At 43.4% G+C, this 58,696-nt stretch overlaps 1 protein-coding gene and 1 pseudogene across 1 annotated transcript; both read right to left on the bottom strand.

Moving 5' to 3' along the window:
* Nucleotides 1–1,702: 1,702 nt before the first annotated feature.
* On the bottom strand, nucleotides 1,703–49,127 carry LOC110497498 (storkhead-box protein 2). Its single transcript, XM_021573630.3, has 4 exons — nucleotides 47,852–49,127; nucleotides 27,364–27,516; nucleotides 14,630–17,063; nucleotides 1,703–3,611 (listed from the first exon to the last, which is right to left on the bottom strand). Exons 1-4 carry the CDS (start codon nucleotides 48,033–48,035, stop codon nucleotides 3,407–3,409), a joined length of 2,976 nt encoding a protein of 991 aa, XP_021429305.3. The 5' UTR covers nucleotides 48,036–49,127; the 3' UTR covers nucleotides 1,703–3,406.
* LOC149975168 (E3 SUMO-protein ligase ZBED1-like) lies at nucleotides 24,171–25,275 on the bottom strand (annotated as a pseudogene).
* Nucleotides 49,128–58,696: the final 9,569 nt, after the last annotated feature.

Raw genomic sequence — 58,696 nt, 5'->3', positions numbered from 1 at the left:
TATGTGAAAATAATGTAGGAATCTGGATCCAGTCATCCTTGCGCCCATGACTTTCCTTTAGCAGGTACTTTATTAGCTTCACTTGCCAGATGTACAGTATAGCTCTCTAATATGCCTTGGCCAAAAGCATAGCTTACCCCAAAATGGAGTACCGTAACATTTGTCAACCGGCTATAGTCAAATCACTCGAGGCACACATTCACTGAAAGAAATCTAATCATGAGGTCCAGGTTCTTCAGACCTAGGATAAAATAATTTCAAATACCTTAGTTGTGCTTGATTGAGTTTGCTTGTTGCAAAAGTCCCAAAAGTGCAAACGGCACCCTCCTGGCACACCAGGCAGGCTGATGCAAAAGCTCAAAGTATTTGAGAGATTTCAAATGGTATTTGAACCCCTATCTGGTTTTCTTACTGACTTCAAAGATTTTCAACAATCCAAAAGCATCACTTGTAGATGTTCTCTAGTATAGCCTATAGTAAATGTATTTTCATTGCTAAATGTCTAACTTTGAACGTGGCATTGCATTCCCTTCTTTAAAAATAATTTAAATAAAAGGACATACAGTATAATTATCTCATGAACTTTGGCTAGTATAGCTTATAAGCCATGAAATAAATGTCTTTAGATAAGTTACCAGCAGTTTCACCTTAATGTTTTAGTTAGATAAGATGCTCATTAGACCTTCAGGGCTAATCATCCTAAATTATGTAGGTAATGTTTAAACATTTTCTGATTGTTGCTCCCATCACAACATTTATTTGTAAGCAGTTAGAAACTTTTACAAACAACCCTCATTATCTATAACTTCCTAAATGTTGCGTCCTGCCTTTGGTGAGCAAGACTATCAATAAATGAGTATAGACTAAGGAAGACTCCTGTCAATCAAACAGGCTACCAAAAGGCCAGAAATTGTTCCCGTCCCATTTCTGATAGCAGACATCATACTAAAGACACGTCAGAAAAACAAAACTAACTAACTACGGCCACAGCAACTGGCTTGAATAAGCAAGCTAGTTTTGTATGGTGGCTGTGAACAAAATCTATGATTATACTGATTAATCTACATTATCCATTATTTAATCTTTCCCTTTGTCTCCACTCCGTCTCACTGTTATTAACTCGATAATATTCTAGGGATTTCACATAATCTTTTATCAAGTGTGATCCTGATCATCCATTGGACTAAAGTTACCAGACATTGATTAGTGATTGACATAGCCTTTGTGATGTATGACATTCATGGGCATATTGATATGTCACTTGTTTTATAATGAACACATTTTTGTCATGACAAAAATTAAATCTTCTAGCCTTACGATCGTCTCAGCGGGCTAAACTGGTTGTACTGAGGTCAAGTTCACATTTTGTGATTTTGTGATGTCATAGTCATCATTTGTGATGTCATTAGCTAATGATTGTAAAATTATGTTTTTATAGTTTTCTTTAGCTACCATAAAAAGACGCCTTTACCTTGTATTCCGGTTATGCAGTCTTTCCCAGGCATCTTGATGTTAAGAAAAAGGTATCTTTAACTGGTTGTAATCAGGTTATATGACATAACTTTAATCACATTTCAACCAACATTTTTGACCACTGGGAGGAGACTGCATAACTTCAAAAAAAGAGTTTCAAAGTAGAAGTGAATACAATTGTACAATTGGATGTGTAGTTCATTAATTGATCACTATCATGCAAGATTGATAAACTTACTGTGTTTTATGGGCACCATACATATTTAAATTCCTTCAATAATGCACATTGCAATTCTGCATGTGGGGGGTAATTAACTTAACCCCTAATGTAGCTTTGATACTTGTTTCAGGACAATTTACAGAAAAGTAAAGTCCTTTCAAACCATTGCCTTTAATTGTCAATCATGCTAAAAAGCAGATCTTCAGCATTAAGGATGGAATCGAGCGTTTCATATAGAAATCTTAGCACCTGTACAAGAAAAACAAATTCCCAAAACACGATACTTACAGTATTGTGATACAAACAATATTGTGAATAAAGAGGCAGGACTGCAATAACTCTTCACTCTTCTCTTGCAAGGTAGCCATCGCTATTCCGCATGCTCTAATATTTTTGTGAGATTTTGCAATTGGCAAGACAATTTAGTAGCTGGTCAATTTCATGAAACAACACTTAAGGAGAAATACCGCAGACATAAGTTGTATAAATGCCTTGATGGCTCTGGCAATGATAGTGATAAACATGTTTAGGGAAACAAGGTGTTTGTCTGTCCTATACCCCTGGGATATATAGTTACAATTTGCACCCGCTGCAACCATTTTATGGTTCATCTATGCACACTCTGGCAAACATGTAGTGAAAAGGCAAACACATCTGAAACAAACAGAAAAGTCAAGTCCTTTCAAACCAATTACAACACTCAGAGCGCCACTGATCAGCAAGGCAAACTCCTCACACACCACCAACAAGATCACAGAGTGTGTGTGTGCGTGTGTTCAAGAGAATAAATTCTTATGACCTGAGATTATGTGTTGGATAAAGAATTTTTTCAATATTTTTTTTATTTAGTCATAAATACCACAGAAAAGGCACATTAGTGCTCCAGGATGGAAACGTAATAATTCAACTAACAATGTAAAACAACCGTTTCCCTTACTAAATTGTCATTATTCATTTGAATGATTTCGTTTCAGTCACTTAAATATAAAAAAAGTTTTGAGTATACATTATTGTACTTATGAATAAATGATACTGTATGGATAGAACTACAATAGCCTATTTTGCTTTGCACTACACAAATTGGAACCTCTGACATTTTGCCTTTCCACCTCCTTATCTCTTCCTTCATTATTTTTAATACTGTGCATCAACATCAACATACAAATAAGATAATTCTCCTGATAAATTATTTATAATTCTTGATAGAAAACATTTCATTGGACATGGATTGGAAATAACACGTAAAAGTATAGATTTTCCAAAATGTGACTACATTTCTCTAATACCAACATTGAGGAATCTGGAAATCTGTCCCAAAAACAAAATTAAAGTCAATATAATCCAAATCAAGATAATTCCTGATTGGCTCTCTTGCAATGGGAGACAAAATGAATCAAGGTCAAGATAGTTTCTTCATTTTGTGGTTGTCATTTTGTTTGTTTGTTTTTTGCAGTGAAGTTTTGAAGCTGTGGGAACAGTCTCTGGAAGCCATGCCTGTGTGGTTAACAGTCCCAGTAGTAGTTGGATTTTCTGGGGGTTGGGTGAGGGAGGGTGGACATGTGTGTCTGGATGGGTGAGGAGAAGGTGGGGGCACAACGTGACCCAACTTCTGCCTTCTCCACCCCCCCTATTACCCCCAATGGTCCCTACCATAACCTTAATAATCCACGTCCTCCATTTCAGGCCTTGATGTATGTCTGTCTGTATGTCAGGTCAGACGCTGGTGATGGATGCCAGGCAGGTTGAAGACTTCTGCAGTTTCTCAGGCTGTGCGGTATGGGGGGGTTCTGGGATGGTGCGAAAGCTGAAAGGCGGACCAATGCTGGTGGTGCCCATGTGGCCCGGACTCAATGCTGGATTCTGTCGTCTATTGCTCTCCATGATGCTCGACGTGTTGGAAGCCAGGCTTTCACGTGTCCTGTCACGACAGTGAGACGGAGACACATCCGTGGTGGAGTAAAGAGAAGGAGAGGACAGAAAGAGAATTAGAGGATGGGGACAACAGAGACTTGCAATAAGTGGGAAGTAAACTAGCCACTGCCACCGACAGCTTTTCATTTTCTAACCAAAAATGTGATTGTGTAGCTTTATGACTTAGTTGAAAGTTACTTGGGGAGGATTTGGGCATGCAATTTAAACCATGCTAACTTGGGGACATTGTGTTTTGGTTAGAATAATATTAGCGGTTGGTGGCTAGTTTATATAAACCAAAGCATGGATTGCAGTCTCTCCTTGTCCAAAGACTTCTTTCAAGGTAATGTGTACATTTGACATTTGACTATCTCAAACCCTGTGTGTCAAACACAAGGCCCGCTGGCCAGATCCAGCCCGTGACACATTTCTATCTGGCCTGGGCAATGGTTTGGGTTGTCAATTCATTTAGGCACAGCCAACGTGCTGTGCACCAATGGCAGTGCATTGCCACACACTTTTCTTCCTTGACCCACACACACACACACACCTCCTTCCAGACACACAGACACACATACACCTACGAGCCAACCAGTGTGCTGTATCATATCATCACTAAACATTTGCACCATTCCCAATTGTTCTCCTTAATGGCACTGATTGAATCTTCTACCGGCCCGAAAGTTTAAGCGTGTTGTTATTGCTGTACTACAGAAAGTGTCATATTGGTTGACAAAAAGTTACACACGTCAGTATAAATTAGGACACACGTGAGTATGATGAGTTAAAAGTGTATGAAATTACAACCTGATACGAACCCAAATTGCGCTGCTTAAGTGTGTCCTGTTTATAGAGTGCATCGGAGGGAAAGTGCACAGACACATACCACATCCTAGTCTACTAAAATGTTGTAGTCTGGCTTTGGTTTTTAAAGCTTGACAATGAATAACCAAAAAACTAAACCTGCAACAAAACACCATACAAAGGGTAAACGTAGTCCTATTACGGCAACATCTGCGCAGTAGCCGAGGCTCGCTACTCAACTACAATACATTTCCAGGGCACCATACAGCAGGGGTGTAAAGTACCTAAGTAAAAATACTATAAAGTACTACTTATGTAGTTTTTGGGGGTATCTGTACTTTACTATTTATATTTTTGGCTCCTTTTACTTCACCACATTCCTAAAGAAAATAATGTATTTTTCCCTTACACCCAAAAGTACTCGTTACATTTTGACAGGAAAATGGAACATCCCTGGTCATCCCTACTGCCTCTGATCTGGCAGACTCACTAAACACAAATGCTTCGTTTGTAAATTATATCTGAGTGTTGGAGTGTGCACCTGGCTAAAAAAAAAATAATAAAAAAAAATATGCCGTCTGGTTTGCTTAATATCAGGAAGTTGAAATTATTTCTAATTTAACTTTAACTTTTGATACTTGAGTACATTTGAGCAATTCCATGTACTTTTGATACTTAAGTATATTTAAAACCAAATACTTTTAGACATTTATTCAAGTAGTATTTTACTGGGTGACTTTCACCTCTACTTGAGTCATTTTCTATTAAGGTATCTTTACTTTGACTCAAGTATGACAATTGAGTACTTTTCCCACCACTGCCATACAGCAATGCTGCATTCAACCGAACTGGTGATCCATGCAGCAAGACAAATGTAAAACATGTTTAAAGTTTAAATGCTACAACAACCAAACTACATTTTTGTTATTTTCCGTTTTTAAATAGTTTTTGATTAGTGTCGTAGCATATTATGCACATCTGCAAGCATTGCAGTAAAGGCTGGACAAATATTTTTTCTCTCTTTTGTTTTATTTCTGTTAAAATGCTATATACAGAATTCAATGTACTTTTTTAATGGACATTATATAAAGGGTAAGGGTATATAGGTTATGTCTGGACTGTGAATTTGTGTTATTTCAATATGGCCCTTGGAGGTGATTGAGTTTGACACCCCTGACATAATACATTCATTAGTGCCACATCCATAAGGAAGAGTTCCAAACAACAGGACAAAGCAGCAGAGACTACAGCCAAAGTGTAGAGGCTTCAATCAGGGTGTATATCTGGTCAAATTAAAATCAGTTTTTTGGGGATAAGCTACATTAACAGACACATTGAAGTTTTATGTTTCAATTTGGCATCATAATCAACAGGACTCAAAACACCATTTAGATTAACGCTCACATCTGCTTTATGTAAATTATTAAAGCTGTAATCCTCAATGGTGAAACTGCCATGTCCATTTCAGATATTACAACAACACAGTTTTCCCTCAGACGTCATTGCATGTGAGATAGAACAGCGAATATGTGCAGCAATTGTTTTTACCATGATGCTCACCTCCATTTGGATGCTCTTCTCCTCCATTTAGTCAACAAAACAAAAAAACAATAACAAATGTACCTGGGGCGACCAGCGGCACTGTAACATTGACATCTGCAACTACCACTAAATGTCACTACATACCAGTAAAAGCAAAGGAATAGAAATCAACAAGTGTAAAACATAAAATTCTGCTCAACACTGCTGGTTAGCATTAACCTCTAAAGTATTCACACACCTTGACTTTGTCCACATTTTGTTGTGTTACAAAGTGGGATTAAAATTGATTTAATTATATATTTTTTTGTGAAGGATCTATACCAAAATACTCTAATGTCAAAGTGGAAGAAAAATTCTAACATTTGTAAAAGATTAATGAAAAATAAAACACTAACAAACATGTTAGAATCACCTTTGGTAGCGATTACAGTTGTGAGTCTTTCTGGGTGTCTCGAAGAGCTTTGAATACCTGGATTATGCAACATTTGCCCATTATTATTTTCAAAAATCTTCAAGCTCTGTCAAATTGATCATTGCAATTCAACAATTTTCAGGTCTTGCCATAGATTCTCAAGCAGATCTAAATCAAAACTAACTCAGCCACTCAGGAACATTCACTGGCTTCTTGGTAAGATACAGTGTAAATTTGGCCTTGTGTTTTAGGTTATTGTCCTGCTGTGTCTGGTGGAAAGCAGACTGAGCCAGGTTTTCCTCTAGGATTTTGCCTGTGCTGAGCGCCATTCCGTTTCTTTTTTTATCCTGAAAAACTACCCAGTCCGTAACAATTACAAGCATACCCATAATATGATGCAGCCACCACTATGCTTGAAAATATGGAGAGTGGTACTCAGTAACTTGTTGTAATGGATTCCCCCCAAGCATAACACTTTGTATTCAGGACAAAAATGTAATTGCTTTGCAACGGTTTTTGCAATATTACTTTAGTGCCTAATTGCAAACAGCGGATGCATTTTGGAATATGTTTTATTTTGTACAGGTTTTCTATTCATCAAGTCCATTCTGTACAAGAAGGGAATCCACTTTGGGGTGATTTATCCTGCCTGTCTTCGTGTCACCTTTAACGGCAAGGTCCATTTTTCGAAACTCCTGAAGAAGCTGAGTCCTTCTACCGACAGCACATACATTGAATTCCTGAATTGGGATGATTTCTCACCTGCCTGTATTATGTGGGTAACATTAGTTCTAGTGACCGTGTGGACACTAGGCTACATACATTACCGGTCAAAAGTTTTAGAACACCTACTCATTCAAGTGTTTTTCTTTATTTGCACTATTATCAACATTGTAGAATAATAGTGAAGACATCAAAACAATGAAATAACACATATGGAATCATGCAGTAACAAAAAAAAGTGTTAAAAGAATCAAAATATATTTTATATTTGAGATGCTTCCCTCTCAGCACTGACTGGTATGCGCAGAAATGCAAATGCTTTCCGTTTGAGTTATGTTAGGTTTTATTTTCATCGTTTGCCTTGACAGCTTTGCACACTCTTGGCATTCTCTCAACCAGCTTAACTTGGAATGCTTTTCCTTCACTCTGCGGTCCAACTCATCTCAAACCATCTCAATTGGGTTGAGTTCGGGGGATTGTGGAGGACAGGTCATCTGATGCAGCACTCATCACTCTCCTTCTTGGTCAAATAGCCCTTACACAGCCTAGAGTTGTGTTGGGTCATTGTCCTGTTGAAAAACAAATTATGGTCCCACAAAGCCAAACCACATGGAATGGCGTATCATTGCAGAATGCTGTGGTAGCCATGCTGGTTGTGTGCCTTGCATTCTAAATAAATCACTGACAGTGTCACCAGCAAAGCACCCCCACACCATAACACCTCCTCCTCCATGCTTTACGGTGGGAAATACACATGCAGCGATCATCCCTTCACCCACACAGCGTCTCACAAAGATGACGGTTGGAACCAAAAATCTCACATTTGGACTCCAGACCAAAGTTCCACCGGTCTAATGTCCATTGCTCGTGTTTCTTGGCCCAAGCAAGTCTCTTTTCTTATTGGTGTCCTTTAGTAGTGGTTTCTGTGCAGCAATTAGACAATGAAGGCCTGATTCACGCAGTCTCCTCTGAACAGTTGATGTTGAGATGTGTCTGTTACTTCAACTGTGAAGCATTTATTTGGGCTGCAATTTCTGACACTGGTAACTCTAATGAACCTATCATCTGCAGCAGAGGTAACTCTGGGTCTTCCTTTCCTGTGGCGGTCCTCAAGAGAGCCAGTTTCATCATAGCGATTGATGGTTTTTACGACTGCACTTGAAGAAACTTAAATGTAAAAAAATGTTGTTACGTATTAACTGACCTTCATGTCCTAAAGTAATGGACTGTCGTTTCTCTTTGCTTATTTGAGTTGGTCTTGCCATAATGGACTTGGTATTTTACCTATCTTCTGTATACCCTCCCTACCTTGTCACAACACAACTGATTGGCTCCAACGCATTATGAAGGAAAAAATTCCACAAATTAAGTTTTGAGAAGGCACACCTGTTAATTGAAATGCATTCCAGGCGACTGCCTCATGAAGCTAGTATAGAGAATGCCAAGAGTGTGCGATGCGAAGCTGTCATCAAGGCAAAGGGTGGCTATTTTGAAGAATCTCCAATATATAATATATTTTGATTTGTTTAACACTTTTCTGGTTACTACATGATTCCATATGTGTTATTTCAAAGTTTTGATGTCTTCAGTATTATTCTACAATGTAGAAAATTGTTAAAATAAAGAAAAACCCTTGAATGAGTAGGTGTTCTAAAAATTTTGACTGGTAAGTATACATCTAGGGCCATCTATTGATCCGTTTCTAAGGGAAACAATCCGGCAGCGTAGCCTAGTGATTAGAGCGTTGGACTAGTAACCGAAAGGTTGCAAGATTGAATCCCCGAGCTGACAAGGTACAAATCTGTCGTTCTGCCCCTGAACAAGGCAGTTAACCCACTGTTCCTAGGCCGTCATTGGAAATAAGCATTTTTTCTTAACTGACTTGCCTAGTTAAATAAAGGTAAAATAAAAAATATGCTAAAGCTTGCTGGCTACAGTAAGTATGTTTGAAGCAGCACATAACTCGTTTGTGTTGTTGACAATTACACACTACGCTGTCTCACTGCTCTTTAAACTTCCATTTGATCTTGTTCAGTTTCTTAATCAAAGGCAATCGCTTTTTAAAAGCATTTTGATTTCTTTCTTTTTACTAAAGCTTTGAACTTGCTGCACCACTAATAGCAATCTATAGCCTACATTGCAGTTTGGCAGCCTTTAGATCATTTTGGATACTAATGTTACTAGCTAGTTAGACACCGATCCTGTCCACCGTTATTTTAATTGTATTTTTTACTATTTTTTTTTATGGACATTCTGAACTACCGTGGCTTATGTTGGCCATAGTTGGTGATGTTGGTCACAGACGGTCCTCAGTTACATTCCCTTTTTCTTTGTCTCCACTACGATATTAGAGTCTAATAATATCACTCCTCTCTTCCAACTGTACTCTTGTTGTTTATTTGTTGCACTAGCTGAAGAGTTTAGACCCACGGTTTGTTTGCTTAATTGTACATATCCAAAATACTAGTTGTCCGTTTGTATACTTTTATTTATTGTTTCCTCCTTAGGACGTTTAACAATTTAACAATTCAGGGGGCGATACTTTTCATAGCCTACTGGTTAATTTAAAATGTTTCTCATTACTCAGCCCTGTGGCGACACCTAGTGGACTACATTTTATGGACATTGAAATGCCACCGATCGCACCTTCTTTTTTGACCTCACAGAGATGTAGGGTAATCAACGGATGCTGAATAAAAGAATTCCTGCTACTCGTCTCGTTAATAATGACGAGTTTAGGATTTGTATGTTTTCATTTTTTTTCTTCTTTGAAGTGTATTGTACTATCATTTTTATTTTTGTGTATGTTTGGAATGTTCGGGATGGTGAGAGGGCTTTATGTTGGCATTATCCAAAGATTCTTGTGCTCTGCTTTTTTAGAGGATTTGTATATATTTTTTTATGCTGCTCCTCTCTCAATCTCTCTTTTCCTCTTTCTTTTTCATTTGACTTCTCCTCTTATGAAGATTAATGTCTAGTTCAACAACAAGTCAGGATGGTATCTTGCGGCTTCCAGTCAGACTGGTGACATGAAGCATTTGCGGTTGTGGGGGGGAAATTAAGCGTGCCAGAGTATTTTCACATCTGAAGAGCCTGGATACTGATATTGCATTTCTTCAAGAAATGACCATACTTGATTGCGTAAAGCATGGGTTGGACAGGTTTTTCATTCACATGTTTAACGGCAAAGTCAGAGGAACAGCAATAGTGATTCACAAACGAGTACAGTTTTCACCCTCACAGATCATTTCAGATCCTTATGCAATAGTTAGTGGCACCCTCTTCCAAACCCCTGTAGTACTTGTGAATGTTTCACCCCTAACTGGGATGACACTAGATTTATGACATCTCTTTTAGCCTCCTTAATCTTGACACCCACCGCCTCATCTTCGGCGGGGACCTTAACTTCTCTCCTAAACCCCACGTGTAACAACCACCTATTTTTACCCTCCAAACTCCACCAGGCTTTTTTGGTTTTGTGGCATGAGAGCGGTTTGGTTTGTTTCAAAGATGTATTTTTAGATGGGATGTTTGACAGTTTTAATGATCTCATCTCTAAATCTAATCTGGCTCATTCTTTTTTTCTAATTCTCATCATCTTTTCCGTTATTTTCAAGCCCGTAACTTTGTTCGCTCTCATTTTTCCCACCTTTCCTCAAACTGCCTCCCAAGATGTTGCTAGAGGAGATTTTGTCCCTCCTGTGGAGTCGTTTAGCTCTGATTTCTAGATTATATGACATTGTGCTTTCCTCTGAACACTCTCCAATAAACTAAATCAAGACTGGGGTAGTGAACTTGAACTTGACCTGGCAGATGACTGGTGGGAGGAGGACCTTCTTAGGGTTAACTCCACATCCTCATGTGCTCGGTTAAGTTTCATTCAGTTCAAAGTCTTGTACAGACTTCATTACAACAAAGAAAAACATAGTAAATTCCTCCCAGACACGAACGACACGTGATAGACGTTCATTCTCTCCGGCAGACCAAACTCTGTTTTATTCATGTTCTAAGCTGTCAGAGTATTGGTCATCCTGTTTTAATACTCTCTCTCAAATTTGAGATACTGACCTGTAGCCTTGTCCTCTAATAACGTCCGACTTCAAGTGTAGCTAACATACACCTTAGCCAAATACAATTAAACTCAGTTTTTCACAATTCCTGACATTTAATCCCAGTAAAAATGCCCTGTTTTAGGTCAGTTAGGATCACCACTTTATTTTAAGAATGTGAAATGCCAGAATAAAAGTACAGAAAATGATTTATTTAAACTTTTATTTATTTCATCACATTCCCAGTGGGTCAGAAGTTTACATACATTCAATTAGTATTTGGTAGCATTGCCTTTACATTGTTTAACTTGGGTCAAATGTTACAGGTAGCCTTCCATCAGCTTCCCAAAATAAGTTGGGTGAATTTTGGCCCATTCCTCCTGACAGAGTCAGGTTTGTAGGCATCCTTGCTCGCACGCACACGCTTTCTCAGTTCTGCCCACATATTATCTATAGGTTTGAGGTCAGGGCTTTGTGATGGCCACTCCAATACCTTTACTTTGTTGTCCTTAAGCCATTTGCCACAACTTTGGAAGTATGCTTGGGGTCATTGTGTGCTATACTCAGCCTTGTCTCAGGATGGTAAGTTGGTGGTTGAAGATATCCCTCTAGTGGTGTGGGGGCTGTGCTTTGGCAAAGTGGGTGGGGTTATATCCTTCCTGTTTGGCCCTGTCCGGGGGTGTCCTCAGATGGGGCCACAGTGTCTCCTGACCCCTCCTGTCTCAGCCTCCAGTATTTATGCTGCAGTAGTTTATGTGTCGGGGGGCTAGGGTCAGTTTGTTATATCTGGAGTACTTCTCCTGTCCTATTCGGTGTCCTGTGTGAATCTAAGTGTGCGTTCTCTAATTCTCTCCTTCTCTCTTTCTTTCTCTCTCTCGGAGGACCTGAGCCCTAGGACCATGCCCCAGGACTACCTGACATGATGACTCCTTGCTGTCCCCAGTCCACCTGACCGTGCTGCTGCTCCAGTTTCAACTGATCTGCCTTATTATTATTCGACCATGCTGGTCATTTATGAACATTTGAACATCTTGGCCATGTTCTGTTATAATCTCCACCCGGCACAGCCAGAAGAGGACTGGCCACCCTACATAGCCTGGTTCCTCTCTAGGTTTCTTCCTAGGTTTTGGCCATTCTAGGGAGTTTTTCCTAGCCACTGTGCTTCTACACCTGCATTGCTTGCTGTTTGGGGTTTTAGGCTGGGTTTCTGTACAGCACTTTGAGATATCAGCTGATGTACGAAGGGCTATATAAATAAATTTGATTTGATTTGATTGTCCATTTGGAAGACACATTTGCAACCAAGCTTTAACTTCCTGACTGATGTCTTGAGATGTTGCTTCAATATATCCACATAATTGTCCTTCCTCATCATACCATCTATTTTGTGAAATGCACCAGTCCCTCCTGCAGCAACGCACCCCCACAACATGATGCTGCCACCCCTGTGCTTCACAGTTGGGATGGTGTTCTTCGGCTTGCAAGCCTCCCGCTTTTTACTCCAAACATAAAAATGGTCATTAAGGAGAAAACAGTTCTATTTTTGTTTCATCAGACCAGAGGATATTTCTCCAAAAAGTACGATCTTTGTCCCCATGTGCAGTTGCAAACCTTAGTCTGGCTTTTTTATGGCAGTTTTGGAGCAGTGGCTTCTTCCTTGCTGAAAGGCCTTTCAGGTTATATAGGACTCGTTTTACTGTGGATAAAGATACTTTTGTACCTGTTTCCTCCAGCATCTTCACAAGGTCCTTTGCTGCTGTCCTGGGATTGATTTGCACTTTTCGCACCAAAGTACATTCATCTCTAGGAGACAGAACACGTCTCCTTCCTGAGCGGTATGACGGCTGCGTGGTCCCATGGTGTTTATACTTGCGTACTATTGTTCGTACAGATGAACGTGGTACCTTCAGGCATTTGGAAATTGCTCCCAAGGATGAACCAGACTTGTGGAGGTCTACAATTTTTTTCTGAGGTCTTGGCTGAATTCTTTTGATTTTCCCATGATGTCAAGCAAAGAGGCACTGAGTTTGAAGGTAGGCCTTGAAATACATCCACACATACACCCCCAATTGATTCAAATGATGTCAATTAGCCTAACAGCTTCTGGAATTTTCTACGCCTGTTTAAAGGCACAGTCTTGTTAACTTAAGTATGTTAACTTCTGACCCACTGGAATTGTGATGCAGTGACTTAATAATCTGCCTGTAAACAATAGTTGGAAAAATTGTGTCATGCACAAAGTAGATGTCCTAACTGACTTGGCAAAACTATTTTGTGTTAATAAGACAAAAAAAAACAAGTTTTAATGACTCCAACCTAAGTGTATGTAAACTTCCGACTTCAAATGTATATTTGGAGTTCCATCTTTGTTGCCTAGTCTCACTAAAAGTAAAGCGGACGTTGTAGCCTTTGCTTCCCTTATAGCCCGTCTGCAGATCTTGCTTTACTGGAAATCCTTCAAACCTCCCACTATATCATCTTGGTTGAAAGATCTACTGTCTTTTCTACACTTAGAAAAAATGTAATACACTTCGAGAGGCTCTACTGATAACTTTTATTTGAGATGGCAGCCTTTAATTTCCTTTTTTGTACAGTTGCCCTCTATTGATCAGGAGTAAGAATTTTGGCCAACAGGATACACATTGTGTACGTGTATATGTGTACTTGTGTGCTTATGTATATTTATATATTATCTCTAATTGTAAATTAGTTTTAAAAAATGTTAATGTATTGTATTAAATACTGCATTATTGACTGTATGTTTGTTTATCCCATGTGTAACTCTGTGTTGTATGTGTCGAACTGCTTTGCTTTATCTTGGCCAGGTCGTAATTGTAAATGAGAACTTGTTCTCAACTTGCCTACCTGGTTAAATAAAGGTGAAATAAAATAAATAAAAAATGTATGCTGCTTTTGTTGTTAAAGGGAGGAAGGTGTTTCAAAAAGTAGAGATAAAAGGACGTATCTGTTCAATTTGTAATTTGTATTTCTTTATATGTCCAATAAAAATATTTATATAAAACATTTTTAAAAACAATGTCGTGTCAAAAACATACGTATTTATTTGGACAGTAAAGCTAAAACTTTTAATTTGGCTCTATCCTTCAGCATTTTGTATTTGAGATCAACAAGTGCCTTCCAATGCGTTTGTATAGTAAACTTTTGAGGAAATTGATTACACTATAAGTGAATTTGTCCAAAAACTCACAACACCTTCAAATGGAGGACTAGATACATAAAGTGCATTCGTTATCTATACGGTAAAACAGATATGTATGAAAATACCCTCGAATAAAAGGTGACATTTTGTACTGTCGCCTCATATAAAACATTTGATCTCAAATCCGTAGCGGAGTGTATGAAACATACCTCAAAAAATTACAAGTTGCCTCCAGCTGTTTACATTTGACAGACTGTGATGATATCCACTTTCTATGTGTATTCTTTGGTCATAACCCTCTGGTTGCTGTAGTGGACAAACTGGGTTCAGCTTACCTTGGGGAGTTGAATCCACTGTCTACAGTCACACTGCTGCTGTCCATGCTATCCAGACGTGCCGAGTGTGCTGACTTCTGGCTGCTACTGTTCTCTGTCTCCTTGGGGCTGAGCAGTGTGAGGTTAGTCTCAAACTTGCGCTGCAGATCACGCTCCTTCTCCCGCTCCAGAAGCCACTGCATGGTTCCGACTTCACCCTCCCCGTGCCCTTTGACCTCTGCCGCCACTAACTCCTCCCGTGAGGCCTCCTCCACCACCACCTCCTCCTCCTCCTCCTCCTCGTCATCGTCCGACACATTGTAGTAGTCAAAGGCGGCCTCGGAGGCTGACGGGACCGCTGGCTCGGAGCCCTGGAGGCCCAGGGCGGAAGCGGGGGAAGCTGCTGAATTCGAAGGCTGCTGGGCCTCTAGATTGTCAAGAACATCGACTGATTTGATGTGTGGGGTCTTTCGCAGGGTGCCCGACTTGGTGTAGGTGCCCTCCACGTAGCCTGCAGTCAACGCGTTGTGTGGAGGCTTGAACAAAGTGTCCTTGCTGAAGATCTCCTTCCTCTTGTCTGCCCCACCACCACCGCCTCCCCCTCCAGGGTCTACGTTGTGTTGGTGTTGTATCAAACGTCCATTAGGCATGGGCTCTGGGGTCTGGCTTGGTGTTGGCCGTTTTGAGCCGTTTTGTCCCTTTGCCAAAGAGTCCTCTTTGTATTCCATTGTGAGGGGAGAGGTAAGGTGAGGGGTGTGGCGATCAGCCGGAGTGCCCTTCCGGATTCCCTCAGACGAGGTTAACGTGTCGTGGTCTGCTTTTGACAGAGGTGAAGGGGCGGTAAGGATTGTTTCGTTCGACGTATTGCACTGGAAGTAGTCGTCCGCCGAGGGCTTGGGCGAGAGTCCCTTCAGATCACTGTAGGCCGGCAAGCTGTCTCTGCTCTTGTTCCTTTCCAGTGGGCTTCGGATCCTAGACTCGTCCAAGCTCCCCTTCCCTAAGCTCCCCTTCCCCAAATCAGGCACATACATTTCAGAGTTGAACTTGGCAGCCGAGAACATGATCCTTGAGTAGTGGGACGACTTCTGGGAGGCCCGCAAAGTCCCATCATCTGTGTAGTAATGACTCCGCTCGTCGGGACTCCGCTCATAGTCCTCTGACATCCCCAAAGAGGTGCTCATTCCACCCAGAGGGCTCAAAGCGTTATCCATGGAGTGCGACCTCTCCTTAGCCTGATCGGGCATCTCGTCGCGCGACTTCCTTCCTTCTTGAGTTTGACTGTGGCTTCGGTGCACTCTCCCGCTGGATGTCCCACGCGAGGGCTCGGGGAAAGGCATCTCTGTCCTCCTTTTCGCCAACTCTCCGGACACGTCCCACTCTGGGGTGACGGGGAAGTGGGACTCTGTGATGTTGGGGTTACTGTGGACTATGTAAGTCCCGCCGCTTCGTTTGCGCTCCAATGTGTACATGGCCTCACGAGGGGAGCGCACCAGCGAGTGGCTGAAGAAGCGGCTGTAATCCCTGTCCACCATGGCCATGTCCAGGTTGGAACTCTCGGACGGGCCACCCCGGGAGACGCGAGCCTTGCTGTGTGAACGGGACTTGCCGTGCGGCACCCGACGGTGACCACGACTCCTCCGGCTGCGTGCACTGTGCTCAGCCGAGCTGCCTGCTTTTCTCCTCTGGGCACGCTCCTCCTCCAGCCTCTTCATCACGGCCGTGTGGCGTGCCACATTCTCCACCGTCAGGTCTGGGTTGATCCGCCGGATGATCTCCATCTCCACAGTGCGGGGGATGGTGATGACAGGCGAGTCCTCATCGCGGAGGGGCCATTCCTCTGGGGGGAACTGGGCCGAGAACGTGGCCAGCTGCCTCAGCTTGTCTTTCTTGAAGCTCATCCTGAACAGTTTCAGCCCAAATTTCTTTGATTGCTTCTCGGCACTGCTGCCACCACCACTGCCCTCCTTTTTTTTGGTCAGCGTGTCAGTCTTGTAGGGGAAGGGGGCATTGCTCTTGCTCTTGTCCATCAGAGGCTCTTGCAACTGTGACGTCTGAACGGGAGCCGGAGGGGGCTCAGGGTAGGAGGGGGGCTCTCCCCGAGGCTCCTTGGGAGACTTCCTCTGGTAAGCCGGGGCATGAGGAATGGGTGTATCATCGCGGTACGTGTTGTAGGAGTCACCGTGGTTCTTCTGGTTGGGCCTCTCCCTCGTGCAGCCCGGGGTGGAGGGCGTGATGGTGCCCGACTGTGGGGAGGTACACTGCTGCTGCTGTTGTTGTTGTTGCTGCCGGTCGTCCAGGTGGTACCACTTGCTGTTGGATCGGATGAGGTTGGGGGTGATAAAGTAGGCCTGGGGAGTGACAATGAAGTAGCCCTCAGGTGTTGGGTAGATTTTCCTCTCTCGCACCAGCATGTTTAGGGTATGTCGCAGAATTTCCGAGCTCGGTGTCGGAACACCTGAGGGAAACACAAATGGGGGGAAAGAACAGTTTTACAGTCACATCAGCAGTTAAAAACCAAAGTTCTATGACTTACATTTCAAGAGTGAAGTGTTTTTAGGTGGGACTTGCAAAGCAAAAGTCTCAACTTTAAATCTTCGTCATACTTTTTACCATTATTATTTAGGTCGCTTCTCCCCTTACCACAACCACACAAAATAGCTAGAAAATAATTTCAAACTTTAAAATGTGTAGATTGGTCAGGAATAGTGTGCTTACCTACAATTTATTGATAGATTTTATACTTTTTAAGTTATACATTTTTATTGTTCTTATTTTTGTCCTCCAACCACTTTCATGGCAATTCCTCATAATTCTAAAGGCCCCATTGTGACATCCTCACTTCCAACACACTGTAAATGCAACTTTTGACACAAATCCTCTATTTTGACCACTTGGCCAATAACTTAGACAAAAAGTTAGAGCATATGAAATCTTCCTCTACTTCTCTGCTTTTCAAATCTGAATGATGAACAAAAATATTCCGATAAAAATTTACCGCTGTTTTAGTAACCGCATCAACAGCTTTTGTAACTTTTTATAAATAACTGAAATGTTGACCACTTTCCAAAAAAGCTATTCAAATTGGAAAGTGGATAAGGAATAGGTTCTACCAATCAATAGATAGAGCTGTAACCCATCAACCTCTCTCTTTATGGATGCAGTAAGTTATGTCAGAAGCTAGCAGATTCATTGCTTACCAACAACAGCTGCACATTTCAATAGCAATACATCATGTTTTAAAGTTCACTTTCCTTGCTTTGTCTGACAACACTATCATGAATCTAGCAAATATGTTTGTGGTTCAGAGTGCAGTATTTATTTCGTTTCAAAGCACACATCTTTGTTAGAATGTTCCTCATACTGGCTGTAGCCAAGGCAACTGTTGCCTAGCAAACGGATAACAATTGCCACCATTCACTCTAGATATTTCACCCATCACTTCTCATTGCACTTCTTTCAGTTTTCAAAGACAACAAAAGTAGTTTAGACACTGAACACAACTACTGACCACAACTATTGACCACACAACTACTGACCACAGCCACACAAATATCGACCCCAACACCACAACTACAGACCATAACTACTGACTCAACTACTGAACACACCTGCTGACCACAACCACACAACTACTGACCACAACCACACAACTAATGACCAAAACTACTGACCACAATCACACAACTACTGACTGCAACCAACTACTGACCACACAACTACTTACCGCAAATACTGAGCACAACTACTGAGCATAACTCCCGACCACCACTACTACCTACAACTACTGACCACAACACACCTACAGACTAACTCTTGGCCACAACCACACAACTCCCGACCACAAATACTGACCACACAACCACTGACCAATCACTAAACTACTGACCGCAAAACTACTGACTACAACTACTCACCACAACTATTGACTACAGCCACACAATTACTGACTACACAACTATTGAACACAACTCCTGACCACATACTGACCATGACCACATAACTACTGACCACAGCTACTGCCCACATCTAATAACTAAAACTACTGACCACAACTGACCACAATCACTTAACTACTGACCACAACTGCTGACCACACAACTACTGAACCACAACCACACAATTACTGACTACACAACTACTAACCATAACTACTGACCCTAACTACTGACCACAACCACACAACTGCTGACCACAACAACTATTTACAAAAACTACTGCCCAAAACGTAATGACCACAACTACTGACCTAAACTACTACCCACAACCACACAAATAATGCCCACAGCTACTGACCACAAAAAACACAACTACAGACCATAACTCCTGACAACAACTACTGAACACAACTCCTTACCACGACCACATAACTACTGACCTAAACTAGTGACCACAACCACTAAATTACTGACCACACAACCAAATAACTACTGACCACAACCACAAATGCTGACTACAACTACAGACAAACCACAAAACTACTGACTACAACTACTGACCACAACCAAACAACTACTGAATACACAGCTACTTACCAAACCACTGACCACAACTATTGACCACAACTGCTGTCCACAAACACACAACTACTGACCACAACTACAAAACTACTGACCACAACCACACAACTACTGAATACACAGCTACATTTGAAATCGGAAGTTTACATACACCTTAGCCAAATACATTTAAACTGAGTGTTTCATTCGTTCTTGACATTTAATCCCAGTAACAATTCCCTGTCTTAGGTCAGTTAGACCACCACTTTATTTTAAGAATGTGAACCGTCAGAATAATAGTAGAGAGAATTATTTATTTCTGCTTTTATTTTTTTAATCACATTCCCAGTGGGTCAGAAGTTTACATACACTCAATTGCCTTTAAATTGTTTAACTTGGGTCAAACGTCACAGGTAGCTTTCCACAAGCTTCCAACAATAAGTTGGGTGAATTTTGGCCCATTCCTCCTGACAGAGCTGGTGTAACTGAGTCAGGTTTGTAGGCCTCCTTGCTCACACATGCCTTTTCAGGTCTGCCCATAAATGTTCTATAGGATTGAGGTCAGGGCTTTGTGATGGCCACTCCAATACCTTGACTTTGTTGTCCTTATGCCATTTTGCCACAACTTTGGAAGTATGCTTGGGGTCATTGTCCATTTGGACCAAGCTTTGACTTCCTGACTGATGTCTTGAGATGTTGCTTCAATATATCCACATAATTGTCCTTCCTCATCATGCCATCTATTTTGTGAAGTGCACCAGCACCCCCACAACATGATGCTGCCACCTCCTGTGCTTCATGGTTGGGATGGTGTTCTTCGGCTTGCAAGCCTCTCCCTTTTCACTCCAAACATAACAATGATCATTATGGCCAAACAGTTCTATTTTTGTTTCATCAGACCAGAGGACATTTCTCCAAAAAGAACGATCTTTGTCCCCGTGTGCAGTTGCAAACCGTAGTCTGGATTATTTATGGTGGTTTTGGAGCAGTGGCTTCTTCATTGCTGAGCAGCCTGAGGGGCCTGAGGTAATGTCGACATAGCACTAGTTTTACTGTGGATATAGATCATTTTGTACCTTTTTCCTCCAGCATCTTTACAAGGTCCTTTGCTGATGTTCTGTGATTGATTTGCACTTTTCGCACCAAAGTACATTCATCTCTAGGAGTCAGAACGTGTCTCCTTCCTGAGCAGTATGACGGCTGTGTGGTCCCATGGTGTTTATACTTGCGTACTATTGTTCGTACAGATGAACGTGGTACCTTCAGGCGTTTGGAAATTGCTCCCAAGGATGAACCAGACTTGTGGAGGTCTACAATTTTTTTCTGAGTTCCTGGCTGATTTGATTTTCCCATGATGTCAAGCAAAGAGGTACTGAGTTTGAAGGTATGCCTTGAAATGCATCAACAGGTACACCTCCAATTGATTCAAATTATGTCAATTAACCTATCAGAAGCTTCTAAAGCCATGACATCATTTTCTGGAATTTTCCAAGCTGTTTAAAGGCACAGTCAACTTAGTGTATGTCATTTTCTGACCCACTGGAATTGTGATACAGTGAATTATAAGTGAAATAATCTGTCTGTAAACAACTGTTGGAAAAATTACTTGTGTCATGCACAAAGTAGATGTCCTAACCAACTTGCCAAAACTATAGTTTGTTAACAAGAAATTTGTGGAGTGGCTGAAAAACAAGTTTTAATGACTCCAAGTGTAAACTTCTGACTTCAACTGTACTTACCAAATGACTGACCACAACTACTGACCACAGCCAATGAACTACACAGCTACTGACTACAACCACACAACTACTGATCACAAAACTACTGAACCGCACAACTAATGACCACAAAAGCACAAATGCTGACCACAACCACACAAGTACTGACCATGTCTATACTGTAGGGTCCGAAGAACCTGCAACACAACTACAGAACTACTGACCACAACTACCGATCTGGTCTGCACTAGCTCTGACCCCAGCTCTGGTCCTGGGCATAGCTAGCTAGCTCTGGTTCGCACTAGCTCTGGTCTCCACTATAAATTATTACTACTTAAATGAGAATACATTAGCATATAATACCCAACAACAATAATTGTAACTCTTGAATAGTTCAAGCTAGAGACACCAACCCAATGTTCAGGCTGTCCTATCCTATAAACCAATCAAATCATTCAATCAATCTTTTCATCTATCTACTTTTTCAACTATAACCAGTCACTCAGGGGGCTCCCGAGTGGTGCAGCGGTGTAAGGCACGGCATCTCAGTGCTAGAGGTATCACTACAGACCCTGGTTCGATTCCAGGCTGTATCACAACCGGCCGTGATTGGAGTCCCATTGGGCGGCACACTATTGGCCAAGCATTGTCCAGGTTAGGATTTGGCCGGGGTAAATTGTAAATAAGAATTTCTTTCTAAACTGTCTTGACTAGTTAAATAAATAATAAAAACCACTGTAGACACAACCACCATCTTTCACATGTTCAGGCTATCCTAATTTCACATTCTTTAAAAAGTTAAATTTAACTTTATACATTTGCATACATTTCTATAAAATAAATCACCACCAGTAACTCTTGAACAGTTCAAGCGAGATACACCAAACCAACATTCATATGTTCAAGCTATCCTATCTTTTCATCTACCTACTTTTTCCAACTATAATCAGTCATCATCATTACTACTGCAGACACTACCACGACTATAACATATTTCTAAACCACACATACTTCAAAAGAAGCTGGCACCACACACACACACACCACATTTTCTTCAGGAAATTTACTTTTAGCCAAAAGCTAGCTATCAGTAGGTCTACATACACAGTTCGGAAAGTATTCAGACCCATTGACTTTCCCCACTTTACAGCCTTATTCTAAAATTGATTAAATATTTTTAATCATTAATCAACACACAATATCCCATAATGACAAAGCAAAAACAGGTTTTTAGAATATATATTTTTTTATATATGTATTCACACCCTTTACTATGAGACTCAAAATTGAGCTCCGGTGCATCCTGTTTCCATTGATCATCCTTGAGATGTTTCTACAACTTGATTGGTGTCCATCTGTGGTAAATTCAGTTGATTGGACATGATTTGGAAAGGCACACACCTGTATGTATAAGGTCCCACAGTTGACAGTGCATGTCAGAGCAAAAACCAAGCCATGAGCTAGAAGCAATTATCCGTAGAGCTGCGAAACAGGATTGTGTCAAGGCACAGATCTGGGGAAGGATTCCAAAAAATGTCTGCAGCATTGAAGGTCCCCAAGAACACAGTGGCCTCCATCATTCTTAAATGGAAGACGTTTGGAACGACCGAGACTCTTCCTAGAGCTGACTGCCCGGCCAAACTGAGCAATCGGGGGAGAAGGGCCTTGGTCAGGTAGGTGACCAAGAACCCGATGGTCACTCTGAAAGAGCTCCAGTGTTCCTCTGTGGAGATGGGTGAACCTTCCAGAAGGACAACCATCTCTGCAGCATTCCACCAATCAGGCCTTTATGGTAGTGGCCAGACATAAGCCCCTCCTCAGTAAAAGGCACATGACAGCCTGCTTGGAGTTTTCCAAAAGGCCCCTAAAGGACTCTCAGACCATGAGAAACGAGATTCTGTGGTCTGATGAAACCAAGATTGAACTCCTTGGCCTGAATGCCAAGCATCACACCTGAAGGAAACCTGGCACCAGGTGAAGCATGGTGATGGCAGCATCATGCTGTGAGGATGTTTTTCAGTGGCAGGGATTGGGAGACTAGTCAGGATCGAGGGAAAGATGAACGGAGCAATGTACAGAGAGTTCCTTGATGAAAACCTGATCCAGAGCACTCAGGACCTCAGACTGGGATGAAGGTTTATCTTCCAACAGGACAACGATCTTAAGCACACAACCAAGACAACACAGAAGTTGCTTCGGGACAAGTCTCTGAATGTCCTTGAGTGGCCCATCCAGAGCCCGGACATGAACCCGATCGAACATCTCTGGAGAGACCTGAAAATAGCTGTGCAGCGACCCTCCCCATCCAACCTGACAGTGCTTGAGAGGATCTGCAAAGAAGAATGGGAGAAACTCCCCAAATAGCGTCACACCCAAGAAGACTCGAGGCTGTCATCGCTGCCAAAGGTGCTTCAACAAAGTACTAAGTAAAAGGTCTGAATACTTATGCAAATGTGATATTTCATTTGCAAACATTTAAAAAAAACAGTCTGCTTTTTCATTATGGGTTAATGTGTGTAGATTGTTGAGGGGTAAAAAAAAAAACTTAATCCAATTTAGAAGTAGTCAAGGGGTCTGAAAACTTTCTGTATTCTACATAGTTCTTCAATAATCACAAAAATAATTTTAAAAGCGCGTCCATCACTAGAGCTGTCATCATATTTCTCTACCCAAATAATGGCCTACAACTTTCTAATCATTACATCATTCAACTCAAAACATACTTCAGTCACACTGAAAGTTTTATATTATTTATAGTTTTTTTTCCATTCGATAACAATAATTATCACAATGTTAATCAAATAATGTTTAAAAAGGTGCATATCTGCTTCAGACTCAAGAATGCCTAAACAAACCAAAGGCTTTAATGTTTCTTATTTATTGTCAGAAGCAGAACTCACAAATAACATTAACTCCAAAAAAATGAAGCTGTGAAGCCTTACAAGTCATGAGCAAGAAATATATATATTTTTTTTAAATAGCAAAAGTCAATATGCATTATAACTGTTAGCCTAAATAGCACATTATCATTTATGTTGGGGTAGTTGTCTTACAAGTTACAAGAAAGAAAGTAAAGTACGTCTACTGTCTCTAGCTTTAATGATAATTATCACAATTTTAATCAAATAATGTTTAAAAGGATCCTTTCTGCTTCAGACTCAAGCCTGCATGAACAAACCGAAGGCTTTAATGCTTTGGTTTATTTGATGGATCTTCCACCAGTCCAGTGGACTGGATTCACTGTCAGCATCAGGAGACTGAGGGTAGCAACTGAGTTCCTTTTCTACCAGCTGGATTTCAGTAAGACCTGTAGTAAGAAAGTTTTTTTGAAAAAATGCCCAGTGACTTTCACTTTTTAGCTGGCAGTTGTGGTGAAGCAGCAGCAACATCTCCCTGTGCTGGGCTTGGGTTTTCATGTCCCTCATTGACCATCTCTGAGACAGCTCTTGCTTTTATGTGGCCCACCTCCTCCTCTATGATGTAATGTGTTTTAAACCGAGGGTCGACCAACGAGGCTATGTCCAGGAGGTCATATGTGGCTAGGTCATCATATGTCTCATTCAGATAGTCCATGACTATTGTTTTGATGGTTTGGGTGAGCTCTGTTTCACCATCATCAGGTTTCATGACCTCTGTATTGAACAGGTGTAGTACTGGCTTCAAGTAAGACACACTGACATAAGACTCACCAGACAGAGCATCTGTAAATTCTAGGAGTGGGGTCAATGCCTGGTTGATGGACTCCAGAACATCTATATCTGTATAGGTGGGAGCTAAATGTCTTCTTGTCGCTGCACAAAACCTGTGAAATGGCTTTCTCCTGCTCCAGTACTCTTTGCACCATCTTTTGACGTGATCTCCGCCAGGTAGGCGACTCTGTCACCAACTTGTGCTGGGGTAGGCTGTGTTCTTTTTGAGCAACTGCCAGGCCTCTCTTCTTTTTCCACGAATAGGAAAAGGCACCTACCACTTTCTTACACACTCCAATTGCTCGATCCACCCGTTTGTCTCTACCCACTCTCTCTAAGAGAAATCAAGACATTTTAATAAAATGTTAAAATCACAATAATCCCTTTTAATTATGTACAAATGTAATATTTAACTTGAATCAGTAGATTAAAAAATATATACAATATACATAATTGACAAGGTTACTTACCAATGGCCAAGCGCAGACGATGTCCATAACATTGCAGTCCGGTCCATTAGTTGATTTGAGCGGCCTTCATTCGCACCACTATCCGCTGTTATGCAGACCTGTCTGTCTTGACAGTCCCCAGGAGGCGAGAGCGTCAATGAGTACCTCTGCTATAGCTTCACCCATATGGTCTTCGGGAAAGTATGATGTTTGAAGGCATTTGTTTTGAAGATTCCACTCTTTGTCAACATAGTGGATAGTGAGGCTAATATAAGGCTCTGGCATGTGACTAGACCACAGATCGGTGGTAGTAGCAAAATACGTCAAATCTGTCTTGAGCCGTTCCTCAACTTTTTACCTACATTCGGCGATTCAATTAAATTGAAAAGCCTCTTGAAACGTTCCTTTTCGACTGTGTTAATTGGTAGCATGTCCTTAGCGATGCAATGTATAAATAGCATTTGTGAGGTCTTTGTGACTTTTTGATGTTTGCTCATAGGGCATAAACGCTGTCAGTGTTGACTGCTTCGGGTGAACATCCCTCGATTGGCTGGTGCTTGAGTGCCGTTTATCAATACCGTTGCATAAACAAACTTTCTGCATGTTCCAAATAGTGATTTTGCTTCAAAAAGGTGAAAAGGGTTTGTCGTATTACCAGACTTGGTAGCCACCTGTCTACGGCACAATTTGCGCCGAACATTTCTCTGCTCTTTGTCGGACTTCAAAAAGCCAAACCACTTCCAAATATCTGAGACAGTTGAACCCTTTTTATCAATAATGTCTTTGCTGGAAGCTGCTTCTTCTCTATCGCTATCACTGCCACTGTTCTCGCCAACATCACTCATTTTTCATGGGTAATAGTTACTACTCCATCACTCTAGGTGCTAAGTGGTTTTTAGTGGGCGTATACCTCTCCACGTGACAGTCGTGAAGAGGGCATGAGACTCCAGCCACCCTAGTCATAGACTGTTCTCTCTGCTACTCTATGGCAAGCGGTACCGGAGCGCCAAGTCTAGGTCCTGAACAGCTTCTACCCCCAAGTCATAAGAACATCTAATCTAATCAAATGGCTACCCAGACTATTTGTATTGCTACTCTGTTATTATCTATGCATAGTCACTTTAATAACTCTACCTACATGTACATATTACCTCAATTACCTTGACCAACCGGTACCCCGCACATTGACTCTGTACCAGTACCCCTTGTATATAGCCTCGCTATTGTCATCTTACTGCTGCTCTTTAATTATTTGTTACTTTTATTTCTTATTTTCTGTAGGTATTTTTCTTAAAACTGCATTGTTGGTCAGGGGCTTGTAAGTAAGTATTTCACTGTAAGGTTGTATTCTGCGCATGTGACAAATACATTTGAATCACAGAGATACCGTGATGAGATTCTGAGGCCTATTGTCGTGTCATTCATCCGCCGCCGTCACCTCATGTTTCAGCATGATAATGTATGGCCCCAAATCGCAAGGCTCTGTACACAATTCCTGGAAACTGAAAATGTCCCATGGCCTGCATACTCACCCGACATGTCACCAATTGAGCATGTTTGGAATGCTTTGGATTGACGTGCACAACAGTTCCCGCCAATATACAGAAACTTCACACAGCCATTGAAGAGGAGTGGGAGAACATTCCACAGGCCACAATCAACAGCCTGATCAACTCTATGTGAAGGAGATGTGTCACACCAGATACTGACTGGTTTTCTGATCCACACCTCTACCTTTTTTCTTTTCTTTAAGGTACCTGTGACCAACAGATGCATATCTGTATTCTCAGGTCATGTGAAATCCATATTTTAGTGCCTAATTTATTTATTTAACTGAACTGATTTCCTTATATGAACTGTAACTCAGTAAATCCTTTGAAATTGTTGCATGTTGCGTTTATATTTTTGCTCAGTATATAACGCTGCTGCAGCGTGGAACCCTGGAATGAGTGAAGGGGACAGGGATTTTGAATGCCTTTAACAAACTGCCTCTCGACAACTATCAAATGGGCCATGAATGCATACACTACCATAAGGACATTGTGTGTGTGTGTGTGTGTGTGTGTGTGTGTGTGTGTGTGTGTGTGTGTGTGTGTGTGTGTGTGTGTGTGTGTGTGTGTGTGTGTGTGTGTGTGTGTGTGTGTGTGTGTGTGTGTGTGTGTGTGTGTGTGTGTTTTTTAAGGGGTTGCAGGGGTTGTGTTAATTAGGGCACGCAACAGAAAGTGTTTAAAAATGTTTCACAATGGAAAATGAAAATGAACGTTACTTATTGGAGAAGGCAAGGCAGTTCCTCCCTATTTCAGTTTGTTTATTCCATTTTGTGCCTAATCAACACAGCCTCAACATACCCATAGACTTAGTAATTGCGCTAACGCTATAAATTTCACACTGTAGCTACTGTACCTGGGAAGCAGGTGGCGAGGTGTTCCATCAGCGCCTCCTGGCTGACGGACTTGCGAGCAGAGTTCATTGCTGAGATAGCCAGACACAGGATCTCCCCCAGTGGGATGAACTGGGACTGGCTGATAGGAGACATGCTGATGGGAGACACATCACCTGCAGTAGGGAGAAACAGACTAGTCAGTGAATGAACTGTGGGTCTCAGAGTAGGAGTGCTGATCTAGAATCAGGTCCCTCCTGTCCATAATAATCTTATAATCACTATGATTTAAAAGGCAAAACTGATCAGCACTCCTACATAATATAGCCCCGGGATTCAGTAACTGACCGAATCTGAATGGTAGCAAAGCTCAGCAGTCTCCTCCCAGAACTAGTATCGCTTCATATGGTTATAATAGCGCTATCATTTTTAAGTCATGTCAATTAAAGAGGCACAAAGGTGATCATCTGTAAGGGAGATTGGGATAAATTGAGCTCCACTCTCCCCTATAAAATATCCCTGCCTTCTCTCACCACACATTTAGCCAGATCCCACCATATTAAAAAGCATGAGCCTTCAGAAACCCAAGCGTGAATACTCTGAGCCCGGTTCTAAATGAACTAGTCCTCGCAAAGACAAGGGAGGTGTAACCAATCACAATCAAGTTCGGCATTCACCAGTTTTCAAAGCTCTCCACCGGTAATGCACACACATTCTCTCAAGCAGTTGTCTAAGGGACTGCAGCTCAGTGCTAGAGATGTCACTACAGACCCTGGTTCGATTCCAGGCTGTATCACAACCGGCCGTGATTGGGAGTCCCATAGGGTGGCACACAATTGGCACAGCGTCGTTAGGGTTTGGCCAGGGTAGGCCGTCATTGTAAATAAGAATTTGTTCTTAACTGACTTGCCTAGTTAAATAAAAGGTCAAATAAAAATAGCTAAGCCAACAAACACTAGGTTAACTTGCCTAAATAGATTTTAAATACATTAACAGCAACATAAATATATACATAATCCCATTTGCTACTGACTTTGGGATATATTAACCAGTTTTCAAAAGACACTATTGTGTTATACAGTTTTAAACTGTTTTTATGTACAGAGGGAGGACACACGAAACTGCTCCCAGACTGAAGATTAGGCAGACCAACTTTCCAAATAGTGGAGAAGCCCTCAAAACCCACTAGTTGTTCTTTCAAGGAAAATAATACAAAAAAGGTCAATCTGAAGACCTCTCGTATTGCCCACCTTACTACAGTTGCAGTAAATATTTGTATGAATTCGACAACACATAATAAATGGAAACTTGATTAATATCACACCTTTTTCTGAAGTGGATGGTTCCACCCACTACTCTGACCGTTAACAGTGAAGTTCTTTGATATTTACATTGCGTTCGAGCAAAGTTGATGGAAACTCTACATTTTCACGCGTATACAAAACATTGAGGACACCTGCTCTTTCCATGACGTAGACTGACCAAGATAATCCAGTTGAAAGCTATGATCCCTTATTGATGTAATTTGTTAAATCCACTTCAGTCAGTGTAAAAATATATATATATATTTAATTTAACTAGGCAAGTCAGTTAAGAACAGATTCTTATTTACAATGAAGGCCATCCCCGGCCAAACACGGACGACACTGGGTCAATTGTGCGCCGCCCATCCCAAGATGTGATGCAGCCTGGATTCAAACCAGGTGCTGCAGTGATCGCTTGCACTATGATGCAGTGTCTTAGACCACTGCGCCACTCGGAGCCAAATAAAGGGTGAAGGGAAGGAGACAGGTTAAAGAAGGGTTTTTAAGCCTTGAGACAATTGAGACATGAATTGTGTATGTTTGCCATTCAGAGGGTGAATGGGCAAGACAAAATATTGAAGTCAACTAGACAACTACTAGCACACAGCACAGATCCCCATGCATATCCCACAAGACAAGACACCAGAGGTCTCTTCACATTCCAAGTCCAGAACAGACTATGGGAGGCACACAGTACTACATAGAGCCATGACTACATGGAACTCTATTCCACATGAGGTAACTGATGCAAGAAATAGAATCAGATTTAAAAACAGATAAAAATACACCTTATGGAACAGTGGGTACTGTGAAGAGACACACACGCACGGGTACAGACACAGGCATATGCACACAAACGCTAGCACACGTACTCAACACACATGTATATTGTAATATTGTTGTATGGTGGTATTATACATTTTGTATTGTAGATATATAGTGGTGTAATAATGTATTTGTATGTACTGTTTTCTATTTTGTTTTGTGTGTGATATAAGTGCCTTAATGTGTTTGGACCCCAGGAACAGTAGCTGCTGCCTTGGTAGAAGCTAATGGGGATCCCTAATAAATACAAATAAATACAACTGGGGGAAGCATTGAAGTCAAAATGGGCCAGCATCCCTATGGAACGGTTTCGACAAATTGAGGATGTTCTGAGGGCAAAATGGAGGGATGCAACTCAACATTAGGAAGGTGTTCCTAATGTTTGTTATATATAGTGTACCAATAAATACTATTTATCCTTGGTGTTGCTCAGTATCAGAAGCCCAATTACATATTGGTAATGGACCAAATGCTTATGTGACTATAACCATGTTTCCATTCAACCATTTTTATGCGAGTCAAGTACGTGTCGGATAAAAAAATATTTTTTAAATCACTATAGGCCTGACGGAAACACATTGTCAGTAAACTTCCCTAAATGTTGACAAAACAATATACATTCAACAGGGAAGAATAATGTTTTTGTCTGTGAAATAGATCATGCGACAATGGCAGTGGAAAAACTTTTTTTAAATTCTGTTGTTGATAGAATAACTGTCAAATAAACTACAGTCACGTGATGCTATGTGGTCCACTGACTATGACTTGGAAAAGAATGCAGTTTATTAGGCTACAGATTAAATAAATGATGATGAACTCTACATGGTGATGAAAGTGCACGGTGATGAGCTTGATACTAATTTCCAATAAATATCAAGGGTCTTCATTTGTATGCTTAATTTGTGTTTGGCTGCCAATTGAAAAAATAAATATTATGTTTCTGTTATCCACAATCTCAAAATGTACCCGCTGCACTATATTTGAGAGCTATTGGCAAGAGTGCATGTGCATTGGCAAATTTGCCATTTACCGCAAGGCTTTTTGTGGCAAAACCATTGACAGAATACAACATGGGATAGAAATACAAAACTTCTGTTTTTATTCAATAAATGAAAAGTAATAGGACAAAGTATTTTTTTAAAGTATTTATTCATTACACACAGCTTGCTATTCGCAACAAGCCAGTTTGATGGAAACTGTCATGTACTGTCATGTTGTGTCTTGTCTCTGTCCTTTCCCTTCACCCTGTCTCCCTCTGCTGGTCGTTGTTAGGTTACCTTTTCTCCCCCGCTTTCCCCCAGCTGTTCCTTGTCTCCTCTAACTACCCATTCACCCCGTTTCCCACCTGTTCCCTTTTTCCCTCTGATTAGGTCCCTATATCTCTCTCTGTTTCTGTTCCTGTCCTTGTCGGATTCTTGTTTGTTGTGTTTCATGCCTGAGCCAGACTATCGTCATGTTTGCTGTAACCTTGTCCTGTCCTGTCGGAATCTGCCGGTCTATCTGAGCCTACCTATGTTTGGTTATTAAAGAAGCTCTGTTTAAGTTAGTTCGCTTTTGGGTCCTCATTCACTCACCATAACAGAAGAATCCGACCAAGAATGGACCCAGCGACTTCGGATCCTCTCCACTCAGCCGTCGGGATCCAGGGAGCGATGCTAGGCAGACACGAGCAGGAAGTGTCTGCTGCTCGACATGCCGTTGAGACCCTGGCCACCCAAGTCTCCAACCTCACAGAACAGGTTCACCATCTCCGCCTCGATCCACCGGCCACTTCCAGGGCTTTCGAATCTCCGGAGCCCAGAATCAATAACCCGCCGTGTTACTCTGGGGAGCCCACTGAATGCCGCTCGTTCCTCACCCAGTGTGATATTGTGTTTTCTCTCCAGCCCAACACTTACTCCAGGAGCACTGCTCGTGTCGCCTACGTCATATCTCTCCTTATTGGACGGGCTCGTGAGTGGGGCACGGCAATCTGGGAGGCAAGGGCTGAGTGTACTAACCAGTATCAAGACTTTAAGGAGGAGATGATACGGGTTTTTGATCGATCTGTTTTTGGGGAGGAGGCTTCCAGGGCCCTGTCTTCCCTATGTCAAGGCAATCGATCCATAACAGACTACTCTATTGAGTTTCGCACTCTTGCTGTCTCCAGTGGCTGGAACGAGCCGGCCTTGCTCGCTCGTCTTCTGGAGGGTTTCCGCGCAGAGGTAAAGGATGAGATTCTCTCCCGGGAGGTTCCTTCCAGCGTGGATTCCTTGATTGAACTCGCTATTCGCATTGAGCGACGGGTTGATCTTCGTCACCGAGCTCGTGGAAAGGAGCTCGCGCTCTCCGTCGCCTCCCTCTCCGCATCACTACCATCTTCCTCTGCCGGCTCGGGTGCTGAGCCCATGCAGCTGGGAGGTATCCGCATCTCGACTAAGGAGAGGGAACGGAGAATCACCAACCGCCTCTGTCTCTATTGCGGTTCCGCTGGTCATTTTGTCACTTCATGTCCAGTAAAAGGCCAGAGCTCGTCAGTAAGCGGAGGGCTACTGGTGAGCGCTACTACTCCTGTCTCTCCTTCAAGATCCTGCACTACCTTGTCGGTCCATCTACGCTGGACCGGTTCGTCAGCTTCCTGCAGTGCCTTAATAGACTCTGGGGCGGAGGGCTGTTTTATGGACGAGACCTGGGCTCGGGAACATGACATTCCTCTCAGACAGTTAAAGGAGCCCACGGCCTTGTTCGCCCTGGATGGTAGTCCTCTCCCCAGGATTCAGCGTGAGACGCTACCTTTAACCCTCACTGTTTCTGGTAATCATAGTGAAACCATTTCTTTTTTAATTTTTCGTTCACCTTTTACACCTGTTGTTTTGGGCCATCCCTGGCTAGTTTGTCATAATCCTTCCATTAATTGGTCTAGTAATTCTATCCTCTCCTGGAACGTCTCTTGTCATGTGAAATGTTTAATGTCTGCTATCCCTCCTGTTTCCTCTGTCTCTTCTTCACAGGAGGAGCCTGGTGATTTGACAGGGGTGCCGGAGGAATATCACGATCTGCGCACGGTGTTCAGTCGGTCCAGGGCCACCTCTCTTCCTCCACACCGGTCGTATGATTGTAGTATTGATCTCCTTCCGGGAACCACCCCCCCCCGGGGTAGACTATACTCTCTGTCGGCTCCCGAACGTAAGGCTCTCGAAGATTATTTGTCTGTAGCTCTTGACGCCGGTACCATAGTCCCCTCCTCCTCTCCCGCCGGAGCGGGGTTTTTTTTTGTCAAGAAGAAGGACGGGTCTCTGCGCCCCTGCATAGATTATCGAGGGCTGAATGACATAACAGTGAAGAATCGTTATCCGCTTCCTCTTATGTCTTCAGCCTTCGAGATCCTGCAGGGAGCCAGGTTTTTCACTAAGTTGGACCTTCGTAACGCTTACCATCTCGTGCGCATCAGGGAGGGGGACGAGTGGAAGACGACGTTTAACACTCCGTTAGGGCACTTTGAATACCGGGTTCTTCCTTTCGGCCTCGCTAACGCTCCAGCTGTCTTTCAGGCATTAGTCAATGATGTCCTGAGAGACATGCTGAACATCTTTGTTTTCGTTTACCTTGACGATATCCTGATTTTTTCACCGTCACTCCAGATTCATGTTCAGCACGTTCGACGTGTCCTCCAGCGCCTTTTAGAGAATTGTCTTTTTGTGAAGGCTGAGAAGTGCACTTTTCATGCCTCCTCCGTCACATTTCTCGGTTCTGTTATTTCCGCTGAAGGCATTAAGATGGATCCCGCTAAGGTCCAAGCTGTCATTGATTGGCCCGTCCCTAAGTCACGCGTCGAGCTGCAGCGCTTTCTCGGCTTCGCGAACTTCTATCGTCGTTTCATCCGTAATTCCGGTCAGGTGGCAGCTCCTCTCACAGCCCTTACTTCTGTCAAGACGTGCTTTAAGTGGTCCGTTTCCGCCCAGGGAGCTTTTGATCTCCTCAAGAATCGTTTTACATCCGCTCCTATCCTTGTTACACCTGACGTCTCTAGACAGTTCGTTGTCGAGGTTGACGCGTCAGAGGTGGGCGTGGGAGCCATCCTTTCTCAGCGCTCCCTCTCTGACGACAAGGTCCACCCATGCGCGTATTTTTCTCATCGCCTGTCGCCGTCGGAACGTAACTATGATGTGGGTAACCGCGAACTGCTCGCCATCCGGTTAGCCCTAGGCGAATGGCGACAGTGGTTGGAGGGGGCGACCGTTCCTTTTGTCGTTTGGACTGACCATAGGAACCTTGAGTACATCCGTTCTGCCAAACGACTTAATGCGCGTCAGGCGCGTTGGGCGCTGTTTTTCGCTCGTTTCGAGTTCGTGATTTCTTATCGTCCGGGCTCTAAGAACACCAAGCCTGATGCTTTGTCTCGTCTCTTCAGTTCTTCAGTAGCCTCCACTGACCCCGAGGGGATTCTCCCTGAGGGGCGTGTTGTCGGGTTGACTGTCTGGGGAATTGAGAGGCAGGTAAAACAAGCGCTCACTCACACTCCGTCGCCGCGCGCTTGTCCTAGGAACCTTCTTTTCGTTCCCGTTCCTACTCGTCTGGCCGTTCTTCAGTGGGCTCACTCTGCCAAGTTAGCCGGCCACCCTGGCGTTCGGGGTACGCTTGCTTCCATTCGCCAGCGTTTTTGGTGGCCCACCCGGGAGCATGACACGCGTCGTTTCGTGGCTGCTTGTTCGGTCTGCGCGCAGACTAAGTCCGGTAACTCTCCTCCTGCCGGCCGTCTCAGGCCGCTTCCTGTTCCCTCTCGACCGTGGTCTCACATCGCCTTAGATTTTGTCACCGGACTGCCTTCGTCAGCGGGGAAGACTGTTATTCTTACGGTTGTCGATAGGTTCTCTAAGGCGGCTCATTTCATTCCCCTTGCTAAGCTTCCTTCTGCTAAAGAGACGGCACAAATCATCATCGAGAATGTTTTCAGAATTCATGGCCTTCCGTCAGACGTCGTTTCGGACAGAGGTCCGCAATTCACGTCTCAATTTTGGAGGGAGTTTTGCCGTTTGATTGGGGCTTCCGTCAGTCTCTCTTCCGGCTTTCACCCCCAGTCTAACGGTCAAGCAGAACGGGCCAATCAGACTATTGGTCGCATCTTACGCAGTCTTTCTTTTCGTAACCCTGCGTCTTGGTCAGAACAGCTCCCCTGGGCAGAATACGCCCACAACTCGCTTCCTTCGTCTGCGACCGGGCTATCTCCTTTTCAGAGTAGCCTCGGGTACCAGCCTCCGCTGTTCTCATCTCAGTTCGCCGAGTCCAGCGTCCCCTCCGCTCAGGCTTTTGTCCAACGTTGCGAGCGCACCTGGAAGAGGGTCAGGTCTGCACTTTGCCGTTATAGGACGCAGACTGTGAGGGCTGCTAATAAGCGTAGAACTAAGAGTCCTAGATATTGTCGCGGTCAGAGAGTTTGGCTCTCCACTCAGAACCTTCCCCTTAAGACGGCTTCTCGCAAGTTGACCCCGCGGTTCATTGGTCCGTTCCGTATTTCTCGGGTCATTAATCCTGTCGCAGTTCGACTTCTTCTTCCGCGATACCTTCGTCGCGTCCACCCGGTCTTCCATGTCTCCTGCATCAAGCCCGTCCTTCGCGCCCCCGCTCGTCTTCCCCCCCCCCCCCCCCATCCTTGTCGAGGGCGCACCCATCTACAGGGTCCGTAGAATTTTGGACATGCGTCCTCGGGGCCGTGGTCACCAGTACCTCGTAGATTGGGAGGGGTACGGTCCTGAGGAGAGGAGTTGGGTTCCCTCTCGGGACGTGCTGGACCGTGCGCTGATCGAGGATTTCCTCCGTTGCCGCCAGGTTTCCTCCTCGAGTGCGCCAGGAGGCGCTCGGTGAGTGGGGGGGTACTGTCATGTACTGTCATGTTGTGTCTTGTCTCTGTCCTTTCCCTTCACCCTGTCTCCCTCTGCTGGTCGTTGTTAGGTTACCTTTTCTCCCCCGCTTTCCCCCAGCTGTTCCTTGTCTCCTCTAACTACCCATTCACCCCGTTTCCCACCTGTTCCCTTTTTCCCTCTGATTAGGTCCCTATATCTCTCTCTGTTTCTGTTCCTGTCCTTGTCGGATTCTTGTTTGTTGTGTTTCATGCCTGAGCCAGACTATCGTCATGTTTGCTGTAACCTTGTCCTGTCCTGTCGGAATCTGCCGGTCTATCTGAGCCTACCTATGTTTGGTTATTAAAGAAGCTCTGTTTAAGTTAGTTCGCTTTTGGGTCCTCATTCACTCACCATAACAGAAACACACCACTGCTGGTAAATGCACATATCTTTTTGTGGGTGGAAACCTAGCTAGTGACGAAAACTGGAAGAACAAAACTATTTTCACCATATTAGCTGAATTTCCATCCAATTGGCGACAGATCTTCAGGCTGAATATTTAAAAATCGGCATTAAACAATATGGGCTGTGCGTGATGATGTAGTGTGCATACAAATGTATTTTTCTGTTAAATTCCCATGTACCAAAAAGACCCCACCATGTCGAATGAACAAATTGTCGACATTTATAAAATTGTACGGGCATTTCCTGTTTCACAGCCTATTTTTTTCATGCTTCGGGTAATTCATCCACAAGAAATGGTTGGAAACCTGGTAATTGATGCTAACACAGTTCCAATGACTAAAACAGGGCAGTTAAGCTTGACATTCATTCATTTATTCTTGCCGGGCAGGACACCGGTGTTTCTATTATTCACCTGTCACATTTGACCAAATTTCCTTCATTTTTCAGATGCCGTATAGAATTTACAGCTTCTCGTAAAAGCAAAACAACGTCATTTGTACAGTAACAACTGGGTTCTTGCATTGTCATTACTAAGAACATCAACAATGACAACTCCGCTGCCTGTATACAGTCCATGTTTGAAGAATGCAGAGAAGAGAGAGCTATTAGTGCTTCCATCTGTCAAGCTCCTCTCTGCTACCCTTTTACACAATCATCCTGAGGAAATCCTACAGAGGTTAGTCAGTGACGTCAGCATCTGGGATGGCCAGAATGAGGGTGATTATGTTTAGCCTAGTTCAGTACATGAATGTGGAGCGAGACAACAAATCCTTTATTGATGTACTGTAACTTGAATATTTGAATGAGAGTTCGGAGTTGCACGTAACTGTAATTAGGATTTGGCCCGAAGTGAATAAGAGAGAAAGAGAGAAAGAGATATACAGTACCAGTTCCAGAGGCTTAAGAGGCGTCATCTTAGTGGCTGACTGATTTTCTACAACTCAAACAGCTGACTGGAGGCGGGGAACAAGGGCTTACTCACGCAGCCTCCTCCCTCTCCTCTATACATATTACTACAGAGAGGGCTGGCTAACACCACAGCACTACCATGGCCTCATTTCTCTACCCACGCCTCAAATGCAGCTGGGGCCCAGGTCCACACGGTCCTAGCCAAGAATTGAGCCAGAAATAACATTTAGCCTTCAGATGCTTTTGGGAAACCGGGCCCAGCTCTACTTCACAAAGATAAACAGACAGTCAAATGTTAGATTACAAGCACATCTGCTTCTGCATTGCTTACAGTGCCTTCAGAAAGTATTCATACCCCTTGACTTATTCAACATTTTATTGTGTTACAGCCTGAATTAAAAATGTATTAAATATTTATATTTACATAAGTATTCACACCCCAGAGTCAATACATATTAGATTCACATTTGGCAGCAATTACAGCTGTGAGTCTTTCTGGGTAAGTCTTTAAGGGCTTTGCACACCTGGATTGTGAAATATTTGCACATTATTATTTATTAAATTCTTCAAGCTCTGTCAGGTTTTCACAGCCGTTTTCAAGTCTTGCAATAGATTTTCAAGCCGATTTAAGTCAAAACTGTCATCTTGGTAGGCAGTTTCAGTGTATATTTGGCCTTTTGATTTCGGTTATTGTCCTGCTGAAAGGTGAATTTGTTTCCCAATGTCTGTTGGAAAGCGGACTGAACCAGATTTTCCTTTAGGATTTTGCCTATGCTTAGCTCTATTCTATTTAAATACAATTATTGCACACAGAGTAAGTCCATGCAACTTAATATGTGACATGTTAAGTAAATTTGTACTTCTGAACTTTTAGGCTTGCCATAACAAAGGGGTTGAATACTTATTCACTCAAGACATTTCAGCTTTTAATTTTTTATGGATTTATAAAAACATTTTAAAACATAATTGCACTTTGACATTATGGGGTATAGTGTGTAGGTTAGTGACACACAATCTCAATTTAATAAATTTCAAATTCAGGCTGTAACACAACTAAATGTGAAAAAAAGTGAAGGGGTGTGAATACTTCGAGGGCAATGTATTTTAATATTTATCATTGAATAGTTTCAGATTGTTGTTATTTTATGGCCTATATGTATTATACCCAGCATGGCCATCTAAAGTACCTTGCCTCATCTTAAGTGTCCCCATCTTAAGTGTCTCCTCAATGATTTAAAAAGGAGTGGTCTGGTGTGAGAACAATAGTGGAACTCTATCCAGCCTATTCCTTCACCAGTCCAATGCTTTTAGATCCATGATGGGGAGTGTAGAAGTGCACACTTATGGAGAGAGGTATTGAAACGCAACCATAGAAAGGTATGCTTTGACCACTAGGGGCCCATCTGTGGAGGGTGGCGAATCGCAGGGGGTCAAGCAGTTGCTGCAGTCCGCGATGCTTGTTTATGGCTGAGAACTTGTGTTAAAATGTATGGATTGATATGCTACATAATTCCCCCAAAACTATCCATAGCATAACATGATATTACTAGCCGTCTACTTTTTTTTTATTTATTATTTCACCTTTATTTAACCAGGTAGGCTAGTTGAGAACAAGTTCTCATTTACAACTGCGACCTGGCCAAGATAAGGCATAGCAGTGTGAACAGACAACACAGAGTTACACATGGAGTAAACAATTAACTTGTCAATAACACAGTAGAAAAAAAGGGAGTCTATATATACATTGTGTGCAAAAGGCATGAGAAGGTAGGCAAATAATTACAATTATGCAGATTAACACTGGAGTGATAAATGATCAGATGGTTATGTACAGGTAGAGATATTGGTGTGCAGAAGAGCAGAAAAATAAATAAATAAAAACAGTATGGGGATGAGGTAGGTGAAAATGGGTGGGCTATTTACCAATAGACTATGTACAGCTGCAGCGATCGGTTAGCTGCTCAGATAGCAGATGTTTGAAGTTGGTGAGGGAGATAAAAGTCTCCAACTTCAGCGATTTTTGAAATTCGTTCCAGTCAGAGGCAGCAGAGAACTGGAACGAAAGGCGGCCAAATGAGGTGTTGGCTTTAGGGATGATCAGTGAGATACACCTGCTGGAGCGCGTGCTACGGATGGGTGTTGCCATCGTAACCAGTGAACTGAGATAAGGCGGAGCTTTACCTAGCATGGACTTGTAGATGACCTGGAGCCAGTGGGTCTGGCGACGAATATGTAGCGAGGGCCAGCCGACTAGAGCATACAAGTCGCAGTGGTGGGTGGTATAAGGTGCTTTAGTGACAAAACGGATGGCACTGTGATAAACTGCATCCAGTTTGCTGAGTAGAGTGTTGGAAGCAATTTTGTAGATGACATCGCCGAAGTCGAGGATCGGTAGGATAGTCAGTTTTACTAGGGTAAGTTTGGCGGCGTGAGTGAAGGAGGCTTTGTTGCGGAATAGAAAGCCGACTCTTGATTTGATTTTCGATTGGAGATGTTTGATATGGGTCTGGAAGGAGAGTTTAGAGTCTAGCCAGACACCTAGGTACTTATAGGTGTCCACATATTCAAGGTCGGAACCATCCAGGGTGGTGATGCTGGTCAGGCGTGCGGGTGCAGGCAGCGAACGGTTGAACAGCATGCATTTGGTTTTACTAGCGTTTAAGAGCAGTTGGAGGCCACGGAAGGAGTGCTGTATGGCATTGAAGCTCGTTTGGAGGTTAGATAGCACAGTGTCCAAGGACGGGCCGGAAGTATATAGAATGGTGTCGTCTGCGTAGAGGTGGATCAGGGAATCGCCCGCAGCATGAGAAACATCATTGATATATACAGAGAAAAGAGTCGGCCCGAGAATTGAACCCTGTGGCACCCCCATAGAGACTGCCAGAGGACCGGACAGCATGCCCTCCGATTTGACACACTGAACTCTGTCTGCAAAGTAATTGGTGAACCAGGCAAGGCAGTCATCCGAAAAACCGAGGCTACTGAGTCTGCCGATAAGAATACGGTGATTGACAGAGTCGAAAGCCTTGGCAAGGTCTATGAAGACGGCTGCACAGTACTGTCTTTTATCGATGGCGGTTATGATATCGTTTAGTACCTTGAGCGTGGCTGAGGTACACCCGTGACCGGCTCGGAAACCAGATTGCACAGCGGAGAAGGTACGGTGGGATTCAAGATGGTCAGTGACCTGTTTGTTGACTTGGCTTTCGAAGACCTTAGATAGGCAGGGCAGGATGGATATAGGTCTGTAACAGTTTGGGTCCAGGGTGTCGCCCCCTTTGAAGAGGGGGATGACTGCGGCAGCTTTCCAATCCTTGGGGATCTCAGACGATATGAAAGAGAGGTTGAACAGGCTGGTAATAGGGGTTGCGACAATGGCGGCGGATAGTTTCAGGAATAGAGGGTCCAGATTGTCAAGCCCAGCTGATTTGTACGGGTCCAGGTTTTGCAGCTCTTTCAGAACATCTGCTATCTGGATTTGGGTAAAGGAGAACCTGGAGAGGCTTGGGCGAGTAGCTGCGGGGGGGGGGGAGCTGTTGGCCGAGGTTGGAGTAGCCAGGCGGAAGGCATGGCCAGCCGTTGAGAAATGCTTGTTGAAGTTTTCGATAATCATGGATTTATCGGTGGTGACCGTGTTACCTAGCCTCAGTGCAGTGGGCAGCTGGGAGGAGGTGCTCTTGTTCTCCATGGACTTCACAGTGTCCCAGAACTTTTTGGAGTTGGAGCTACAGGATGCAAACTTCTGCCTGAAGAAGTTGGCTTTAGCTTTCCTGACTGACTGTGTGTATTGGTTCCTGACTTCCCTGAACAGTTGCATATCGCGGGGACTATTCGATGTTAGTGCAGTCCGCCACAGGATGTTTTTGTGCTGGTCGAGGGCAGTCAGGTCTGGAGTGAACCAGGGGCTATATCTGTTCTTAGTTCTGCATTTTTTGAACGGAGCATGCTTATCTAAAATGGTGAGGAAGTTACTTTTAAAGAAAGACCAGGCATCCTCAACTGACGGGATGAGGTCAATGTCCTTCCAGGATACCCGGGCCAGGTCGATTAGAAAGGCCTGCTCACAGAAGTGTTTTAGGGAGCGTTTGACAGTGATGAGGGGTGGTCGTTTGACTGCGGCTCCGTAGCGGATACAGGCAATGAGGCAGTGATCGCTGAGATCCTGGTTGAAGACAGCGGAGGTGTATTTGGAGGGCCAGTTGGTCAGGATGACGTCTATGAGGGTGCCCTTGTTTACAGAGTTAGGGTTGTACCTGGTGGGTTCCTTGATGATTTGAGTGAGATTGAGGGCATCTAGCTTAGATTGTAGGACTGCCGGGGTGTTACGCATATCCCAGTTTAGGTCACCTAACAGAACAAACTCTGAAGCTAGATGGGGGGCGATCAATTCACAAATGGTGTCCAGGGCACAGCTGGGAGCTGAGGGGGGTCGGTAGCAGGCGGCAACAGTGAGAGACTTATTTCTGGAGAGAGTAATTTTCAAAATTAGTAGTTCGAACTGTTTGAGTATGGACCTGGAAAGTATGACATTACTTTGCAGGCTATCTCTGCAGTAGACTGCAACTCCTCCCCCTTTGGCAGTTCTATCTTGACGGAAGATGTTATAGTTGGGTATGGAAATCTCAGAATTTTTGGTGGCCTTCCTGAGCCAGGATTCAGACACGGCAAGGACATCAGGGTTAGCAGAGTGTGCTAGAGCAGTGAGTAAGACAAACTTAGGGAGGAGGCTTCTGATGTTGACATGCATGAAACCAAGGCTTTTTCGATCACAGAAGTCAACAAATGAGGGTGCCTGGGGACATGCAGGGCCTGGGTTTACCTCCACATCACCCGCGGAACAGAGAAGGAGTAGTATGAGGGTGCGGCTGAAGGCTATCAAAACTGGTCGCCTAGGGCGTTGGGGACAGAGAATAAGAGGAGCAGGTTTCTGGGCATGGTAGAATATATTCAGGGCATAATGCGCAAACAGGGGTATGGTGGGGTGCGGGTACAGCGGAGGTAAGCCCAGGCACTGGGTGATGATGAGAGAGGTTGTATCTCTGGACATGCTGGTTGTAATGGGTGAGGTCACCGCATGTGTGGGGGGTGGGACAAAGGAGGTATCAGGGGTATAAAGAGTGGAACTAGGGGCTCCATTGTAAACTAAAACAATGATAACTAACCTGCACAACAGTATACAAGGCATATTGACATTTGAGAGAGACATACAGCGAGGCATACAGTAATCACAGGTGTTGAGTTGGGAGAGCTAGCTAAAACAGTAGGTGAGACAACAACAGCTAATCAGCTAGCACAACAACAGCAGGTAGAATGGCGATTGATTAGGCAGAGAGGGTCGGATTAACTACACACAGAGCCTAAGTGCGGCTGGGGCCGACAGATAAAACATAAACAAGCAGAATGGATTACCGTGATTAATGGACAGTCCAGCATGCATCAGCTATGTAGCCAAGTGATCAGTGTCCAAGGGGCAGCGGTGGATGGGGCAGGGAAGCTGGACTGGCGAGTGTTATCCAGGTTAGAAAACTAACAATGACTAAATAGCTTGTAGCCAGTTAGCTGGTTAGCTTCTGGAGGTTCTTGAGTGTGTTCTAAAAATGTAAAGATAATAGCGGTTCCGTATCACATTGGGTGAGGCAGGTTACCGGAAGGTATGAACAAATTAAAAATCGAAAAGGGATAGAAAGTAAATATGGGTTCAGTGAGTGTTTGGGACGCGGCGATTCAGACGGTTAGCAGGCCTGTGCTAACAAGCTAACAGTTAGTAGACGGTGCTAAACACGGTAGCAGTTAGCGGACCGGGCTAAACAAGCTAGCAGTTAGCAGGCCGAATTTGCAAGCAAGGAGATAGCAAGGGCTAGAGAGTTAGCCTTTGGGGACGTCGCGATGGGGGGAGTCTGTTTATTCCTCTTCATGCGGTGACATCGATGGACCGGTCGTGGGTCTGGATATTGTAGCCCAGGAGCTCAAAATGTTCCGTTTGCGATGGGAATCCGGGGATGAAAAATAAAAATAAAATAATAAATAGGTCCGTTATGCTCTGGTTAGAGTCGCGTTGTTCGAACTGGCGAGAGCTTTCCGAGCTAAAGGTTAGCTGATGACCGGTTAGCTGAAGACCGCTAGCAATGTTTTGCTGAAGCTGGTAGTTAGTTGGCTGGCTTCAGTTGAGGGGTTCCAGATCCGAAGTAAATATAAATACTTTAGGAAAAATAGCTACGTTGGGTGAGGCGGGTTGCAGGAGAGTATTTAGAAGAAGTTGAGGTTCAGCAAAAAGTTTTAAAGATATGTGAAGAAAAAAAACGAAAACAAACGATATATACGATATATACAAGGGACACGACACGACAATACGTCCTACTGCTACGCCATCTTGGACTCTTGGACTCTACTTAACCCTGTACCTTAGAGCCTGCTGCCCTATGTACATAGACATGGACCACTAGTTTAACACACTTTAATAATGTTACATACTGTTTTACTCATTTCCCACAATAACATGTGCTAAATATGTACACTACCGTTCAAAAGTTTGGGGTCACTTAGAAATGTCTTGGTACACCAAAGCTAGCCTAGTACCTTATGATAAGCTGTAGACCACATCTACCAAGAGAGTTCTCATCTATATTGTTCGTAGCCGTCTATTTACCACCACAAACCGATGCTGGAACTACGACCGCACTCAACCAACTCTATAAGGCCATAAGCAAACAAGAAAATGCTCATCCAGAAGCGGATTACAAAAGGGAAACCCAGACACGAGCTGCCCAGTGACGCAGGCCTACCAGACGAGCTAAATGCCTTTTATGCTCACTTCGAGGCAAGCAACACTGAAGCATGCACGAGAGCACTAGCTGTTCTGTACGACTGTGTGATAAAGCTCTCGGTAGCCGATGTGAGCAAGACCTTTAAACAGGTCAACATTCACAAAGCAGCAGGGCCAGACGGATTACCAGGATGTGTACTCAAAGCATGCGCGAACCAACTGGCAAGTGTCTTCACTGACATTTTCAACCTCTCCCTGACCGAGTCTGTAATATTCGGTCAAGCAAACCATCATAGTCCCTCTGCCCAAGGAAGCGAAGGTAACCTGCCTAAATGATTACAGCCCTGTAGCACTCACGTTGGTAGCCATGAAGTGCTTTGAAAGGCTGGTCATGGCTCACATCAACAGCATCCTCCCGGATACCCTAGACCACTCCAATTCGCATACCGCCCCTTAACAACTTCTACCCCCAAGCCATAAGACTGCTGAACAATTAATCAAATGGCAACCCGGACTATTTACATTGGATCTGTTTGAGCGCTAAGCAAATTGGATTTGGTCCAGTGTACCTAGCACGCTGGCCTTGATGGCCTCTCGAAGCACTTCATGATGCAATAGTAATTCGGGCACTGGGATGATGAGTGGTTGAAGTGGTTGAAGTTTGATTTGGTCAGCAAAAATATATTTAAAAAATTTGCCCTGAAGAAGGTTTCATGGTTTCCAATTGTCTTTACTGTCTTTACTGTCTTGTCTCATCGCTACAACACTCGTGGGAGAGACGAAGGTTAATCCCGAAAGACAACACAACTGCTTCTTAACACAGCGTGCATCCAACCCGGAAGCCAGCCACACCAATGTGTCGGCGGAAACACTGTACGCCTAGCAACCTGGTCAGCGTGCACTGCGCCCGGCCCGCCACAGGAGTCACTAGTGTGCGATGAGACAAGGATATCCCTCCCGGCCAAACCCCCATCTAACCTGGACAACGCTAGGCCCATGGACCACCCGGTCATGGCCGGGGCTGCGTCAGAGCCTGGGCTCGAACCCAGGGTCTCTGGGGTCTCTGCAATGCAGTGCCTTAGACCACTGCGCCACCTGGGAGGCCCCAGTATCCACTCTTTTTAGAGTTTTCCTCAGGTCAGCCACAGAGAGCGATACCTTTGGACTGAAAGCCTCTGAAAGTTATTGTCAGTCAGAGGATTAGAGGGTGAACAAGGCGGGAGATTGGAAACCAAATAGTCAATAATATTCTCTAGTGCCGACGTGGGGTAGTGAAATTGCAACCAAAACAATTGCTGAGATGTTAATTTTCTAAATAATAGCTTGCTAGCACTGTAGCTTACTCTGGATAATTTGCAGTTCTGAAGAATGGATAGGGTGGTGGTTGTTTTTGAAAAATTACATCTATTCACAACCAATCAGCCAGCAGCAATATGCAAGCAGCGCACCACTCATACCTACTCTTCAATATAAACTTCCCCAGGCTTTTAAGAACAACATGAGCGAAACCTTGCAGCTGAGGCTAGTATGAATGGGGTCAACTAGGCCACACAAATTCTGGGTTAGAGGTGACATAGTTATGACCCAGATTTTGATGTGAAAGGTAGGCCTCTTTCTACAACTAAAAAGGGGCTAGTATAGTTCTTATTTCCTCTATGATTTTGTGGACTTTTCAAATTCACAATCAGCTAACAACAATCAGTTGACAGGGGTGAGAAACCCTGTCAAAGATATTCTTCTCTACAAATGTAAGTCTTACGAAAGGTCTGTGAGTAATGGTTGATTATCATATGTCACTTATTCAAATTCATCCCGTTACATGTCATTAATTATTCAAGAACAATCCAATGAGATTCGTAGTTGATCCCTAAAACATTCACCTACCTAATTGCTTTCTGTTTCTACAGATCACCCATCTCCACCCACCAAGTGAGTACAGACTGACACAGGACGTCCATGGACATTGATTATTGGTTGAAATGAGGTTGGTCCACCCTGGCCTTTATTGGGTTGTTGATTTATGGGCTGGCCTTGATTTGGCCCAAAAATAGTTATCTATGTTTGGTCCATTTAGTCCCAAATGGACTGGCCTTGACTTGACCCATTGAACATGATCACTGTCAGTTCAAAAGCTTTTAAGTGTAATAATTCAAATTCCATAATTGAATCTCTCTAAGTCGAAATTTTAAAAAGTTCACTTCATTCTTAAACTGGATGTCAATAGAAAGTCTGGCAGAGTTATCATTATAACGTCTGTAAAATACATTTTTAAAACTATTTCACATAGAACTGAAAATGAACGTGACTTAAATGTCAGACATAGACGGCTTTTTATTGTATTGTCAACTATATTTTGCTTAGAGGACAGGAACCACCAGAAACTTGTTTGAATATTTTAGAAATGCATCCTTACTTCCTTGTTTTCTAGAGGTACACACAAATAAGTAAGTAAGGTGCCATCCTATTACTTTCACAGATCCAATTCAGATCTGTGATTACTTCAAGGACGGTAGGAGCGAAGTATTCATACAGGTTCCAGTTGTCATTAATCCAGAGCATCCCAAACATGTTCAATGGATGACATGTCTGGGGAGTATGCAGGCCATGGAAAAGTGGGACATTTTCAGCTTCCAGGAATTGTGTACAGATTCTTACGACGTTGATATCAGCGAACTGCTCGCCCACACGATGCCATACATGCTGTCTGCCATCTCCCCAGTGTAGTTGAAACCGGGATTCATCCTTGATTCATCTGCAACGTGCCAGTGGCCATCGAAGGTGAACATTTGCCCACTGAAGTCGGTTACGATGCCAAACTGCAGCCAGGTCAAGACTCTGGTAAGGACGATGAGCACGCAGATTAGCTTCCCTTAGAAATCCCTGCAGAAATGATTTGGTTGTACAAACCCACAGTTTCATCAGCTGTCCAGGTGGCTGGTCTCAGACGATCCCGCAGGTGAAGAAGCCGGATGTGGAGTTCTTGGGCTGGCATGATTACATGTGGTCTGCGGTTGTGGGGCTGTTTGGACGTACTGCAAATTCTCTAAAACAACATTAGAGGCAGCTTATGGTAGAGAAATGAGCATTCAATTCTCTGGCAACAGCTCTGGTGGACATTCATGCAGTCAGCATGCCAATTGCACGCTTCCTCAAAACTTGAGACATCTGTGGCATTGTGTTGTGTGACAAAACTGCACATTTTAGAGTGGCCTTTTATTGTCCCCAGCACAAGGTGCACCTATGTAATGATCATGTTGTTTAATCTGCTTTTTGATATGCTACACCTGTTAGGTGCATGGATTATCTTGGCAAATGAGAGATGCTCACTAACAGGGATGTAAACACATTTGTGTACAACATTTGAGAGAAATAAGCTTTTTGGAACATTTCTGGGATCTTTTATTTCAGCTCATGAAACATTGGACCAACACTTCACATGTTGCGTTTTTATTTTTGTTCAGTATAGGTCGCTGATGTTGGCTAATAAATTAGCTAGCTTGTCAAGCAAGGAGACAATGTAGCTAGTTAGTCTGTGATGAAACATTACAATTTAAACAAGTCACGCCAATGAAAATCAAACTCCCCGTTTAGAATATTTTATATTTCATGCCAAAACATCTCAAAAATGAATTGTATTGCACAACAATGACTTGGTTTTAAATTACTTTGGGATGACTTCTATATTAAATTTAAAATATGCTAAACGGGGGAGGATAAACAAAAGCAACGTGTGGATCGTAAATCCTTGTACAGACTGCTTTAAAGGTAAGGAAACAAAACATCTAAATATGCAATTTAGCTGAAATGTCCCTTTAAAATGTACCACGGTGTCATTAAAAACAGAGACCATAAACTACATTTTCACTTATACCCCAAATCACAGTCCTATCTGACACTTCACACAACAATACTAGATGGACAAGCATCTCACAGAAACATGCATGACATATGGATATGCAGATCCCTTACGGCTCAACCCATGAATCAAGGGGAAAGAAAAACCTGTGATGAGACGGTTTCAAAGATTTAGCTCCAACAACATCCCATTGCTTCCCTTTTCAGCCATTGGTTGTATTAAATACTAATATTAACGTTCTAATTTATAAATAATCAACCGCCATGATGCAATATCCTTGCCTTGGACTATTCAATTCCAATATTGTCTTTAACCTTTAACTATGTTACTTCAACTTAAAAATAAATAAAAAAAATCATATTACAGAACACAGACGCTCACAAACTACCCTTTGTTCTCACATATTCCATATCAATAGATACCCCCTAGTTGACTTGGTATCATGTTGTCTTGGAAGAAACCAAGACGTTACTAACCCTCACGTACAACTTAACACACGCTTGCCAACATCGGAGAAAATGGTGAGTTAGGGATGGTAGTGGTTGTGGTGGGGGTTGCTGTCAGACTCACCTGGCATTTGGTAGCCCTGGGGGGGGCCTGGTGAGATGTGGGGTGGAGGAGGGGGAGTGTGGTGGTGTTTCTGCTGGAGACGGAAGTCCTTCTCGCTCCGGGAGCGGGTGCGCTCTGGCAGCCGCTCGGACAGGTCCGAACTGGGCCAGGCCCGCCGCAAGTTGGTGCTGCGGGTATTCTTCATAGCGACCCCAGGGGCAAGCGGCCTGCCACGGGGGCTACTACTGGGTTCGGGGGGAGGCCAACCTGAGGCTTAGTGCCTCCCCCACATCAGCAGGGTCGCCCCGTGCAATGGATCAGGCGAGAGACATGACGGAGGACCAGCGTGCACGCTTGCATACACACACACGCACGTTTAGTCATTCACATCCACAGGCAAGCTACTACAGCCGCCTCTCAATCCAGACTGCGGTGGATTGGCATCTGCTGCGTTTTCCCGGGCTGATCCATTGCGGCGGTGGTGGTTGCGCCAGGCATCACCCTTTTTTTTATGTCAGCGATCAGTCCGAACCACCATTTGTAGCATCCCTGTTCGCATGCGTCGGGAGGCACATTACGTAGCCGCTATGCTGCGGAAGGGGAGGGGGTGGCAGGGGTAAGGATGAAGAAAATGGGGCATGGGAAGCAAGGAGGGAGGATGGCGAGGAGAGATGGAGGTGTGGGAAAGGAAGGTTGGAGGGGGTTGGTTCAGGTGAATGTAGTTTTTTTGGGGTGGAGGGGAATTGGGGGAGGGGTGGAGGGGAATTGGGGGAGGGGGTGGGGGGGGAATAGATGGGTAGAGAATCGGCAGTTTATCTGTAGAGGCTGTTCTCCGACAATTGCTCAATTCACCATGGGAGCTATAGGCAGAAAACAAAAGAGCCCCCCTTTGAGGAAAAAAAAGAGAAATAATAGCGCCCTTTACCCTGACCTCCACTGAAAAACTATACAGATTGCAGAGTGTAGCGGAGGCCAAATCCACCGCGCAAGACCCGCTCGTCCTCGACGACACCACACCTGGAAAGGGTGGGGAGAGAAAAAAGGCGCATAGAATGGAGCGCATATAAATAAAACAAATCCCAGAATAGATATCCTCCTCTCTCGTGAAAATCCAATACGAGAATCCAATCCTAAAAGGCTCGTTATATCATCCATTCATTCAACCAACAGAGCTGCAGCTAACTCCAGTCAACGGCCAATGTATTTCAACGCCAACCACCGCAGCTGCCGCTGCTCCCAGAACCTCAAGAAAGAGTGTGTGTGCGCGCGCGTGCCTGCCCACTGCGCGAGATTGTGCGTGTGTCTGTGTCTGGGTGACTGAGATGATGGGAGGGGTAGAGAGAGCGAGTGAGAGACCGAGGACAGACGTATAGCGGAGAAGAAAGAAAATAACAACATTCACACACACAAAGATGCAGCAACCACATGTGTCCTGCAAGCAATTTATTCCAGTTGGATAAAGGGACTAATGAAGAGAAAGCCTCTGGTTGAATGTTTTTTTTAACCAACCCCTCTCTCGTTCTCTCCCTCCCTCTCTAACTCTCTCTCTCTCAGCTGTGCAGCGCCACTGCAGGAAAGGGGGCAGGATAAGCATGAGACCCTCTCCCTCTCCTCCCCTCTTGAGACATGTCCCATGCTAATTGAAGAACTGTCCTGCATTACATGCAAACTGAACAACCCCCAAAGCTTGGCTCCACCCCCAGCTTCTGGCCCAGCCTATGAAAGCTCTGCTACTAGATTGACAGAGAAAGTGCTAAAATTGTTAGCACCTCTATATCACCACTGTATAACAATGAATGATATTAAAAAATACAACAGAAACACCATCAAGGATTTGCTTAATCCACATTCACATCGATTTCACATTTCTTATTTCTATTCAAAACCGCATATAGTTTTACTTGGCTTACAATCATTAAATGTTTTAAACACAACAGGGATACTTCCTTCAAAAGTCATGCTTAGGACTTCTTTCCCCTATTCCCACTTGTAAGTGACACTGAAGACAACTTAAAGGGGTCCCATCTTGATCATACAGTAAGACCTTATCTACATTTATCTAGTCTAGAGAAGACCCTTTTTTTTGTGTTTAATAAATGTCGTAGTTCAACAACAACATTTGGTAGACCAGTCAGTCCTTAACTCTGAGGTTTGTATCTTTGAGGTGATAGGGATTAGAGGCATGAGGATACGCAGCTTCCCCACACCCACAAAGACCCCATACACACTCAGGTTGAACAACTGAGGTACAACTGATATTTTTGTGACACAATGGAGAGTTTGTCTACACACCAAATGTTTACACAACCATTGTGCAGTGTCTCCACAACACTTGTGTAATTAGATCAGACAAACTCTGTTGTATCACAACAGTTGTGCCAGACGTGTTGTACATCAGTTGTACAACTTGAGTATGTACAGAGCCAAAGGTCTTTAATCCCTTTCCCCTCAAAATTGACATTTTTTTGTATTTCAAGGATCTTAATAATTAATGGCAGAGAGAACTAATGAGATCACAGAGGCTTCTACACACACACACACACACACACACCTAATTAGATGAAACTTTTTGGGGGGCGAATTCAATGTAACATTGCTATTACCAGGCATCATCCTCCATGACTCCTAGCGTGAACTCTTGACTATTCTGAAAATTATAGGACTAAAACCACATGCAATGACTTGCAATAAACTTAATTCAGCACCAATGATTATATTTAATCACAATTGTAAACCAATATGTTATTTATGCAAAAAAAAATAAACAAACTCAAAATAACATGCATGAATTTGGTTTTACCTTTCCAAATGTCGGGGGCACACATGGCATTCAGACGTTTTTATCTCAATATCAAATCATTTCTGGGTAACAATTAAGTGCCTTACTGTTTTTTTCATTAAAATGGTCAAAAATAAACAAAAAACACACAAAAAAACTATTTCGCAAGCAAGAATTTTGTTTGGACTGTCTGGGAGTGGTCCTTAAGAGTGATTGACCTAACTGCGCTCATAAAATGATGGGTTCAACTGGAGTTCTTCTAAAATCCTCAAAGATCCCCAAAGAACCTTAGGGTTCTTCGCAATGAAAAACAGCCCCAAACAGTTCTTCAAAGAACTTCTTGGGAGGTGGGGTTCATCGAGGAACCCCCATATTTCCTGAACTATATTCTGTCTCATATATTGTATATTGTTTCCGTAAAGCCAACATGGCTTTACACTCATTAACGTCAATTTCCAATCTAGAGCAGTTCTCACTTTTCTGAGAATGAACTAGCTAATGTTAGCTTCGTTGACGTTAGCTAGCTAAGTTAGCTGGCTAATCAACTAAGTAACATTAACTAACTAACGACGGTGACCTGTCCAGACGAGATGTTACAACGAACTGAATCGGTCAATGGAGGGCTTCCTCTTTATATAGCCTGCTACAGCAAGCAATACTATTAACTCACAAGGGGGCATAACATTACATGTACAATACTATCCCATTTTGGAAACGTTACATGTATAAAATATTGAACAATGTGTACAAAGATCGCTTTAAATCTGATATTAGGCCTGTAATGGCAGTACTTTTACTGTATGGCAATACTGTATTGGCGAGTGCTTTCTCCAATATGTTCTATTTTGCATTAAATTGTATGTCGATGCCATTTATCTTTCAATATTTATTTAATATATACACTAGCGTTCAAAACTTTGGGGTCACTTAGAAATGTACTTGTTTTTGAAAGAAAAGCAAAAAAATGGGTCCATTAAAATAACATCAAATTGATCAGAAATACAGTGTAGACATTGTTAATGTTGTAAATTACTATTGTAGCTGTAAATAGCAGATTTTTTAATGGAATATCTACATAGGCGTACAGAGGCCCATTATCAGCAACCAGATAGGAGTTGCCTCTTCACTGTTGACGTTGAGACTGGCATTTTAACCTGTACTTTTTCATGAAGCTGCCAGTTGAGGACTTGTGAGGCATCTGTTTCTCAAGCACTCTAACATGCTGACTAGACCGGACACGTCGCCACTGCCACGAAGCTAGCACCAGTTAGCCGTGAGCCAGGCACATCTCCCTGCTAGCACATCAAATTCTACAACACCTCTTTCGCCATCTGGCTTGGATTCTCTGTCGACACGGCCCCCCGCCGCACCACCACGACTGGTCCTACTGGTCTGTGCCTTCAACGGCCTCCGTCTGAGCAGACCCGCCCCCCTACCACCCGCGGGCTACTAACTTTAAACGCTTTGTCGCCCGCGTGCTAGCGTAGTGGCGGCTTCCCTGTTCCATCTACTGCTTCCCCCTGGACACTATGATCACTTGGCTACATAGCTGATGCCTGCTGGACTGTCCATTAATCACGGTCCTCCATTCTGTTTATTTATGTTTTATCTGTCTGCCCCAGCCGCGAACTCAGGCTCTGTGTGTAGTTAATCCGACCCTCTCTACCTAGTCATCGCCATTTTACCTGCTGTTGTTGTGTTAGCTGACTAGCTCTCCCAATCAAGACCTGCGATTACTTTATGCCTTGCTGTATGTCTCTCTCAAATATCAATATGCCTTGTATACTGTTGTTCAGGTTAGTTATCATTGTTTTAGTTTACAATGGAGCCCCTAGTTCCACTCCTCACACCTCTGATACCTCCTTTGTCCCACCTCCCACACATGCAGTGACCTCACCCATTATAACCAGCATATCCAGAGATACAACCTTTCTTATCATCACCCAGTGCATGGGCGTACCTCCGCTGTTCCCGCAACCCACCATACCCCAGTCTGCACATTATGCCCTGAATATATTCTACCACGCCCATAAATCTGCTCCTTTCATTCCTTGTCCCCAACGCTCTAGGCGACCAGTTTTGATAGCCTTTAGCCGCACCCTCATCCTACTCCTCCTCTGTTCCTCGGGTGATGTGGAGGTAAACCCAGGCCCTGCATGTCCCCAGGCACCCTCATTTGTTGACTTCTGTGATCGAAAAAGCCTTGGTTTCATGCATGTCAACATCAGAAGCCTCCTCCCTAAGTTTGTTTTACTCACTGCTTTAGCACACTCTGCCAACCCTGATGTCCTTGCTGTGTCTGAATCCTGGCTTAGGAAGGCCACCAAAAATTCTGAGATTTCCATACCCAACTATAACACTTTCCGTCAAGATAGAACTGCCAAAGGGGGAGGAGTTGCAATCTACTGCAGAGATAGCCTGCAAAGTTCTGTCATACTTTCCAGGTCTATACCCAAACAGTTCGAACTTCTAATTTTACAAATTAATTTCTCCAGAAATAAGTCTCTCACTGTTGCTGCCTGCTACCGACCCCCCTCAGCTCCCAGCTGTGCCCTGGACACCATCTGTAATTGATCGCCCCCCATCTACCTTCAGAGTTTGTTCTGTTAGGTGACCTAAACTGGGATATGCTTAACACCCGGGCAGTCCTCTAAGCTAGATGCTCTCAATCTCACACAAATCATCAAGGAACCCACCAGGTACAACCCTAAATCCGTAAACATGGGCACCCTAATTGACACTATTCTGACCAACTTGCCCTCCAAATACACCTCTGCTGTCTTCAATCAGGATCTCAGCGATCACTGCCTCATTGCCTGTATCCGCTACGGGTCCGCGGTCAAACGACCACCCCTCATCACTGTCAAACGCTCCCTAAAACACTTCTGCGAGCAGGCCTTTCTAATCGACCTGGCCCGCGTATCCTGGAAGGATATTGATCTCATCCCGTCAGTTGAGGATGCCTGGTCATTCTTTAAAAGTAACTTCCTCACCATCTTAGACAAGCATGCTCCGTTCAAAAAATGCAGAACTAAGAACAGATATAGCCCTTGGTTCACTCCAGACCTGACTGCCCTCGACCAGCACAAAAACATCCTGTGACGGACTGCAAAAGCATCGAATAGTCCCCGCGATATGCAACTGTTCAGGGAAGTCAGGAACCAATACACGCAGTCAGTCAGGAAAGCAAAGGCCAGCTTTTTCAAGCAGAAATTTGCATCCTGTTGCATCCTGTAACTCCAAAAAGTTCTGGGACACTGTAAAGTCCATGGAGAACAAGAGCACCTCCTCCCAGCTGCCCACTGCACTGAGGCTAGGTAACACGGGCACCACCTATAAATCCGTGATAATCAAAAACTTCAACAAGCATCATTTCTCAACGGCTGGCCATGCCTTCCTCCCGCAGCTACTCGCCCACGCCTCCCCAGCTTCTCCTTTACCCAAATCCAGATAGCAGATGTTCTGAAAGAGCTGCAAAATCTGGACCCATACAAATCAGCTGGGCTTGACAATCTGGACCGTCTATTTCTGAAACTATCCGCCGCCACTGTCACAACCCCTATTACCAGCCTGTTCAACCTCTCCTTCGTATCATCTGAGATCCCCAAGGATTGGAAAGCTGCCACGGTCAACCCCCATCCCCCAGGGGAGACACCCTGGACCCAAACTGTTACAGACCTATATCCATCCTGCCCTGCCTATCTAAGGTCTTGGAAAGCCAAGACAACAAACAGATCAATGATGTTGCTCTTGCTGCGGGCGATTCCCTGATCCACCTCTACGCAGACTACACCATTCTGTATACTTCTGGCCCTTCCTTGGACACTGTGCTATCTAACCTCCAAACGAGCTTCAATGCCGTACAACACTCCTTCCGTGGCCTCCAACTGTAAAACCAAATGCATGCTTTTCAACCATTCGCTGCCTGCACCCACACGCCCGACTAGCATCACCACCCTGGATGGTTCCGACCTAGAATATGTGGACATCTATAAGTACCTAGGTGTCTGGCTAGACTGCAAACTCTCCTTCCAGACTCATATCAAACATCTCCAATCCAAAATCAAATCTAGAATCGGCTTTCTATTTTGCAACAAAGCCCCTTTCACTCACTTACCCTAGTAAAACTGACTATCCTACCGATCCTCGACTTCGGCGATGTCATCTACAAAATAGCTTCCAATACTCTACTCAGCAAACTGGATGCAGTTTATCACAGTGCCATCCGTTTTGTTACTAAAGCACCTTATACCACCCACCACTGCAACCTGTATGCTCTAGTCGGCTGGCCCTCGCTACATGTTTGTCGCCAGACCCACTGGCTCCAGGTCACCTACAAGTCTATGCTAGGTAAAGCTCCGCCTTATCTCAGTTCACTGGTCACGATGGCAACACCCACCCGTAGCACGCGCTCCAGCAGGTGTATCTCACCGATCGCAAAAATCTCTGAAGTTGGAGACTTTTATCTCCCTCACCAACTTTAAACATCTGCTATCTGAGCAGCTAACCGATCGCTGCAGCTGTACATAGTCCATCGGTATATAGCCTACCCAATTTACCTACCTCATCCCCATACTGTTTTTATTTTATTTACTTTTCTGCTCTTTTGCATACCAGTATCTCTACCTGCACATGTTCATCTGATCATTTATCACTCCAGTGTTAATCAGCTAAATTGTAATTATTCACTCCTATGGCCTATTTATTGCCTACCTCCTCATGCCTTTTGCACACAATGTATATAGATTATTTTTTTTGTACTATGTTATTGACTTGTTTATTGTTTATATTTTACTCCATGTGTAACTGTGTGTTGTTGTCTGTTCACACTGCTATGCTTTATCTTGGCCAGGTCGCAATTGCAAATGAGAACTTGTTCTCAACAAGCCTACCTGGTTAAATAAAGGTGAAATAAAATAAAAAATAAAGTAAATAAAAATCTGCCAAGATTGCCCTTTTTGGCTCTTGCCAATTTGCATGTCCACAACATAGGATAACATCAATGGAAAAAATATTCATCTTTAGCAATGACGCTTATGCTGTGGGTAAGTAAACAAAACCATATTTTGGCTAGTTATACAGTACATAAAGGGACACTATATATTATATTTATCTTGTGCCCCCAACTTTAAACACACTTTTGGATATGCATGAATTGTAAGTCAACCAAACAGGTGACCCAGCTGGCAAAATATGGCACATTATGTACATTTTTAGTTTTTAAACTGGTTCTTGTTGAAAGGACGTCATATAACCTGATCTTATAACCTGACCCTATAACCTGATCCAACAAGTCTCTGTTACAACCAGTTTTGCCTGTCGGGAAAGTTTGATACTCACCAATCTGATCTTCTTAAGGGTAGGACCCAATGACTGTATATATGAATGGTCAAAGCCATCGATCACGTGACACCATTCAGTCCTTTCTGAAGACTCAATAGGCATTGAAGCCAAATTAAGTCGGTTCAGATGGCATCTCATGGAGACATAACATGTGCAGTTTGAGCTCCAGTAAGTGACATTGCAGGGTAGCTCAGTGCTGCCACCTCTCATTGATTAGCAACTAAATTATCCTTAAAACTTTTTCTGTTTGCAATTTTAAAATAATAGGTTCAGGGACATACATTTTGGTGTATTAAAAGCAATTATTGGTGCCATGATAATCTTGAAACCACTTTTTTATTTACACAAAGATTGTGTAAATATAGTGAATTTTTCCATTCACTATAATAGGGGATCCTGTTTTTCTGCTAACAATGCCTGCAGTACCATGGTCAGCCTTGAACTCTGTGGCTTCAATGAGAGGGGGCAGTAGTTATCTCATGGTACGGCCACACAGATTTTGTGTCTGCAAATTCCGATTAAACCAATGTTTTTTTAATATGAGTCATCTGCTGCCAGATGAATGACACCAGAGACGATTGTCTATAAAATAGTCGCACAATATGTCTGCCTTAAAGTATGCAACTAGTCCCAAAAAAGTAGAGATGAGTTGACAGACAAAAAGGACCACAATGTACATCATATACGATTTGATCCGTGCCCATGCATCTCATGTGGCCGTACTTGTAGGCCATCGGCACACTGGGATTTTGTGTCTGAGATTTTCGGATGAAGCCAATGCTTTTTCAAAGACAGTCCGTCGCCAAATAGTTGACTTGAGTTGTACTTTTTGGTGGGTAGGAGCGTTGGGCCAGTAACCGAAAGGTTGGTGGATCGAATCCCCGAGCTGACAAGGTAAAAATCTGTCGTTCTGCCCCTGAGCAAGGAAGTTAACCCACTGTTCACCGGGTGCCGAAGACGTGGATGTCGATTAAGGCAGCCCTCCACTACCTCTCTGATTCAGAGGGGTTGGGTTAAATGTGGAAGACACATTTAAGTTGAATGCATTCAGTTGTACAACTGACTAGGTATCCCCTTTCCCATTCCCTTTTGACTGACAAAAACGGACAATGATGTACGTCATATACGATGTAATCCGTGTTCATGCGTTTGAGTGTGGTCATAGCCTCCTCTCGATTAACTACCCTACTTTGCCCTCTAATGGTAGTACATGACCTGACATGGTCCTTGCCATCACAGCCTGTGATAACATGTGGCAACACCATGTCAGCAGAAGAAACCCTATGACTGACTGTACAATATGCCTAAAATACACAGCCATTGACACTTTTGTCACACTTTCAAACATGTTTTGGGTCAGATAAATTGATCAGTCACAGATTAGCCTTCCACCTACAGTACCAGTCAAAAGTTTGGACACACCTGCTCATTCAAGGGTTTTTCTTTATTTTTACTATTTTCTACATTGTATAATAATAGTGAAGACATCAAACTATGAAATAACACATATGGAATCATGTAGCAACCAAAAAAGTGTTAAGCTAATTTTATATTCTCTGATGACAGCTTTGCACACTTTTGGCACTCTCTCAACAAGCTTCACCTGGAATTATTTTCCTACAGTCTTGAAGGAGTTCCCACATATGCTGAGCACTTGTTGTATGCTTTTCAACTCAGCCCAAACCATCTCAATTGGGTTGAGGTCGGGTGATTGTGGAGGCCAGGTCATCTGCTGCAGCACTCCATCACTCTCCTTCTTGGTCAAATAGCCCTTACACAGCCTGGAGGTGTGTTGGGTCATTGTCCTGTTGAAAAACAAATGATTGTCCCACTCAGTGCAAACCAGATGGGATGGCGTATCGCTGCATAATGCTGTGGTAGCCATGCTCGTTCAGTGTGCCTTGAATTCTAAATAAATCACAGACAGTGTCACCAGCAACACACCATCACACCTCCTTCTCCATGCTTCACGGTGGGAACCGCACATGCAAAGATCATCCATTCACCTACTCTGCGTCTCACAAAGACATGGCAGATTTTTTTACAAAAATCTCACATTTGGACTCATCAGACCAAAGGACAGATTTCCACTGGTCTAATGTCCATTGTATCTTGGCCCAAGCAAGTCTCTTCTTTTTATTGGTGTCCTTTAGTAGTGATTTCTTTGAAGCAACTCGACCATGAAGGCCTGAAGGTCTCCTCTGAACAATTGATGTTGAGATGTGTCTGTTACTTGAACTCTGTGAAGCATTTATTTGGGCTGCAGTATCGGAGTCTGGTAACTCTAATGAAGTTATCCTCTGCAGCAGAGGTAACTCTGGGTCTTCCTTTCATGTGTCGGTCCTCATCATCATAGCGCTTGATTGATTTTGCGACTGTACTTGAAGAAACATTCCGGATTGAGTGACCTTTCATATTTTTTTTTACCTTTATTTAACTAGTCAAGTCAATTTTTTGGTTACTACATGATTCCATAGTTGATGTCTTCACTATTATTCTAGAATGTAGAAAATAGTACAAATAAAGAAAAACCCTTGAATGAGTAGGTGTCCAAACTTGATTGCTACTGTGTACTTATTCACATCCAGTTCTTGTAGGAAATGCATACTTGTAGCGTATGAGTTTTAAAAAGGCGTTTAAAGTTTTAAAATTTCCACTTTGTGACGTTTCAGACTTGATTTGCCATAACGAAAAATTTATCAACCCCTACAATAATCCATATAACAATTCACATTTCCTGTTGC

The sequence above is a fragment of the Oncorhynchus mykiss genome, chromosome 19, assembly GCF_057628025.1.
Source record: "Oncorhynchus mykiss isolate SJ-2025 chromosome 19, ASM5762802v1, whole genome shotgun sequence".
Taxonomy (NCBI): Eukaryota; Metazoa; Chordata; class Actinopteri; order Salmoniformes; family Salmonidae; genus Oncorhynchus; species Oncorhynchus mykiss.
This window is presented reverse-complemented; position numbering and strand designations above follow the sequence as displayed.

Coding starts and splice junctions, on each gene's coding strand:
- LOC110497498 (XM_021573630.3), bottom strand. CDS start 48,035: ATGAAGAATACCCGCAGCACCAACTTGCGGCGGGCCTGGCCCAGTTCG. Junction 17,064..27,363: donor CCTCGCCACCTGCTTCCCAG/GTACAGTAGCTA, acceptor TGTTTCCCTCAG/GTGTTCCGACACCGAGCTCG. Junction 3,612..14,629: donor AGTGGATTCAACTCCCCAAG/GTAAGCTGAACC, acceptor CTGTCGTGACAG/GACACGTGAAAGCCTGGCTT.